Raw genomic sequence first — 72,089 nt, 5'->3', positions numbered from 1 at the left:
GAAATTATTTCTTTTTCAAAATTTTCATTTAAGTCAGTAAGTTGTTTGATTTCAAAGGATAAATATTTATTTTTGCTTACCAATGACCGATTCTCATAACACACTTTCACCCATGAACCATACATCTTTTTGTAAGATTCACTCAAAGACTCATCATTTAATTCAGATTCATCACTATCAATATTTTCTTCATCTTTTGAAACATTATTTAAGCAAACAATTTTCTCATTTTCAGATTTAGAAACAGGCAAAATAAAAGTGAGAGCGACATTACCTTCCTCATCTTCACTACTTTCAGAGTCATTATCACTCCAAGTAGCAATCATATCTTTTTTGTTCTTTTTCAAGGTGTTTGCACATTCAGACTGGATGTGACCAAATCCCTCACATTCCCTGCACTGAATACCCTTTTTATTAGTTTGAAAAGGTTTAAGAGAAGAAGGATTACCTTTTGTCATCTTGCCATTGAATTTCTTATTTCCTATCTTATTCATATATTTTAGAAAATTCTTTGCAAGCATTGCCAATTCATTATCACCATCTTCATCATCTGACACTTCTTTTTCAGTGCTCTTGAAAGCTATGGTTTTCTCTTTCTCTTTGGAAGTACTTGACTTGTCTTTTTGACAAATCTTTTGATTTAACTCAAAGGTACGAAGTGACCCCATCAATTCATCTACCTTCATAGTACTGAAGTTTTTTGCCCATAGCAGTGAGCTTAACATTGAACCTGTCAGGAAGAACTCGAACGATTTTTCTAACAAGAACAGAATCATCAAGTTTCTCACCAAGTGCAAAATACTCATTAGAAATATCAGATAATCTCTCATAAAATTCAGATAGTGTTTCAGAATTAGACATCCTAAGGTCATCAAACCTAGTTTGTAACATGATAAATCTAGACCTTTTAACATCTGCAGTTCCTTCAAACTGAGTTTGAAGAATTGTCCAAGCATCTTTAGCCGAGACACATGTGGAAACAAGTTTTATAAAACTTTCTCCAACACCATTAAATATGGCGTGAAGAGCTTTATTATCATAACTAGGTAATTTTTCTTCTTCTGTATCCCAAATAAGTTCAGATTTTACAATTGTGCTTCCATCTTCACCTTTTTCGGTAGGAGGTGACCATCCAGACAAAATTGCTCTCCATGCTTTCTCATCTTGAGCTTTTATGAAAGCTCTCATCCTAACTTTCCAATATGGACAGTTTGAGTCATTAAACAATGGAGGTTGAGACACCGAACTACCTTCTGCAAAGAAAGACATTTCACACAAAACAAATCAAACAGAAAATAACCACAAGATCTCACTAAGAGTTTAGTGAACCGCTTTGATACCAATTGAAATTCTGTTTTTTATGATTACCAACTTAATTATTCAAATTAAATAATTAATTGCTGAACTGTTACAGAAATATTTAAACGGACACAGAGACTGTTTGAACAGAAACCAGATATGTTTAAACAGTTTATCACCAGAAGATAAAAACGAACATAAGGTAAAGAACACACGAAATTATACGTGGTATCATCAATCTTTGTAGATTTCTACTAGTCCACGGGGCCACGCCCAGAGAATGAAATTTATTAGAAGAATATCTAAACGATTACAAAACCAAATTGACTTATACAAATAAAGTGTAGAGTCCAAGAACTTTACTTATCTAGTTAGAAAGTAGTATTATAGTATTTATAGTATTATCTTTGTAACTGTGGATTTTTGGTCCAGACCGGGAATTATTTGGACACTCATAGTAGTACTTGTAGATTTTCTAAGTTTAACCTATAGTTTAAGAATATTAATGTTAACCTAAGGTTTGATATATGACTGATATTAAGGATTATATTTATTATACTATAAGGTTTAGATAAGGACCAATAGGATTTTAAGCACATGTTATGTATGGATGATTAAGGATTAAGTATTTTGAGGATTAAATTTAATAAGGGTAAAAGTTTGAATGCTATAAGGTCAGTCAGCAGCTTTGAATACGTTGAGGGCTTAGTCAAGGCTGTTTACTCCATTCAAACTTAGCTAAAAATGTATAATTTCGTGTTTAATTAATCAGCGTGTGCCGATATATCGCAGCTATAGGGGGCGATATATCGCAGCACGTAGATACGGAAAACACGAGACGATGCACGACAGCCTCGGGCATACTGGCCCAGGCGATATATTGCCTACAGGGGGCAATATATCGCCTCCTTCAGCATATTTTGAAACATTTTGAATTTGTTTTCCATTCAGCCATTCAACCTCTTGATAAGTCCAGCACCTTTTTGAACGAGTCTTCAGCCTCTGCTGAACGATTATTCAAATTATTTTCACCTAAAAAGCTATTATTTTTATTCAAGTAAAATTAAGATCCTTTCATTCCTAAACTCTATAAATAGGACCTAGTACCCAGCCATTATTCATCTTTTGCTCTAAGTTCAGAGGCTGCAAGTGCTAAGTGAGTGTGAGAGTGTAAACACCTGGGTTGGGGAATCATAAGCTTGATCATCATAAGCTTATCAAACACTTTGGGAAGTAAGGTTTTATAGTATTTCGGTTTGAGGTGTAGATTGGTCTTACAAGTCTTCAAGGTAACCCAAAACTCTAGTTCAATTCTGTACTTTTCTTTCAAGTTCTCATAGTCTTCTACTCAGTCTTCTAACCTTATTCTTATTTTGGTTAGGAAATCTAAGAACTTGCACATAAGTTTTTGGTAAGTATGTCTCTCCAAGGTTTAGTCCTTCCATTCCTTTCATTTCTCTTTTTCTTCTATAGACTCACCTTTTCTTAATGGTTATTAAGAGTGTTCCAAAAGTCCCAACGCTGTCCTCTTATCCCGGTAACTTTGGTAAGGAAAATAGGATAGAAATGCATATGTTATATGTCTTATATGTTATCTTATGTTTCTTATGTTATGATATGTATGTTGTAGGCTTGGGCATATGACCCATATGACTAACAAGACCCCAAATAGATTATGGGTATATGACCTACTTAGCTAGTAGGACCCCACTAATCTCATGGGCATATGACTTGTTTAGTCTATGGGACCCCAAGTAATAATGGTCATTATAGTATGTGTATGTAATAAGTGATATGTTATGTCTTTATGTTTATTATGAAATTTATGTACATGATGTATGTGTTAGATTTTCCTTGCTGGGCATTAGGCTCATTCCTTTTTGTTTTATGTGCAGGAAAATAGCTATTAGTGGCGGTAAGGTTCGTGGATGCTTGGGGAATGTGTATCGGCGGTGAATGGATTCAAGGAGTCGAGAGTTCGATTTTCGAGGATGTAGTCTTGTTTTATGGTCTTTATATGTATTTTCCGCACTTTTATGTAATTCCTTTTTATTATTTTAAATTATGTTTTGTTTTTAAGACAATGGGATCCCATATCCTTCTTGATTTTTTTGTAAGTAACTCTTATTTTACAAGTTTCCAATAAAGTTATGATATTTTCGCAAATGTAAGTTTTATTAAGGATTTGTATGTATAGTTTCGTTAATGGTCCAAAAGTCTAGAGTAGTGGGTCATTACATAAAGACTCCCTCTTGAATTTGTCGCAACTGTTGTAATCTAAACTCCTAATCAAATTTCTGAAATGCTAAGATCTTGAACTCCCTTCAAATCATAACACTTGCACTTTTCCTCCCGAAAAGTGACTCATGAACAAGACTTCTCCCGAAACTTGATGAACAATGTCCAAGTGTGTTCAACCTGCACAATTAACACAAAGAAAACAATACAGAAGTACACTGTAATAAACCACTAAGAACTTGTTGGACTCAAGTTCTTCACATAATAAAAAGTCTCTCTAAAACTTGAAAATATTTGGAAAATAATACACCAAGAGAGATGATCAAAAACCAACGACCTAAGGATGATTATATACTTTTTAGAATCTCTTTAGGTCGTGGAAAACAAATCAGAAACCAATCAACCAATAAATGGAAAATCTTCCTAAACAGGAAAGTCAGAATCTGTTCAAACAGACTGGCAATCCGTTCAAACAGATTCATTGAACCTGGACAGTTTTTAAACCCAATTTCCTTAAATAAATAAGGAAACAAAATATATATTATCTCTGCAAGCTGTACACGGTTTTTGGACAAACAAATCAGATCAAGAAATAAAACTAAATACCAATAATTTCCATATAAACAAATTTCAAGAAAAGATATTCTTTTATAGGAAATTATATATTTATTTTATTAACATATATAGAATAATCTGGTTAGAGAAAACACATCACAACAAAACAGGAAACTACCCAGTTCGAAAATATCATACAATATATTTCAAAAATGCATTCCATAATTAATTTTGTCAATTGTATCAAATATGCCAATAAAAGATTTTACAACTTCAATAACAATTTTGTTCCTATAGAACCATATACACCCAAGAATTGTGAGTATTTGTTGTAGCGCCTCATCTGGTAAAGTATCTTAAATAGATTGAAAAAATTCATAGATGCACATGTGTTGGAATTTAGAGATCTTGATGTAGAGAGCAGTGACATTACATAAATGTTGGAGACCTGAACAACCCCACAAGGGATGGAAGCTGGTTTCGGGGACTTTATTAAAAATTTGGCAAGCATCATTAACATCCATGCCACGAGATTGCAAGTTATGCATTGTAGGCAGCCAATTTTGGGAAACTTTCCAAACAAGTAACTTTATCTTTGGAGGAAGGGTGAGGGTCCATAATCTTTTCCACCATTTTGAAGGTCCCTGAGAAGACTCCGCTTGACCCAAACCTCTATTCTTAGTAGTAAGCCTAACTGTGTAGTTGCCAGATTTATCATGATGCTAAACTAGGAAATCTTATCTGTTAGCCATAGATAACAGTATGGAGTGAATAGCATATGCTTCATCTTCTAATAAAATTCTCATAGATTAATGAGGAATTCCATTGTCCTAATGGGAGCAACGGTGAATCCACATTCACATTGAGGGGAAGAATGCGAGGAGATGTTAACAAGAATCCATCTCCTTTGGGAATCCATTTGTCCCTATAAATTGAAATATTGCTTCCACGTTCAACTTGCCATCTAAGACCACTATGAAGAAGATCTCTGCCCCATAGTATGATTTTCAAAATGTATGAAGCTTGGCTTGGTATTTGGGCTTGTAAAAAGGACTTAGAATGATGATAGAGTAGCCCTTTCATTACTCGCCCCACGAGGGAGTCAGGATAGGATAGAAGGTGCCACGCTTTTTTAGCTAACAAGGCTTGGTTGAATAGGAATAGGTCACAGAAACCTAAACCACCCTTATGTTTATGCCAACATAATTTCTCCCATTGACACCAATGTAATTTCCTTTCTTATCATCCCCTCCCCACCAAAATCTGGCACAAAGCTTGTGAATTTCCAAAATCAGAGATGAAGGAAGCCGAAAGAGATTCATTGAGTATGTAGGAATGGACTATATCACTGCCTTAATCAGAACTTCCTTACTCCTGCAGAGAACAACTTAGCTTTCCAACTGAACAATTTTTTTTCCAAATGCGATCCTTGATTGATTGGAAAAGTGATTTTTTATTTGGCTTCAGCGAAACAAGGGAGGCATAAATATTTTTCATGAGTAACAACAAGATTGACTCCCAAGGTATTGGCCATAATAGTTTTATCCTCATCTGGAATCTCTGAACTAAAACAAACAATAGATTTTGACACTACTACAAAAAAATTCATTTGCTCAGTTTCTAACGGCCACAATTGAGTTTTTGCGTCAATTTTAAATGTGACGCGGAATCCTATGATGCAAACCAGGCTGACATTTGCGTCAGTGGAGAACTGTCACAAATCTGGCATGTCACAAATCTGGCATTTGTGGCAGTTCCCCACTGACACAAAATTGCAAGAAAAACTCAACTTCATTCCTATATTTCACGGATAATCTATCCGCTGGCATCCAATCTCTATCCATTGTCAAACTTCACACAAAAAAAACCAAACAAAACATCAAACATTAACAATTAGATTCATGGATTACCTAATTGACAAGTAAATAAAAGAAACAAATGTCCAAAAAAAATTGGGCAGCATTTCCCTATTTCTATCACATTTCTCAAATTTAAAACGTGCGTGTATACAACACATGATATACACAAAAATATTCAACAAATCAATCAAACATGCATAATTCTCATATTACTAAATCTAAAAAAAAATTGGGAAGCATTTCTCATATTTCTATCACATTTCCCAAATTTAAATGAATCTATATTCATCATATAAACACAACACACCAATTAATCAATCAAGCATGCATAATTCCAGCCTTATATCACCGCAACACACAGTCCCAGAACCTATCTCCACTATTTTATAATTCATACATTCCACTAAGCTCAATATCTTAATTATATATTAAGGTTAAAAATATTACCTTCAATATAAAATCCTCCAAAGCTTGATCTCACCAACAAAGTCGTTAACAAAAAACATATTCAAATATACCAATAAACAACAAAAAAGAAAAAGAAAAGGATAACAAAATATAAATAAAAATATACTAAAGTTATATTCTTATTAAATAAACAATAAAGTGGAACTTAAAGAAAACACATAATATGTTATATATACTCATTTAAATACTTAAACCTGAAATTAAATATATTTTTTTTTTAAAAGTTAACAAAGCATAAAGAAAAATATACTATAAATATCCTAACTAAATAAATAATAAAATAAAACAAACAATTTAATATATATACATATTTAAACAATTAAACCCAAAGTTTAAAAACTTAACAAAATATAAAGAAAAATTTACAAAAAATATTCAAACTAAATAATTAATCAAGTGGAACTTATACAAATTATATACATTAATATATACTCATTTACATAATTAAACCCGAAATTAAATTTAATTTTAAAAAATTGAAAAAGTTAACAAAAAATAATTAAATTATAATAAAAAATTCTAAAATATTAAAAGACAAAGTTTAAACCTAAAACAATTACATAATTATTAATATAAAACTATCCAAAAATTAAAAAATCTTAAATATAGCCAATTTATAAAAGAAAAATTCACAAAAATTAAATTTAATTCATAAACTTTAATAAAATTGCACTTGTGGTAATTGAGTAATGTGGGATCATGAAGTGGCAAACCCCAAAATACTAAGAAAGTTAATGTGTTTCCAAACAATAATCTTCAAGAATACAAAATCTATACAAAAAATTAAATATGTATAAGGTTCATAAACATATATATATCATTATTTTCACCTTAAAATTGAAAAAAAAAGAGGAAAAAAACTCACCCATATGGTCAAAAACGGTGGAGGTGCCGCTGGGTTTCGGAGAGAAAATGTCCTCTGATTTTTTTTTCTGCAGTTTTTAGGTTATGGCAATTGGGGATGAAGACTTTCTAATATAAACTAACGGACTGTTTCCGTCAGTGGCCCACTGACGCAAACACCATTGTTTAACACCGTTAGTGTACGTACTGACGCAAATGCAAAGGCATTTGTGGCAATGCCCAACTGCCACAAATGTTAATTATCGGTCAACGGCGTCAATCAACGTGTTAATCGACACGTTTAACTGACACAAATGGCTTCTTTTTTGTAGTAGTGTGAAAAATTCACCACAGTTGGCCAATCAAAAACTTATTAAATAAGTCATAAATAAATAAATAAAATTAACATTAGAATTTTATCCTCATAGCATGAAATGAAGTCTGATCGTGTATAATGGATCTTGTCCGCGTGAAATGTAGCAAGAAATGTTTATTGTGTATTTAATTAGTTATTTATTCAATTAATTCAGAATTAATTTCTTGAAAAAGCAGGATTTGGTTGCATATTTAAAACTCAAATGTAACGACAATTATTTCATAAATAGAAAGGGAAAAGATTTTTGCATTCTTTTGTATACTAAGAACTAGAAGAGAGAGAGTTTTACTCATTTATATTTTGAACTCATTATTTATAAAAAAAAATTCAGTTAACTTTAGTTCATGATATATAGTTTTGAAGTGAAAAAGTAGTTTGGTAATACTTAAAAAATTTATTTTTTATTTAATTAATTAAAAATTTGACAATTAAATATAAAGTGTGTTTGGTAACTTTATTTTTATTTATTATTTTTTAAAATTTTAATTAAAATTTATTAAATTTTGAAAATATAATTTTTTTCATTTTCAAATTTTTTTAAATAGTTTTCAATTTTTCATTTATTTTTTTTCTTCTCTTCTTCAAATCAATACCTCATATTGTTAACACAAAAAATAAAAATAAAAGTTATCAAACACATTTATTATTTTTTGTTTTTAAAACCAAAAAATAAAAATAAAATAATATTTTTATTTTTGTGTTTAAAAAATTCAAAAACAAAATTTTTACCAAACGACCCCATAAAAGTGACTTCTAAACATAGGTTAATTCTTATAACCGATCCACGTAAAAACTTTTTATTTGGTTTTGTTTTCATGTCCTTATCGTTTGCTATATAGAAATTGTCGCTGACCTAGCAAAATAATTAAAATGCAAATGATGTCGTTTTTTCTGATAATAATTAAAGATGATGTCGTTTTAGTTATATAAAAAAATAAAACTGTCAACTCACATAAATTGTCCATACCACATCATGTGATTCTAAACCTTTGTAATGCGGTGTAAGTTGTATTTTTCCCAAATATAATTTTGTAACTATGGTTGAAACGGCATTTGCACTCCATCTTTATAAATATATTATTCTTTATATATATATTATAATTCTCGTAAGTATTTTAATTTTAAGTTCTATCGGTGAGACTTTTAGTAATTTTGATCCATGAACAGTTTTCGGCACGATTTTTTTTTATGACCATATATATTGTTACTATTTAGAACATCCTGCAAATTTTCAGAAAATTTCGAATAGTTTTAAGTACCAAAAATAAATTCATATATTTTGTTTTCCACACACATAAAAAAAATTAGTCACGCGTGCAACAATATGTTTAAACTTAGTTTTCGATACTGTAAATTATTTGAAATTTTCTGAAAATTTGCAGGATGCTCTAAATAGCTACAATATACACAATCATAAAAAAAAATCGCACCAAAAACTATTCACAAATCAAGAATACTGAGAGTCCACCAATAGAGCTTAAAGGGAAGCCTTATATGAGATTGTACTATATATATATATATATATAAATTTTAGTTATTTTTTTTTGTAATTTTAAGTAGGACACAAATTACGTACACCTAAACACTACACACTTATCCGAAGCTTTGATATTCTATATTGTAACTTACGTGACATAAAACCACGACCCAGGCCAACTCTTTCTTCGTTTGTAGAAGCTTCACAGATAAAAAAGAGAGAAGGAATGATGCTCAAACCATCTAATAGGAAAAAACCAACACCAAGTAAAGTATTCTTTCTGCACCAGTTACATTCATATGTGTGTATATATATATATATATATAAATCTCCGTAGATCGAGCTCAAAAGCCACCTGAAACACACTGATACTCTTTCTTTCTTTCTTTCTTTCTCTTCCTTTTTTTCCGAGACCAAATGGGTAATTGTTTATCTCGATGGTTTAAACGTATAGTTAGTTGCTTCTACCGACGTTCTATAACCAATGGTAATACTAATAACCCACCACCTTCTTCTCCTCAAAGAGGAACCATTTTAGAAAGACCTTATGATGACATAAATTCAACTTACAAGCTCAAAAAGGAGCTTGGAAGGGGTCAGTTTGGGGTCACCTATCTTTGCAAGGAGAAGGCCACTGGGAGAAAGTACGCCTGTAAGTCTATTCCCAGGGGAAAACTTATCAAAGAGAAGGAGATTCAGGATGTTAGAAGGGAAGTCAACATTTTGCTGCATCTTAATGGTCAACCCAATATCGTTGAATTTAAAGGAGTTTATGAGGATAAGGATAATCTGCATTTGGTTATGGAGTTGTGCTCCGGAGGAGAGCTTTTCGATCGGATGATAGCCAAAGGTAGCTATTCTGAGCGTGAAGCAGCCAAAATTTTCAAGCAAATTGTGAATGTCGTTCATGTTTGTCATTTCATGGGAGTGATGCATAGGGACTTGAAGCCTGAGAATTTCTTACTTGCCAGCAAAGATGAGAACGCACCTATTAAGGCCACTGATTTTGGACTCTCTGTCTTTATCGAACAAGGTTAGACTCGTTTTTTTTTTTTTTTTTTTGGTTGCTTCAATTCTCTCAGTTCATGTTTGTTTGAAATTCTTGGTTTGACAACATTAGCATCAGAAACGAACAACAATGTTTTTTATCGAACAAAATTCTTAAACTGATTTTGTTTTGTTTGAATTAATTTTAGTTTCGAGACAGTATTAGTCTATTAAATAATGGTAGGTAAAGCTATAATCAGTTTGTGCTCATATACTTTTGTTACCACTTTGGATTATACGGGAATGCATAATATACCAATTGGAGTTTGTAGGGACTATATTTTATGTGAATTAGCAGCTAGTTAGATCTTGACTAAACATATAACTAGTAAAGTCATTGATGTGCATCTGACTACGAGTCAAAGACTCAAGAGCACCAAGTCAACAAGAAAAATGACTAGTCATTTAACCAAAACTCAATGATTGTTAATAAAAGAAGAAAAAAAGGAGCAAAAATCTACAATTTGGCCCATCACTTCAAGACTGGTGGAGCATTAGAAGGATCATCAAATACCACTTATATGATCTTACTTACACTATGTTTATGTATGCATATTTATACTGAGTGAGAAACAGGGAATTAATCGAGGCATTACTTTTGTATAACATAAAGTAAAATTAACATTAAACCAATGTGATTAGAAACATTTTGTATCATCATATCTAGTCATTACTCATTCATAAAAAAATGTTGCAGTAATAGGCATAATATCAATGAGTAGTTTACAAGAAAAACAGGGTTCGAAAGCACCAAGTTATTATGCTTGCTCCGACTCATTTTCATTATCTGTTCTGAAATATTTATTGAAACAACACTTGCCAGGAAAAGTGTACTCGGATGTTGTTGGAAGTGCCTTTTACTTGGCCCCAGAAGTGTTGCAACAGAGTTATGGAAAGGAGATAGATGTGTGGAGTGCTGGAGTCATTTTATACATTCTTCTAAGTGGGTTTCCTCCATTCGGTGGAGGTAGCTTCCTTTTTTTCTCTCTTTTTTTTTTATTTTTATATAAAAACAAGATGATAAGTAGCTTAAAATATCATTAGTTTTTTTTTTGTTGGAATATCATAAGGTGGTGATATTTGTACAATCATTTCTGTCAGAGACGGAGACAGCAATTTGTGATTCAATTTTAGAAGGCAATCTTGACTTGAAAAGCTGGCCATGGCCTGCCATATCTGCTTCAGCAAAGGATCTTATAGCAAAAATGTTGGAGAGGGATCCTAAAAAAAGAATTACAGCTGCTGAAGCAATTGGTAAGTGTATAGTTTCTGTTACAAACATTATACATCAATTAACTTCTTTTTTCTGTTAGATTAGCCTTTGTTCCTATCAGTTCTTGTAATTAAGTATCATAGTCAATTCATATCAAGATCATCCATGTTAATTTGTTTTAGAAAACCTGTTTAATGTATATCTAGTTGACTGTAAATTATGTATTATGTTAACCAGAACATTCATGGCTGACGGAAGATGGTGAAGCATCTGATAAACCCATTGACAGTGCTGTTCTAGTTAGGATGAAGCAGTTCAGGGCAATGAACAAGATGAAGAAACTTGCTCTCAAGGCACCTTCTGATCATTATGCTTTGTTCATTTTATTAACTAATTAATCTCTCTAACTTGCAATATAGAAAAGATATATTCCATACCACCAGATTGCTCACCAGATTGTTTGGTCCAACATGAAGTTGAGAGACTCTAAATTAAAATTCATGAAAACTGTTGTTAGGTAATAGCTGAGAACCTTTCAGAAGAAGAAATCCATGGCTTGAAACAAATGTTCAACAACATGGACACAGATCAAAGTGGCACAATCACACTAGAAGAACTGAAAACTGGGCTATCCAGGCTGGGATCTAAACTTTCTGAAGCCGAAATACAGCAGCTGATGGAAGCTGTGAGTACTATAAAATCAACCCAGCAACATACTCCACATTGTCGTTTTTGGTCTTGAAATTAAAGCAATTGTCCTTTTACCAGGCTGATGTTGATAGAAATGGGACTGTGGATTATGAAGAATTCATTACTGCTACCATGCATCGCCATAGACTTGAGAGAGATGGAAACTTGTACAAGGCTTTCCAATTCTTCGACAAGGATGGCAATGGGTTAGTGTGGTTTAAAGTTTGACACCAGACAGACAGGTAAAGCAGTATCATTTTTTCAACTGCAATTTATATTGTCTTTCTTACCAGGTATGTCACAAGAGAGGAACTAAGACAAGCTATGACTCAATATGATATGGGTGACGAAGCTACAATAGATGAAATCCTTGATGATGTTGATACTAACAAAGTAATTTTCTTTTTCCTCCAATGGTTTTGGTTCAGCACTCTCTAATAATAATGACGATGATGATAATAATTGTGATTTTGTGCTCTTTTTATGTAGGACGGAAAGATCACGTTTGAGGAGTTTGTTGCTATGATGAAAAGAGGAACATAGATTAGAGAAACAAAGTTAAATTAACGAAGAAGATGAATAAGTGACCTGCACCATGCTTTTTTTTTTTTTCTTTTGTTGCCCAGTTTGGGTGTTGTGTATTAAGGTGCCGTTGTAGATTTGCTATTGCTTCCTAATAAGTTTCTCTTCACAAAATAAAAGGTTATAAAAATATTATTTCATTATTGGGTTTGGTTGTCAGTAATGAAAATAGAGGAATGAGAATAGTAATAAGAATTAAAAAAATATAATAATACATGATATCAAGGATAATATTATGATTAACATATCCATAATTGTCCTTTTAATTAGCAATTTCTTTTATTAAATTGTCATAATCGTTCCATTCAAAAAAAAAAATGTCATAATCGTTTCTAGCACAATTTATTTCAGTTGCATTAAATTCACAACATTTACATTATATAGAATTAAGGTGGTCATATTATCATATATGATAGGAAGATTTGACATTTGAATATCTTTCATCCTATACTCTCATTCATACAACTTAGGGACATTATATAATAACGTATTTTAGAAATGGAATGTATTTACTCTCAAGGCAATCTTAAATTTATGTGCCAATGCTATAATTTCCCAATAGAAAAAATAATCATCAATACAATATTAAAAATCATTCAGATTTATTTTCTATTAGGAGGAAAACCCTAGCCCTCTTCTCTCTGCGACGCTCCTAGGGTTCTCTTTCGTTTCCTTCCTCTTCTTGGATAGGTGATGTTAGCATAGGTATTCGTTGTGCGTTTGGGTGTGCCTGGCCGAGAGGAGACGTTTATTAATTGGGTTGGTGGTGTTGCGAACACTACAACAAAATAGATGTTTTATGACTTTAATTGGGAGACATTGGAAGTCTACAATGTCTCCCACTTAGTGAGACGTTGTTGCTAGGGTCATTGTAGGTATATATCTCACGTCTCCCGTTGGGAGACGTGCCTCACTTCCCACGTCTCCCACTGGGAGAGGTGGAAAGTCAAACGTTGTTGACTTTCCACCTCTCCCATTGGGAGACGTGAGAAGTGACTCACCTCTCCCAATGGGAGACGTGGGAAGTCCCTAGGAGACATCCCACGTCTCCCATTGGGAGACGTGGGAAGTCTCCCACCTCTCCCATTGGGAGACATTGAAAGTCTCCCACCTCTCCTAATGGGAGACATTGAAAGTCTCCCACATTTAAAAAAAATAAATTAAATAAATTTATAATTAATATTATTTTAATTTGATTTAATAATTAATTAAATTGAAATAATATTAATTTAAATTTAAATTATTTTAATCTAAATTTAAATTAATTTAATAATCAATTAAATTGGAAGAAAAAAATATATTTGTTAGATATATACAAGAAATACAATATTTGTTAGAAATATTCAAAATGAACAAATATTGCATTGTGTATGAAGAAAGAGTTAAAAAATTAAAAAAAAAACCTATCAACGAGGTCAGTAACTTTGGATTATCGGCAACATATATGTCGCCCATTCTTGTCGCAACTCATCAATTTGTGCCTCTGTATATGATGTGCTTGTTAGCTGCAAGAAATATAAAGTAAAATATATTAATTAATTATTTGATTACATTTATAGTTTCAAAAATAATTTGTAAATTTTAATTAATAATACCGTTCTCAAGTAATGCCCAGGACTCGCATGCTCAATCAAATCCTTCAACATCCTCATTAAGTAGTATCCACATGCCACATTGTCCGGTTGGTGTGGACACTAATTATTTAAAAATATGAGTAATTTATTATTAAATTGAAACTTTTTAAAAAATGCATACATATTATTCTACTTAATTATTATAAATGTTCAAAAATTTCTGCTAAAGTTACTTACCTGAGGTTGCTTAATGCGTAGAGTATCAGGGATCTCGACATCAGGAAGATTCATAGAGAAAAAAAGATTGAAAGCGTTGACGATCACTGATACAATCTCCTCACGGTTATTTAGCTCTGAATTCACCGGATCACAACAATAAACATGATATGCATATGGTGCCAAAATAAGCAACATCCAATGTTCACTGTATAAGAAAAACAAAAAAATTATAGCTCAAATGTTAAACAAAGAAATTATTGATATGGGTCGGAAAAATGACAAGTTTTTAAACTTACCCATGGTTCCAAGGGACAAGCATAACTTGTTCTTTTGATTTTACGTCATTGCAACGTCTGAACAGATTCTGAACACGATCGTCGAATGAACTCCCTTGAGTGGCGACGATATTAGGATTGACAAATAAAAACTTATTTTGGCGACCTTGTTGTACCACATATCTGTAAATGAACCTAATACAAAAATATGAAAAATTGTTATATGAATGAATAAATCAAATTAGAAAATTAAATGAACAAACTTATTTGTCAGATATATACCTCATGTAGCTGACGAGTACTGCTTGTCCAATCTTCTCCTTTCGAGCAAACTGAAGTATGTCATCCTTAAATATATAACAGTGAGACATATCCTGATTAAAAACTTCAGACTCTATGCCTAGATTGACACACTCGCCATCATCCCAATGAGATACGATATTCTGTAATCGTTCCAATGGAGTTTGGGCCAATTGTGTTGGAGGAGTTTGTTATCGTCTTCTTTCTCGAGGTTGTTGTGTTGATGGAGCTCTTGGTCGTTGTGATCTAGTCCTACTTGTAGAGGGAGTCTGTATACAATTATATCAACAATTAAAAAAATTACAAACAAATATAGAATTGTAAAGATAATTATGTAAAAACATGGCATCACCTCATGAGTTACATCTTCAGATATAATGACAAAATCCTTAGGCCACGCTATTGGCGTCCCAATGGCCTGAGCAACTATGTACATGTCCAAATCAGGATATGCAAAAGGGAGAGGACAGGTTGGCTTAAGAACACTCGTAATCATAACTTGGAAGTTGTTGCCTGCCTCTCTTTCAATGAGTGTACCTGATGCAACAATGTTTGAAACTGAACCAATTGCTAATTGGCATGCTTGGCCCTGCATAAGAAACATATTATATACAAATAATCATGTTGAAGCAATAAAGAAATTTATTTGGTTTCAGAATATTCAAGAAAGTTTAATTACCTCTTGCAAAAGCGGTTGTAGTGCAACAATGTGGTGTTCTGCTTGAGGCACTACTGGGTCCGGAGTATAGTAGGACGCCTGCGCTGGTGGCACTGGTGGGTCGGGCACATAGTATGATGATGGCGCTGGTGGGACTCCAACGTTAGATCCTGACCCGCTCTGTTGGGCCAATAATTTTCTCAAGAGCTCATCTTGTTGTTGAAGGCGCTCTTCTAGGCGTTGTGCTTGTTGACGATGCTCTTCTTCTTGTTTTCGAAATCTTTCTTCAAATTCCTTTCTAATGTCGTCATTCGAAGAAGAGGCTTTTGATTTATTTTTCGTTGAGGTAGGTGTTGGAGTATTCCAATATACTGAGCGGGACACACCGTGTCCTCCAGCCCTAACACGTCCTCGAGGCTCAGGAGTGCCCAACGCCCTCGTCAACACATCATCAGGGCCATCAGGTGCCCATTTACCCTCAGCTTGGAGTTGCCGGTAATGATCCTGTGAAACAATATTCACAGAAAGTTATATATATAAGCTAATAATTTGACATATCAACATTATTAAATATGAGCACTTACAATATTTTTTTGAAGCTCAGAGGCCTCTCCAATTAGCTCTCATTTTGCATTCCGACGACCCATGCTCCATAAGTCTGCCCTATCAAGTTCAGTCAGACTTTTCCCACTTTGTTCCATTAACATCTCTTCAATACGCACATAGCCTCCTCTAGAGAGGTTGTGATTGTATTTATTCAGTGCTCGATAATTTTGCATCTCCTCTCTCTTTCTTTGCCACTCGGGAGTTAATCTTGAGTTCACAAACATTAACCATTCATCCGGAGTTATGACATTCTCAAATCCAAATGGCAAAGCTGGCGGGAACTCATTTGGGTATTTTTTCAAAGCGTCGTAAACGTGTACCCTAGTAAGATTAGTCTTCCAATTTCGGAAGTACTTTCCCGCATCCTTCAACATCTGTTGCTTTTGTTTGGGGTCCAAATCATAAGTTTTCTGCAAGTTTCAAAGTAATAAGAAGCATATTATCAAAATAATATATATTTTAAAAACATTAAATGAAATATAATTAATAAAAATATACTTTCATTGTGTCCCATATTTTATTTTTATCCACCACACTAACATCTTTCCAACTGTTAATGTTGATGGACACAGTTGCTCGAACAACTGATCCAAGCTGTGATGAAACATTACTTCTAGATCCACCCACTAGCTGACCATACTCATTGTATTCAACAGGAGTAAGATGTCTTTCACTCCTTTTTTTGGTGTTTCTAGACATCCATGTACGTCCTCTCACAGATTTATTTTCTTGCTCCACTGACTGAGAATTAGGGCGTTGCTCTCCCTCATCAGAACTACCACCAAGAGGATCAGCCTCCATCTGTGAAACATAAATATCATTATTATAACAATTTTGGACACTCATAATCAAAAGATGAAACACATTGTGATAACAACTAAGAATTTCACATATCATAAACATATGAAACCTATTAAATGGTACCTCAAGACCCATTATCATCAACCCACAATCCTTCACCATTTTCACGGAAACAAATGCAATCATCATCAACTTCGTCATTATCTTCTATTGCGGTGAATGTGACAAGTTCTTCTCCGAGAGGTATATCATGTAAATCACCATCTTTAATGTTCCATTCTCTTGTTTGCGTTGGAAGAACAATTGACCATTGGTTGTCTGAAGGATCATTCACATAAAATACTTGTTTCGCTTGTGAAGCTAATATAAATCGATCAGATTTGTGCCCAATTCGATTTAGATTAACTCTCTTCCAAGCAAGGGTGTCAGCTGGATGTCTTAATTTACCATCCTTTATTCTTTCAATAGCATGCCACGACAAACTTTTAGCATGTTCGGCATTTCTAAACAATCGGATGAAACGAGGAATTGGCGGAAGGTACCACAAAATTTTGGCAGGTACTCCTTCCTTGACATCGTCACCATTTCTTTTCTTTTGCCATCGTGACTCACCACAAGTAGGACACGATTTTGCGTCTGCAAAACTATTTCGATACAATATGCAATCATTAGGACATGCATGAATTTTTTCGTACTGCATGCCTAATGAGCATAATGTCTTCTTTGCCTCATAAAATGAAATTGGAATTTCATTAACTTCAGGCAATAACTCCTTCAAGAAACCAAATAACTCAGTAATGCTTTTATCACTCCAGCCATGTTTAGCTTTTAGATTGTACAACCTAAGAAGTGCAGATAATTTTGTAAATCTTGTACAACCAGGGTAAATTGGTTTCTCGGCATCATTAAGGAGTGTCTCAAACTTATTTGGGTCTACTCCTGATCCATAATGTGCGTCGTCAATCATTTCATCTAATGGATCCCAGTTCTCCTCCACTATATTCCTCCTCACTCCTTTTGGTCTACTTGGCAGAGTTGGAGCAATCGGAGCTATCTCCCCATGGTAATACCAAATTGTGTAACTCTTGTCGATCCCATTGAAATATAAGTGTTCTTTAATCTTTTTAAGATCCATCTTTTTAACATTTCCACACTTAAGACATGGACAATAAGTAAAATTTGGGTCTTTCACATTTTCCGAACAAAACCTTAAGAACAAATCGACCCCGTTCCTAAATTCCGCAGATAACCTATTCGCTGACATCCACTGTTTATCCATATATTCTCCTATGTCTATGGAAAAGAAAAGAAACAACACTAAATAAGCACGTGATAAAGTTGTATGTCTATATAAAACTAATTTTTTATTATCCTAGATAAAATCGGGCAGCATTTCCCCTATAATAGTGACCTAACCATCTGCATGTGAATATCAAAACAAACAATTCAAACAACATACAATAAGTTTCTTCCTTATAGAATGTCTATATAAAACTAATTGTTTATTATCCTAGATAAAATCGGGCAGCATTTCCCCTATAATAGTGACCTAACCATCTGCATGTGAATAGCAAAACAAACAATTCAAACAACACACAATAATTTTATTCCTTATAGCTCCGCAGCACACAGTAAAATTTATCAGAACCTACTTCACTAATACACACAAGTTCTCAACCTTCCGTTATCACCGCAGCACACAATTTTAATCTCAGAACCTACTTCACTATGGATGAATATTTAAGATATTCAAACTCCTCTAACATTTGTTTAATAATATTAAAAGTAGAAGTAAGAGAATATATATGTACCTCTTGCAATCTTTAATCCAAAAGCTAGCAAAATTACTTCACTTAGTAATCAAATTCGCTATTAAATCCACAAACCAATAAAATTAAATTAATAAATAATAAATAAAACATCACTAAATATCTATCAATATATATCGTATTATTGTAATTTTAGAAACTTAATTACCTCAAATGTGTGATTGATATAGGAATTTTGATGCAAAATACTCTCTAAAATCTCACCACAAAAATCACAACCTATGAAATTAAATTAATTAATATCTTAAACATTACTAAACAAATATCACTAAATATCTAATAATAGTAAATGATATTGGTAAACAAATAAAAAAAATCTCAATGTGCCGCTAATTATAACCTCAACAAAAAATCAATATAAAATTTCATAACCTAAAAACTTAATAATAAACAAAAACATAAAAAATTTCATATATTTATATTTTATAAATTATTTAATAAATTTATTTTAACATAACTATATATATAACAAAATAGTTACAATTTAAAAAAAAAATTCAAATATATACAAAAATATATCTAAATTTCGAAATAAAAAATGATAAAAATTTAAAAAAATCATGAACATATATACTCTAATGAAATCTATACAATGTGATAGGTTAAATTAAAAAAAAACTAAAAAATCATAAATCCCTAAAAACTTCCATGGAAAAACCATAAAATCCTACAATGTATATAAAAAAATGCATAAAAATGTAAAACTAACACAAAATCATGTATATTACTCATCCTAATGCAAAACCTATGATTTATTTGCAAAATAATTAACTAAAAATCAATAAAATAAAATAAAAGCTTACCTTAGAGCCCTAAAATCGCAGCCCCAAATCGCCTCTCTGGTTTGTGCATATGCTCTCGGGTTGGTGTGGGGAGGAAGAGGAAGAAGATGGTATAATAAAAGGGAGACATCCAACGTCTCCCACTGGGAGACGTGGGACACGTGGCACGTCTCCCAGTGGGAGACGTTGGATGTGCCCTTAAACACCACCCCAGCCTATTTCCAACGTCTTCCACTATTTTTAATGTCTTCCAATTGTAGCCATTAATATGCACTTTCAATGTCTTACACCATTAGACATTTAAAATCCCTTCTAATTTTTAATGTCTTACACCAATGGTGTAAGACATTGTAGGGAGTCATTGAAAGTAGAATTTGTTGTAGTGGAAGTGAAGAATGTTCATCATGGTGGTCTAGTTCTCCTATTCGATTGGGGGTTGGGGCAGGATCGTGTCGTTCTCAGAGGTGGGGCTATCGTCGATCCGTGGTTTTTGGGGTACCTCCGACGCTGGGTTTGGGCTTGTGAGGTTCTTTGTTGCTCGGGTCAAGCTTTGTTGTGTGGTCCTTGGCTGAGGCGAGGGGTTCTAGCTTCGTGGTGCTAGACTCTCTAGGAGGAAGGAAAGATTAGAGGGGCTTGGGTCGGATGGTTGTGTCGGCAGGGGATGGGATTCACATGTATGGCAGATTTGTCCTGAAAGGGTCAAATCTATGGCTTCGAGCCTTAAGAACAAGATGATTTTGTGGTGATCGAAGGGAGACAATAGCTTCGATGAATTTTTCTCTTGGTGGCTGATTTCTAATTTAGTTTTGATGTTTTTTTTTTTTTGTTTAGGTGTGTTTGTTTCATTTTCAGAATAAAGGTAGATTTCGACCACCGTCTCCTTGGGTTGGCTTAGTAGAGCCACTCGAGACTCTAGTGGATCTCATTCAGATTTGCATAGGGATGTTGTTCAGTTGTTTATGAATCTCTTATTTCGTGATTATTTGACCTTATTTGTTGGTGTTTTGATTGATTATAAGTAATTAACTATTATTGAGGTTGATATATCTTTGATGGTGAACATTATAAATGGCTCGATAAGCTTAAATTAGTTATTTGAATTAGCTTTGTAAGTAATTCAATATATTGTTTACGTTGTTGGATTGATCTTATTAATGAAATTCTCTATTATCCTTGTACGCCCTAAACTTCCACGAGTTATTAGCGAGCTGGAAAATGGCATAATTCAATCTGCTACGTGGAAACCGTCTGCCCGGAGCTGTTGTTACGAGTCTCCATTTCTTTAACCCGAGCTGATCAAAGAGTTAGCAAGTATACTTGAAGGCAACGGGTCAGCAGTATGGATATCACGAGCTGGCGGCGCTACATCAAGCTCGAGGGGCAGCATAGATCTGAGATCCCCGACCCTTTGTGAAGTCAACCACGCAATGTAAACGTGCGCATATCAGACCTCACGTATCTAGTCCATTCCTGAATTCTCGGACACGCAGCATAAACGTGCGTGTTCAGGCACCCCACGACTGGTTTGGGCCATGCAGACCATTATCCCCCATACCTATTGATTAGACAACACCTCATTGTCAGGTTTTAGAAATTAATCATAAGTGTCACAGAGATGACATGATGGGTAATGAGGTCACGGGATGACCCCCTCTACCAACACCCAGATATCCTCTCCCTATAAATATCGAGACCCTGGGTGTTGCAAAGTGTTGGCGTTTTGATTGTAAAGAAACACTCTGTAAGGAATACTCGAGAGATATCAATAATATTGACTGGTGAACTAGAGGGATTTTAACCTTCGAACCAGCTAAAAGGAAATGAGTGATAACCTTCTCACGATATTAATTTCCCCAGTTTAGAATATAAATATTTACATATTACGGTTCATTGTTTAGCACTAATCCATCCTGTTTATTCGTATAATTATCTGTTGGCGAAGAACCGCGTCAACAATCTTAAAAAAAAAATTGTACAGATTTAATACATGCTAAAAATTATACCGAAATTAGCATAAATTATATCATAATATCAAATTTAGCATAATAATAAAAATTATATTATTAATAAATACATATTAACCTTGTGTTAGAAAGAAAAAAAAAAGCTCGTTGATTAATCATTTTTTAATATTTATTTAGCATATGTGTATCAAAGTACAATATTAAATATTGTGTTAGATACAATATTTAAATATTTCTTTATTCTAAATTACACATTGTTATTAATAATAACATAATTTTAAGAAATAAATAAATAAAATAATTTGCTATAATATTATTTACCTTTAGTTTTTATTTTTATTTTAGATAAAACATGAACGTGTTAATGTTTTTTATGTAGACAGATCTCACTCTCTAAATTATTAATTATTATTTTAGTTTAAATAAAATATTAAATGCATGATTAATTAAACGTAAAAATAGAATAATTATACATAAAATTAGAAATGAGATATTTTATTAAAAAGTGTAGTGGAAAATGGAGTATAGGAAGTGTCTAAATGGGTTGAATGCCTCTTGGTATGGTGTTTGTGGTCCAAAATTGTTCTAAGTAGATATTATTGTATTCAAGTATTACTTGTATTGCAAATACCAATTATTTTAGACCCACATCTAAAACTGATTAAAATAGAATAATAATTATGTAAATAAAAACTAATGTGATATAAAATTTTAATAGCATAAAGAATTTTTTTCTAATTTTTTTAATTATATAGAAGATAATTCATTACAAATGAGAATTGAAGGAAACCCTTTGTAGAGAATCAACATATAGCAAAGTAAAAACAAAATTTTGAAAAAGTAAAACCAAAATTAAAAACCGAACAAGTGGCATTAGGCTGACATTTGAGCAATGATTATGTTGGTTTTTATTGATCAAATTAGAAATTATACGCAGCGGAACAACAATCAAATTGTTAGTTTAATCCCATAAGATTTCTAAATCTACTTCATCACATGCATATATATATTGAATCAAAGACATGAATAGAAAAATTACCTCAAGTCCTTCCTTGCTGCTATCTTTTTGTATGGCTAAATCCTTGAGATCTCACACCAAGATCTTCCAAAATGTTCTCAGCACACAAAGAACGAGTGTGGGCTCGCTATACAAACAATAGGCAAAAAACTATTTATCAGATATTCTCAATACATGAGATCTGATAAAGTTTGGACCTAGGTTTTGTGAAGAACAATGACTTTTGTTTATGTCACTGTTCTCTTTCTCTGAGAGAGATTTCTAGATATTTTTCTATCCCTGAAAAAGTTACGTTCTGTAAAACTGATATCCTATATTTAATATATCCAATATATTAAAATATTTTTTATTTTAAACAATTTAAAATAATTATCAGATTTTTGTTTAAATAATAATATTTTAATCATATTAAAATGTCTCATTATTTATTTAATATTTAAATAACTAAAATTGTGGAACGAAGAAACTGATCACAGTCTCTTATGCGTGTAGCACAGTGACTGTGCAATATGCCACACGTGTACCACATGCCAGTGATGGCATGTGATTTTTTCCAATTTTTATTATTATTTAAATACCAAAAATCCCAAAAATAAATTAATTCAAAATTAATTATATTTTTGTTAAATCAAATAATTAATTAATTACACAGAATTAAACAATAATTATGTTTGATACATAGAAAAATATTTTACTTATCACATAAGTCATTTTTGCTCATTTTGTATTTACCTTTGTCAGTGTTTATTTGAACCATTTTGGGGACCATGAACCTATAACATTAAGCTTCAATAAATAAACTAAATAATTAAACTCTTTAATTATAATAGTTAATTTATTAATTCTGATATTACTCCACTATAAATTCATAATTGCATTTTTATGTTATAGATATACTTTTACAAAAATCTTTTCTTAAGTCGTCCATTGATATAACCATCTTACAATAGTTCAACCCTCTAATTAATTAGTTCATAAATTAGAATGGAAGAATTACCATTTTACATTTCTAATTTACTTTTATTCCTTAAGTACCATTAATTCACTAGTGAATAATTAATCTATAATCTAATTATAGATTTGAGCTAAAAATCATTCGGTTCCAGAATTAACCCTTAAGGGAACTAATATACGATCTGTTAGGAAAGATTAGATTCCGTATTGTTGATACATGTTCCCAGCCATCCATGATATTAAATCTCCAAAACAAAAGTCATTAGCATCATTCTTTGAAAAGACCTTAACGAATGAATCAAAAGATTTAATAAACATGAACAGGAGTTCATGAACACTCAGGATTTAGGTTGATCTATAAATGATCATCAGTTATGATATGAATTACAAGTTTTTATTGTTAAATGGTTTTTTGGATAAAGACTTTAATTCATATCGGCCCATGTCATATATAATCATATTATATAAAACACATTTACCGAGATGTCTTTCCACATCAATAATCTGAATCTAGATTATTTGTATCATTATGATACTCAGTAAACCGTACTTACAACTCCAATTAAAGAATTCCATAACTTTAATTTGTTGTTGTTGACTATTTTTATTCATTCATGTGATCTTAATTCTCTTGTACTAATACAAGATCGCATCCTCAATAATGAATATGGAATTTTTCTGATATTTATAAAATTATTCAAACAATAATTTAACAATCTAAATATAACAATAATAATAAATCATTGTATTTATTTATTCACAGAAAAACAAATGTCTTTACATACTTTTAGGACACACTCCTAACAGATTAATGATATGTGCACTCAAAATATACACATAAACATTACAAACAGTGATGTGGCAGTTTAGTCTAACAAATCACATTTATTGAAACTAGGACTCACTATTTTAAAAAAACAGTAACATGTTACAATGTGTAATATTTGAGTGCATATTTTATATCAATACTCTTTGAGCAATTAGTTATATTAATTTTGTATAAGCTATTTTAATCTTAATTTTGCAAATAATGAAATAAATATTATTTACAATTTACTATATGATAGATTGACAAAAGAAGAGAATGTAATTCTTATTACAAATAAAATTTTATCAAGTTAATGCTACACTAAAAGTTCAAAAATCTTCTCCAAAAGTTTAAATTGAAATATTTACGCACCTAAAAAAAAGTTGGATTTTAGAAATTAGAAAGATAAAAAAAAAATGAAAGAGATAATAAAAAAAGACAACAGCTAATAATATAAAGTAATGATAAAATGGTAAATCATAAGCTTCGATATTTGATAACAAAAATTATTTTCTTTTCATAGAAGTGGGAATCTTCATCACGTGGGTGTGTCACGAGCGGTATGGATTGTACGGTAAAATTTAGAAACGCATGAGTACGGTAAAATTTAGTGTCATTTTCCAAACTTTTCCAATAATTATAATATTAAAACAAAACATTATTTTTGTGAAGGATTTATGAATGAAAAGATGTTGAGCTGTGTCTATATGTATTAACATTATATTGTTTGTGAAAGAATTTTTGAATAATTGTTGGCAATTTTATAATATATTATAAGGAAATTTGTAGCTAAAATATTACAACTTTCACTTTATTGACTGATCATTAGGCGGGTTGGTCGGGTTACAAAGTATTTTGATCCGTCTAATGTCATAATCGGGTTAACAAAATTAAACCCGTAACTTGCCCAATTAAGAAAAAAATAAATTTAACTCGTCCAATAGTTTGGGCAGGTTGGTCGGGTCAACCCGCCCAAACCGAAGTTGTATTTTTTTTTTTTACATTTTTGTAGTTTTTTTTCTTTTAAATACTAGTACGAATAGTGTGAAGTTTATCTTTTTAAGCTTAAAACAATATTTTTTTAAAATATAAATTTAATTAAGTATATATAAATTTAATATCTTTATTTAAATGTATTAAAAATAATAAGTTCTTAATTGGGCGGATCGAGTTATATTGGGCGGGTTGATACTTATTTTCAACCCGCCCAATGTAACAATTGGGCGGTTTAAATTTTGGTCGGTTTATTTATATTGTATTTTTTGACGATTTTTTCAGATTAATTTAGGCGGATTATTCCGATTAGGCATGTTGTAAAAGATTTTGCAGCACTACACTTAAATACTAAAAACATGATGGTAAAAATATCAAATGTTACTTTTTTTTTTGGCACTTTGTAGATACCGACTGTTAACTTTAACTTTTGACTAGTCAAAAATTATGTGTCAACAAACAATTGGACAAAAATATTTTATAATCAAAACCCTTTACTTTTCTTCTTTGTTCTTTTTTTCTTCTCCTTCTTCTTGAAGAATGAACGTCCAACTATAAATGGCGATTTGTTTGAACGACGAAAGATATCGTGGGGATGGCTATCTATACAGACAACGAAGGACATTGTGGGGTGGTGATCTACATGGACGACGCAACAGAACCATCACGAGCGACGGAGGGCTTTACAATTGACGGGGTGAGATGATGCTTGTGGAGGACTTTGTGAGTGACGGGGCTAAGGACAACAAGCTTCGCGAGGGACATGGTTGGTGGCTAAGACAGTCTTAGCTATTTTTTTTTCTGTTCTGGTTTGCTAGTGACGATGAAGGGGATTTCTATGTTCTTTGGGTCTATGGATTTGAGGCTTTTAGTGGGTTAGTAGGTTTGAAGCTTTTAGAAATATTTTGGTTTCGTACTTAGAAGAATTATTGGTTAGAAGAACACAATTTGTATTGTTGTAACGTATTTTGCTTTCTTTTTTTTTTTCTTTTTTTTTTGAGTTCGCTGAATATAAAATTGTTAGTATTAGATGTTGTTTAGTTTGATTTGAAGAAATGAATAAAGAAGAGATTTAGATTTTGGGTTTTCAAAATGAGAAATTTGAGTTTTGAATTTAGTTTAAAGAAGAAGAATAGTTGTTGAATTCTGGATTTTTTTTTATAACTTTTCTTATTAATTATTAGGGGTGTTCAAAAAATCGATAAACCAAATAAAAAAAATAGACAAAAAATGCAACTAAAAAAAACTAATGAAATTTTAAGTCGTCCAATTAACACTTATTTTTTTAAAATATATATACTTAATTTATATTAAAAAAATATAATTAAACATGCAAAATATTATAATTATTTATTTTGAGGATGAATGTTCAATGTTTATTCAATCAATTCAATTAATATTTTCTCATAATTAAAATATTTTTAACAATTAATTTAGAGTATTACTTTTATAATACACTTAAACTAATTTATAAGAAAATTAGGGCTATTTAGAAAATACCTAATTTGAACTAATTTGCACCATCCAATCCAATCAGCAAAGTGTGGATCTGAAATTCGTACTTGTGCGGATTGAATGTACTTTCATTTTCCAAAATAACTCATTCAATACAATCCACGCCTATTGATATATATTTAGAAAATTATAAATATATAATTAATATTTAAAAAAAACTTATATATATATGGTATTATTAAAAAAAAAATCTAAAACTAACCTAGTTTTCTTTCTAGACGCACAAATCATTCTTTGATTCCCTCTGAGTTGTCAATCATTTTTTATCCTCTCTACCCCACTGTGTCTTCTTTTTAATCTCTGATTAATCTTAGTACTTTGGCATCCATACTCCAATCCACACCTATTCTTGTTCTCTTAACTCTTCGCCCCCATATCTTCTAAGTTTCTTTTTTCTCACAGCAACAATGCAAGTCCCCCCATACCTATTTCCATTAGCAACCTTTCTTCTCCAGCGAATTTGTGTAGCCCTTGTTAGAATTTTATATGGACTAATATAATTACAAACATAATTCAATTATCACAATCATTTTCTAGAGTGCCTACGAATAGTTAAAGATCATAATGGGATGATTAATATTAATCTAATTGCAATTGAGGCACATGGTAGCACCCTAAAGACTATAGGTTGGCCCATTAAATCATAGTCCACCATATCTGATAATATAAGCCCAATAGGCCCAATATACCACCTAGGGTAAGAAGGCATATGAGACATATATATTGAACATATATGTTGTTGGGAAACATACAGAGGCATATGGTTTGGTAAGGGTTGCTTTCCATAAGTTCTCTCTTGTATTGCTTTTCTGATATTGTTTTGTGTAGATCGTGAGAGATTCAAGGATGAACATTAGAGACTCAATGTCAGGTATGTTTCATCTATATATATTCAATTCAATGCTCTAAATAAAATGCGTTCCTGGATTGTTGTATGAGCATGTAATATTGTTTGAATCTGATTTATGGATTTAATGCTCATAATATTGTTTTATATTTAGCAATTGGTATCAGAGCCAGGTTTTTGATTTTAGGGCTTGAAATTTTGATATATACCCAATTTTTTCAAAATCTAATTTTTCACATGAAATTTCGAATATCATTGTTGGGCTATGTAGAAAATTAGTATATTAATCATCAATGGGTTCAGACCATTTTTTTGACAAATTTTGGGGAATTTTTTGAGTGTTTTTCGGCCATGGATACCATTTTTTTCCAAAAACATTCATAGATAAATGTATATATGTTTGTTGGTTTTGAGAGTTTTTTAACCCAAATGGTGGCCGGAAAGTGATAGAGGATAAGACATGGAGGAAATCCCCTCAAAACGGTGGCCAAAACAGTGGCCGGAACCACCTTTTTCAGTCGGGTCGGACCCACGGACTGAACCGGGTCGAGGCGACCCGTGTGCTGAAAAAAATCAAGGTCAGGGACGAAGAAAATGACATGTCGTTTTGTCTCTGTCAGACAAAAACGACGTGTCGTTTCTTCGAAAAATGGGCTGTTTTCTTTCCCAAAACGACACGTCGTTTGGACATATGGGTTGTTTTGGAAAACGACACGTCGTTTTGACGCAGGGGGTCGATTTTTATATTTAAAAAATGACAAGTCATTTTTGGAAAACAACACGCCGTTTTTGGAAAACAACACGCCGTTTTTGGAAAACGACATGTCGTTTTCTGAGACTGTTTTATTAAAAAAAAAAAAAATTTGGACCTAATTTTTCACCATTTCACTCAACTTTTAATACCCTATTTTATATATGTTTATGCACAAGATTAATCCATGAATTTTATTCATAATTGTATTTGTATTTAATCTTTTGTGGCATGAATCTAATTATATATTGTCAACAATTATTATTTATTTTCTTGCCTGTCGTAAGAATAAGCATATGAATTGTTTAGTAAAGAGGAACATTTAAATAATTATTTATTTAAATTTTGTGTTTTTTCCTCCAAAATTACATTAGGATCTATATAAGTAATTAATTATCCTATCGATAATAATTGCTTGGTGTTATACCCAGATTTCGAGCCATGTTAAATGTGACCTCGAAAGCTGGATTCGCAGTGGATGAACCCGTAAAGTTCGAAGTATGCTCCAGGATTAAACACCGAGCCTGCAAGACTCGATATAGCCTCGAACGTGGTGGCCTCGAAACGTTCACGATCTCAAAAGGTAGCTCCCGTGATGCACCTATCCTCAGGAATGACCTCGGATCATGGGGTCCGAGCCTGACGTACGTATGATCTCGAAGTCATATGACCTCGGGAGATGTCATTAGCTCGAAAGCTGATAAGTAACCTGGGAGATTAAGGGCTTGGAAATGTATGATAATGACTTTGAATATCTATAAGTGTTGTTTATAAGGGGCGTGTTCTACATTTATTATTGTAAATCCCATAAAATCATGGGATATTATTCTATTAGTTATACGCCCCCTGGTCTTCAGGGGACGTTTCCTTTTATATCGGATTGCAGGCATTTAAAGCCATTTATTTTATTTATACAAAAGGAGTAACTACCCAAAATATGTGGGATATTATTCTGCAACCTTCTCTATAAATAGAGAGGTCATGCACCATTGTAATGGACCGAAATTCTGAACTTTGAGAGAAAACTCTGAAGAATTCATGCTTAAGAATTTTAAGAGATAATCCTGAATTTAATAACAGAGACTCGTGGACTAGGCATATTTAACTGCTGAACCACGTAAAAATCGTGTTTTGTGTTGTTATTTTTTAATTGGTCATTACTAGTAATTGTTTACGTGCTCTTCTTTCACTGTTGACGAAAAACGGCGTCAACAGTTTGGTGCTTTCATTGAGAGCCTTAAGCATTCATCCCTGGAAAAGTCATGGCCACTAACAATCAGAACACGCCTGAGGAAAATTACCCAAGACGTCCTGGAAAACAACCAATGGAGAACCCGGATGTCGAAGAGAGAAGTGGGTATTCTGATTCCCGGGGACCACCTCCTCCACCAAGGGATGAGGATATGTACTACAATCCGGAGCGGTACGTTCCTATCGTGGAACTTGAAAACCGGCAATTGAAGCAGCTGTTGGCAGAGGCCAACAAACGAAATGAGGAATTGACAAGGATAGCCGCAGAGGCGCAAGTGGCTCAGCCCCCGCCTCCGCGCGAAAACCAAGTCCCTCCTCCAAGGGACGTGCATGTTCCTCCCCGGAGACCCCGTGGGCGTCCACGAAAAGATGCTTCCACAAGAAGGCCGACTCAACCTCCGGCACCAGCAGAGCCATCCGCTCCACCTAGGCCCCAGAGGAGTACTCGGGCTCGGGCCCCGGCTAACCCGCCTGTGGAAGTGCCTGCAGGAGCTAAGAATAACCGAACCCCTGCAGAGGCTCGGACTCAGGTACCTGGGAGCGCACCAAATGCGACCGACCCATCTCGGGCAAATTCTGGACCCTCTAGGCCGCGACAAGGGTGGCAGCCACCGTCGCCTATACGGTTCCCTCCATCACCCATAAGATATCCTTCGCCCCCCCGCAGGAACGCTCAACCCGCTCGAGATCAGGATGAAGGGCGTGCAGGGGGAAGACAAGGAAACGGGGAGACTTTCCAGGAGCGGAGAGGTGCCCCATCTGAGAAAAGTCAGACGTCTCGGTCTCGCACGGCGGAGACGATGCGACGTGGAAAGAATCCATCACGAAATAACAAAGCAACAAGTTTTACCAGTGATGATTCCGGAGATACCAGGTCGGTCAGTAAGCATGACCGAGGTCGTAAGAATACTGGAAGCCGCAAGAATCGTCCCGACCTGCGAAACCATCTGAATCAGAGTCGGGGTAATGGAGATCAAATAAATCCGGACCTGAGGGATCGCTTGAATAGGCGTAGAGATCCCTTGCGGAGACGCGAGCCTAGAATCACGATCAATGACAATCAATTCCAGACAGTACCTCCTACGGACCCAGTCCAAGAAAGAATCGATCAGCTCGAAAAAGCCTTTAGGCTTTTGAAGAATGAACGAGGAAATGGTCGATATGAGGACTCTGACGAGGAGCTCGAGCCGTTTGCTCCCCATATTTCCAACACTCCATTTCCTCAAGGGTTTTGGATCCCTCACGTCCCAACATTTGAAGGAAAGACCGACCCGTGTAGTCACCTGAGCACGTTCAACACTATCATGAGAGCCAGTAACGTGGGTTACGAGCTCAGGTGCATGTTGTTTCCAACATCATTGGCAGGACCTGCCAAAAGTTGGTTCGAAAAATATAAGAGACACTCAATAACTTCTTGGGAACAGTTGTCTAAAGACTTTAAGAAGCAGTTCAGAACAATGATGGGGGTCAGACCAGAGGCATCCACCTTAACTAACGTCCGACAACAGCCGGGCGAAACACTAAAAAGTTACCTAACGAGATTTAATCTGGAAGTCGCCCGAGCTCGGGACGTGGATGACAGTGGGCAGCTGATGGCTATCCGAGCTGGTGTATTGCCGGGAAGTTCCCTTTGGGACGACATGCAAGGGAAACCGGTAAGGTCAATAACCGAGTTTAACAGACGAGCGCAGAGGTTTGTCAATGTAGAGGAAGCGAGGTCGACGCTCAATGCGACTTCCCAGTCCGAAACTACAACGATAAACATCAACTCTGCCTCAACCTCGACGGACCCAACAGCTCCAAAGCCTGCCACGGAAAACCCCTCCAAGAGGAAAAAGAACGAAGGAAGTAACCCCGAAGCCAAGGGAGGAAAGAAAAAGAAAGGGGAGAGGTATTTCTCCGTGTATAGAGTATACACCGAGCTCAATGAGTCTCGGGAGAACATATACCTGGCTAATGAAAACCAGGTCCCCTTTAGGCGTCCGGACCCGATGAGAAATCAAAAATCCAAGAGGGATTCCAGTAAGTATTGCCGGTTCCACAGAGACATCGGGCACACAACCGATGAATGTCGACAACTGAAGGACGAGATCGAACGGTTGATCTCGAGAGGTTACTTCCGACAGTATGTCAAAAACCAGAGTACGGGTCAGACGGCCGCGAGCCAAAGAGTAGTCGCGCCTCTGACGACGCAAAACAATAATTTCCGAGCCCGGGAAGAAGACAGGCCCCCGCCGATAGATGGAGAGGATGTAATAACCATCTCGGGAGGGCCTCATCTCGCAGGAGTGGGTAGGAACGCCCAAAAGAGATATGTTAACGAGCTGAAGACTGGGGATGGATCTCCTTATGAACCCGAACCTAGGGCTCCAAAAAGTTAGAGGATTGAGACACAACCAATAACCTTCACCGAGGAAGACGCCTCCCATGTCCAGTTTCCTCACCATGATCCGCTGGTCATTACTCTTCAGCTGGCCAACAGGAGGGTCCACCGAGTTCTCATAGATAATGGGAGCTCAGTCAACATACTCTACAAAGCAACCCTCGAGAAGATGGGACTCTCCCTTCGCGACCTAAAAGCATGTGCAACTACGTTGTACGGCTTTTCAGGAGAAGGAACCGCCTGCATGGGATCCATCGAGCTCCCCGTGACCTTGGGAGACTACCCAGTCTCGGTAACCAAGATAATGGAGTTCGTGGTAGTAGACTTACCATCTGCCTACAATGTGCTGCTCGGGAGACCCGCCCTGGTCGGGCTGGGGGCAGTTTCATCAGTAAGGCATTTGGCCCTTAAGTTCCCAACCCCTAGCAGAGTCGGGACATTGAAAGGAGACCAGTTAGCAAGGAGGGAATGCTACAGCATCTCCTTGAGAGGAAAGAAACAGATGAGCGCACAAGCACTCGTCATTGTACAAAACAAAGACGGAACGATCTTAGAGATTGACGAAGAGATTGATCCAAGGATTGAGGAGAAAGTTGACCTCGAACCATTAGAGGAGCTCGAAGAAGTTCAGCTCGAGGAAGTTGATCCCTCGAAGAAGGTGAAGGTCGGAAAACACCTCCAAGATGAGGCAAAATAGCAATTAATTTGCTTTTTGAAGAAAAACCAGGATGTCTTCGCGTGGTCACACTCAGACATGGTGGGGATAAGCCCGAATGTAGCGAGCCACGCACTGAACATAGACAAAAGCTTCCCCCCGAAGCAGCAAAAGCGAAGACAGCTGGACGAAGACAGAAAGAAAGCACTAAAGGAGGAGGTTGACAGGTTAAAGGCAAACCGATTCATTAGGGATGCCTTTTACCCTGACTGGGTAGCCAATCCGGTGTTGGTCCCAAAGCCCAATGGGACGTGGCGAACCTGTATTGATTACTCAGACCTCAACAAAGCTTGCCCAAAAGACTGTTTTCTGTTACCAAGGATTGACCAGCTCGTGGATGCCACGGCAGGGCATGGCCTAATGTCGTTCATGGATGCTTATTCTGGATATAACCAGATTCCCATGCATGCCCCCGACCAAGAACATACGAGCTTCATCACGGATAAAGGGCTATACTGTTATAATGTCATGCCATTCGGGCTCAAGAATGCTGGAGCCACATACCAGCGGCTCGTAAACATGATGTTTTCAGAACAAATAGGGAACAACATGGAGGTTTATGTTGATGACATGCTCATCAAGTCTCAACTCAACAAGAACCATGTTGATGACCTTGAAGAGTGCTTCAGCGTGCTCAGAAAGTATAACATGAAGCTAAATCCTCAGAAGTGCACTTTTGGGGTGTCTTCAGGAAAATTTCTGGGCTTTATTGTGAACTCTCGTGGAATTGAGGCTAACCCCGACAAGATCAAGGCCCTGATTGACATGCCCTCACCTCGAAGGCACAAAGATGTCCAAAGTTTGACTGGCAGGATGGCAGCCCTAAGCAGATTCATCTCAAAATCTACAGATCGTGGTCTTCCATTTTTCAACTTATTGAGAGGAGGTAAGAAGTTTGAATGGACGGAGGAATGCGAGCTGGCCTTTCAGGAGCTCAAAAAGCACCTTGCAGAACCACCCATCCAGTCAAAACCTGAAACGGGAGAAATACTGTACCTATACCTTTCAACCACCAAACACGCGATAAGCGCAGTGCTCGTTCGAGAAGAAGAGAAGGTGCAAAGACCCGTCTTCTACATCAGTAAAAGGTTACTGGGGGCAGAGTCAAGATACCCATTGATGGAGAAACTGGCACTCAGTTTAATTCATTCATCTTGTAAACTCCGCCCCTACTTTCAGGCGCATCCCATCCATGTGATGACTGATCAACCGCTTAGACAAGTCTTGTCTAAACCAGAAGCTTCAGGTCGACTTCTTAAATGGGTTGTTGAGCTCGGATAGTTCGAGATCACCTACCACCCGAGAACGACCATTAAGGCACAGGCATTGGCGGACTTCATAGTGGAATGTACTAGAATAGCCGACGACAAGGTAATAAACACGACCCACGAGCTGTGGAAACTTTACGTCGACAGCTCATCAAATGAAAATGGAGCGGGGGCAGGGGTCATTCTGGTTACCCCCGCAGGGAGTAGATTTCATTCTGCCTTAAGATTCGGCTTTAAAGCGTCGAATAATGAGGCCGAATACGAGGCTTTACTCGCGGACTTCGTATAGCAAAGGAGCTCAAAGCAAGAGCTACACATTGCTACAGTGACTCCCAGCTCGTGGTTAATCAAATCCTAGGAGAATACCAGGCTCGTGGTACAAGAATGGCAGCTTATCTGGAGAAGGCAAAATCCGCATTGGAGTATTTTGAGTTTTATGCAATCATACAGGCTCCCCGAGAACGGAACTCAAATGCAGATGCCTTAGCTCGACTCGCCACATCCACCGAAAACGAAGAGCTGAATGTTGTACCCATAGAACACCTATCAGCACCTAGCATTAACGAGCCAGAAAAGGAAGATGTGTGTATGATCGAAACAGAGCCGACCTGGATGACCCCAATAGTCGATTATCTCGAAAATGGAGTCCTCCCAAAAGATCGGAACCAGGCTCGAAAGTTGATGTATCAACTTCCCCGTTACACCATTTTAGACGGAAAGCTATATAGAAGGGGATATTCCATGCCGTTACTTAGGTGCGTAACCCCTCCCGAAGCTAGGAAAATCATTGAAGAAATTCATGAAGGGTTCTGCGGAGATCACACCGGGGGGCATAGCCTGTCCAAGAAGATCATACGCCAAGGATATTTCTGGCCAACCATTAAAACAGATTCTTTCGAGTACGTGAAAAAATGCGACAAATGTCAGAGATTCGCCACGATACCCCGAGCTCCACCATCTGAGCTGACCATGTTGACTTCCCCATGGCCTTTCGCAGTATGGGGCATCGACCTCATAGGCTCTCTCCCGACTGGTAAGGGCGGAGTAAAATATGCTGTGGTCGTCGTGGATTACTTCACAAAGTGGACGGAGGCTGAACCACTGGCGACCATAACTTCAAAAAAGATCCTTGATTTCGTGGTAAAAAGCATCGTGTGCCGGTACGGGGTGCCGAGGAAGATCGTATCCGACAATGGAACCCAGTTCGATTGCGACTTGTTCACCAACTTTTGTGAAAAGAACGGCATAATAAAGAGTTTTTCATCAGTAGCCCACCCTCAAGCGAATGGCCAGGTCGAAGCTATGAACAAAACTCTCAAGAGTTCTTTAAAGAAAAAGTTGGAGGAAGCAAAAGGACGGTGGCTCGAAGAATTTCCCCAAGTCCTTTGGGGATATAGGACCACAGCTCGAACATCAACAGGGCATACCCCGTTCTCTCTAGCATACGGTTGCGAGGCAATGTTGCCCATCGAGGTCGAAATCCCAACTATCTGAACTCAGATTTACGATCAAAGTTCAAACCACACTCAGCTCGAGGAAACCTTAGACTTGATTGAAGAAAAGAGAGAAGAGGCTCAGCTGAGAAACGCTGCTTACCAGCAACGAACTACCAGGTATTTCAACAAGAGGGTTCGAGATCGAAAGTTCGGAATGGGAGATCTGGTGTTGAGACGCGTATTCTTGGCAACGCGAGATCCAGCAGCTGGGGTGCTCGGGCCGAATTGGGAAGGACCATATCAGATAGAGTCAATCATCTGTCCCGGAGTGTAAAAACTTGCGAGATTGTACGGGAGCCTGGTACCACGAGCATGGAATGGCGAACACCTTAGACCTTACTATCAGTAGTGTAGGAAAAGTGTTGCCTATAACCATGAGTTTCTATTTGTATTAGTTTGTTTGCTTTTTGATTTCCATCAAATAAAGATTTATTTCATTCAGTATATTATCTCTTTTTACTTTTTATTTTTGCAATCTCTCTTAATTTAATAACCTATGGTCACACTCATAGGATATTAAGGGTAAAAAATAAAAAATACATGAAGTATTTGGATATAACCAAATACGCGAGCTTAGATAGTTCGGACATAACCGAGTTATCAAAAACATGAAGTATTTGGATTTAACCAGATACGCAAGCTAGCATAGTTTGGACATAACCGAGTTATCAAAAACATGAAGTATTTGGATATAACCAAATACGCGAGCTTAGATAGTTCGGACATAACTGAATTATCAAAAACAGAAAACGTTTGGAGTTAACCAGATGTGCCAACTTAACAGGTTTGGAGCAAACCAGCCAAAAAACTAATCGACGATAAGTAGGAAGCTAAACCTACTTCGGGATAAGTCGAGATCGAGGCTGGAATATCTTAAAGAAAAATAGTTTCAAACTCTTAACCTTGGAACAAAAACCGAGGATGAGGAAAAGTAACTAAGCGAAAAAAGATATAACCAAATCATTCACGTTACATACCATATAAGTACCTTCAAGTTCATGGTTAAAGTGACATCCGACTTTGATGAATAACGAAGTCGGGAGCGGATAATTTGAACAAACTATGCATGAATGCATCGAGTTTCGAGCCTAAATCCACAATATGTTTGTATGAATAAATAAACATAAATGATTCATCCATATAAAATGTGCAAAATATTTCGAGCCAAGAAATGTAAAGCATATAAAAGAATGTTAAAAGAGATTGTATCAGCCCCATGGGCATAAATTAAAAGTTACAAAAATAAGGGGACGCAACCCCAATAAGTGATTTCCCCGAGGTCAGATTTAAGGAAAAGGAGTCTCCTTGGCCTTCTCAGCATCAGTAGCACCGGACCCCTCAGGACGAATAGCATGACTATCCTTCTGAGTAGCTACACTTGCCTCAAGACGGGCATTCCACCGCTCAACATACTTGGCCTCGAGAGGACCCAGGAAGCTGGTGTCGAGGTCGGCATTATCAGCCCAAATTTTGTACATGGCTTGGTCGACCGCTCTCTCCTTCTGCTCTATAAACTCGTCCAGGAGGCGGGCTTTCTCGCTCTCCATGATATCAAAGGTAGCAGATTTCTCCTCTTCGAGCTTAGCATTGGCCTTCTCAAGACGAGTCTTCGCCTCTTCAAGCTCGGCATTCGTCTTCTCCAGCTCCTCGAGACGGGTCTTCATTTTCTCAAGTTCGGACTTCGAGTCCTTGAGTTCGTCAGCCATCTTAAGCTGGAGATCCTTCGATTTTTGGGCCAGGGACATGCTCGTGTGCACCTCGTTGGTCAGCTTATAGTTAAGCTGTGCTGAAACGACAAGGGCCTGAAATACAAAGAACGAATTAGATCGCGAGCTGAGACACAAACATTTAAAGGAGAGTTGCGAAGGCTACCGGGGCAGTGAGTTCGATACTCTTATCATAAAGAGTATTGCAGTCCGAGGCCTTATGCACGAGGTCCCAATGGTCGGCGCCGAAGCCTGAAAAGCTCTGACCCACTCGGGAGAGGACATCCGAGATGAGCACAGCCCCCTGGGTCTCAGCGGCGCCATCAAGCACGTACTCCTCAATATGAGGTCGGGTCGTCGACAGCTGAACCTTGGAGACAGAAGGTTTCTTCGGGGGCTGACCGACTGTTATTTGAGTATCGGTCGGAGGAAGCGAGATGGGCGCGGTTGAGCCAGACGCATCAACCTGGACAGTCAGTTCCTCGGTTGTGCTCGCAGTAGTCTGGGCTGTCGGGGTTTTCTCGTGGCGTCTGGGGATCTTGGGTGGTCGGTCGGACCTCCGCGGGATTCTCGGACGTTTACTCCTCTGAGCTCCGGCTCCCTCATCGCTAAAAAGCACAGCGTCGAGATCGGGATCCATGGCACCTGCGCGGTTCCAATCTAAGTTAGACATAATGACAATAAGCTTGGAAAGAAAAAAAAAAAAGAAAAAACCAAGTGAATAAAATACCTAACTGGAACTCTTCCCCGAACTAGAGCTCGGGGACCATGAAATTCCCCCATCTTCAGAAGAAGCAGGGGGAGTACCTTCCCTATAGGTGGGTGATAACCTCGAAAAGTCCCTATAATCGTTGGTCCCGTATTGGACAGCTATCCTGTTCCACACCTCGTCCGAAGTATACATGGTGTCATACTTCCCAAGCCCACTATCAAACCTATGGACACAGTCGTCTACCCAACTCCATATGTAGAAGTGATATCTATCATGTGGGCATGAGACTAACCTATTGGGCTTATGCCTTAGTAAGGTGGGGGACCACATTCTCGAAGTATGGAAGGCTTTACCTTCATCCGAGTCTGAGCTCGAGGCTTCGTCATTAGCCTCGTTCCCCGACGGCAGACTCCTTATGCGAACTGGAAGTAGAGGCCTTGCCTCTCTCTTCGGAGGGAGGACGCTTGTGGGCAGAGGCACCTGCTCCCAAAGTTCATACTTTTTATTGGACCAGTCAGAGGTGGACTGGCCCTCCCCCAAAAGTCCGCATTTTCGGAGCCTATCCTCGTGTAAAAGGTATAAGAGAGACCTCCTGCCATAGGGGAGTTGGAGCAGGGTATCTCTATGCTCCTTCATCGCCTCGTCAGGAGTGGGATGCTGAAAATTGGCTGAAAAGCAAGACACATTTCAACTAAGTATGGATCTGAGAGCTAAAATCTCGAGCACAGAGATAAAGATAACAGGAATACTTACGAATCCGCCTGAACGAGTAGTGTCGAGACGGGGACAGACCGTCTGTCCAGAAGAAGGCCTTTTTGAAATCAGGAAGATGGTTGGGAAGATCTTCAAAGACTTTCTTCTCTTTGGGATAGCTCGAAAGATAATAAAAGCCATCTCCTCCTTGAGCTCGGGAGGGGTTGCTTTTCAGACAAAAGAGATATAAAATCTCTTGAGGCGCAGGCCCTTCCCACGTCAGTTCGTGGTATAGCGACCTCAGGGCAGACAGCACCCTATAGGAATTGGTGTTGAGCTGGAACGGAGCCAACCCAACGAAATCCGTGAAGTCCTTGAAAAAATACTTCAAAGGCAACAATGCCCCCGCCCTCATGTGTTCCTGGCTCCATGCCGCGTATTTCACCTTGGCGTCGCGGCCCCCAGGGGTGAAACAGCTTCGTTCGTGGTCGGTCGGAGCTCGACACTTCAAAGAACCTGACTAGCTGAGGCCATGGTAGGCCAAGATGTCAGTTATCTGACTAGTCGAGGTAACCGAGCTCCAATAATGCTCGACCTCGAACATTTCTTTCCTCAGCTGTGAGGAAGAAGGTTCCCCCATTAGTGAAAATTGAAGCTCTCCTGGATTGTATGCGACAGTGACCTTTAGTGCAGGGTCGAGGGGAATCGGCCTAGGTCCTGAATTGGATTTCGGATAAAGGGCCTCCCGAAGAATTCTCCTCTTCTTCTCTATAACCTCATCTATCTGACGGCGATAATGAGCTCGAATATCCTCCTGCTCGCGCGCAAGCTCGTACTCCCTTATCCGACGTTGATTCCGGGCGAACAGCGATTCTGGGCTCGGGGTTTTTGGCTCGTAAGGGATTGCCAGCAACGACCCCCACCGTCTTTCCAGATTCTGTGACATCTAGCGAGAAATAAAAAATGGTGAGGGCCATGCATGCAAGAATTACGAGTTCGATAGGACGAGCTCGGAGTTTAGGAACAAAGCAAGCTATAAATTAAGACCCTTATTAAAGAGTCAGGACGTGTGTTCCACGAGAAAGGGAGGAGAGTGGATAATTTTTTGAAAATCCCAAAAAACAGGGGAAAAAGAGTGGCGGATAACCAGAAAAGGCAGCCATGGGTTCGTGCATTTTTCAAAGACAAGGTTTTTTACCCGAAATCTTGGTGTACAAGAAACGTCTCTTAAAATTTTAAAACCCAGAAAACAGGAACCTTGCTCAAACATCAAAACTGGGTGTAAACCAGTGATGTAAATTCAGTATGGAAATCTAAAAAAAAAAAACATAAGAGCCTATCGGATAAAAATCTCCTATCGTATTATGCTAAGAAAATAAACTAGAACATTCAAAGACACAGCAAGAACAGTACGAACAAGAACTAGCAAAAGGGAAAACAAAGATTGCACACTTACACAATAATGGCGATTGCAGAGAGATCGTTGACTGAAGGAAAGGCTGCAGATAAGAGCTCACGGACTCGAACAAACCGGGAGTTCTTTGTTTCTTTGGCTGAGAGAACATGCACGGGTTTGAAGTTTTCTAGGATGGCCTCTGGTTTCGTCCCTTTCTTTTGTTGCTCCTGATGAATGAAAATAAAAAAGAAGATGATGAACGGGGTCTCATATATATAGATGGAAAAAGGGGATTAATCCGGGGCGTTGAATAAAAATCCTTGCAAGATCCAGCGGATGGGGATTACTAATAAGACGGTACTGAAAAGGTGGCAGATGAATGATCGTGGGCATGTTTCCAAGGTACTCAAGTATCATAAGTGACCAATACCCAACTGACGCGTGTCCATTTTCAGGAGTATGACGATACGGTTCCCGAAGAAAGTAGTTCAAAAGTTTCCTTCTCTTAGGATTCGAACAAATACTTTTGAGGGGGCAAGATGTTATACTCAGATTTCGAGCCATGTTAAATGTGACCTCGAAAGCTGGATTCGCAGTGGATGAACCCGTAAAGTTCAAAGTATGCTCCAGGATTAAATACCGAGCCTGCAAGACTCGATATAGCCTCGAACGTGGTGGCCTCGAAACATTCACGATCTCGAAAGGTAGCTCTCGTGATGCACCTATCCTCAAGAATGACCTCGGATCATGGGGTCCGAGCCTGACGTACGTATGATCTCGAAGCCATATGACCTCGGGAGATGTCATTAGCTCGAAAGCTGATAAGTAACCTGGGAGATTAAGGGCTTGGAAATGTATGATAATGACTTTGAATATCTATAAGTGTTGTTTATAAGGGGCGTGTTCTACATTTATTATTGTAAATCCCATAAAATCATGGGATATTATTCGATTAGTTATACGCCCCTGGTCTTCAGGGGACGTTTCCTTTTATATCGGATTGCAGGCATTTAAAGCCATTTATTTTATTTATACAAAAGGAGTAACGACCCAAAATATGTGGGATAGTATTCTGCAATCTTCTCTATAAATAGAGAGGTCATGCACCATTGTAATGGACCGAAATTCTGAACTTTGAGAGAAAACTCTGAAGAATTCATGCTTAAGAATTTTCAGAGATAATCTTGAATTTAATAACAGAGACTCGTGGACTAGGCAGATTTAACTGCTGAACCACGTAAAAATCGTGTTTTGTGTTGTTATTTTTTAATTGGTCATTACTAGTAATTGTTTACGTGCTCTTCTTTCACTGTTGACGAAAAACGGCGTCAACACTTGGTAAGGATGCTTAATATGGTGAAGAAAATTTATTAAACGTTATGAATCACAATTTATCTATCATTTCGATAGTAAATTAATGTATTTGATTATAATGTTTAATAGATTGTTCTTACCTGTGTATGAGTTCTATTTTGTGTGTTTGTCTAAGAACTCTAGCATACATAATGATCATTTGTTATTTTGCGATCATATATTGATGAGAAAAGAGCACAAATGACATGGTTTATTATAACATGTATTTAATAGTTATTGCTCTTGTTTCTCAATGTCAGCTGTAAGCATTCCTAGATCTCCTGCCGTCTTGACGCTGAATGCAACCAACCACAAGCAGTGGATTGAAAATATCACGATGAACTTGACCTTCATGAAAATGGACTTGGCCTTGAGAAGTGATGCACCATCTAAGCCTGCTGATGATGCTACTGAGAAGGATAAGAAATCTTACGAGGACTGGGAACACTCCAATCGTTGTTGCTTGATGCTTATGAGATATCACATGGACGAATCCATTCGTGATAGTATTCCCAAGTCTGAAAATGCAAAGGATTTTCTTGCTGCCATTAAGGAAAAGTATAAGAAATTCTCAAAGAATGAGAAGAATGAACACTTGAACATGCTGCATCACACTGTTTACGATGGTGCAGGTGACATTAGGGCTCACATTGACAAGCTCATGGGCCACTATCATAAACTTAAGGCCATGGATATGGACCTTGGTGAGGATTACATGGTGTGGTTGGTGATGGAGAACATTCCATCTCAGTTTGATTCAATCAGATCAAGCTACAATGCTCAGAAGGAGCAATGGACTGTTGGGGAGATGTCTGCTATTCTTACCAAGGAAGAGGAGGACATGAGAAAAGGTAGGGCAAGAAGTATCTCCATGGTGACGAACCCAAACAATCCTCACAAGAGAAAGTTCACTTCCAACAACTCTAGTGACCAAAAGCATCCTAAGAAGAAAGCCAACCATCCTAAAGGAAATGGGCAAGCTAGCTCATCTTCAACTGGTCATAAGAATGAGTTTTCCAAAGGGAAGTGCAACTTTTGTCAATGCTTTGGGCATAAGAAAGCTGATTGTTGAAAGCTCAAAGCTCACTTAGAGAAGAAAGGTAATTGTCTTGTGATGGTTTGTTTAGAGTCCAATATTATTGATGTCCCCTCAAACACTTGGTGGTTAGATACTGGAGCTACAATTCATGTTACTAATTCATTGCAGGCAGTGACAAACCGAAGAAGACCGAGTAGGTTGTAGGAGCATGTGTATATGGGAGACGATACTAAAGTCAGAGTTGAATTTTTTGGGACTGTTAGACTGCAGCTAAATACTGGGCAATTTTTAAAGTTGCATGATGTTGCTTATTTACCCTCTATTAGGAGGAATTTGATTTCTGTATCTATTTTGGATAAACTAGGTTATAGTCTTCATTTTGGAACTGGAAAACTGACTTTGTATCGAGACTCTATGTTGGTTGGAAATGGAACTTTATGTGGAAACTTATATAATCTTGATTTACATGATGTTGTTCCTGTTATTTCTACTTCTTCTTGTTCTTCTTCTCTTAATGCTATTGTTGGGTCAAAACGTGCAAGATCATATTTGAAATCTTCTATGCTTTGGCATAAACGTTTAGGCCATAATTCTAGAGATAGAATGGAGAGATTGGTGAAGGATGGTGTACTTCAGGATTTTGATTTCTCTGATTTCACTGCCTGTGTTGATTGTATAAAAGGAAAGTTGACTGCCAAGGTTAGAAAGAGCAAGTCAGACAGGTGCACAGATGTATTGGAGACTATTCATACTGATATTTGTGGGCCTTTTGTTCCACCTGCTATGGGTGGTTATAGATACTTTATCACCTTTATTGATGATTTTTCTCGGTATGGTCATGTTAAGCTCATTCGTGAAAAATCTGAATCTTTGGATGCTTTTAAGATTTTCAAGACGAATGTTGAGCTTCAAAAGGGAAAGAAGATTAAAACGGTCAACTCTGATAGAGGTGGAGAGTATTATGGACGTTATGATGAAACTGGAAGGAACCCCGGGCCTTTTGCCAAATACTTGCAGGAATGTGGTATTGATGCACGATATACAATGCCAGGGACGCCCCAACAGAATGGAATCGCTGAAAGGAGAAATCGCACACTTCTGGACATGGTGCGTTGTATGTTGATTCATTCTAGCTTGCCAGAATTTTTATGGGGTGAGGCATTAAGAACTGCTGCTTATATCTTGAATCAAGTACCTAGTAAGTCTGTCCCAAAGACACCATATGAGTTGTGGTCGGGTAAGAAACCAAGTTTGCGTCATTTTCATGTTTGGGGATGTAAAGCTGAAGTAAGGCCCTATAACCCACAATCTAAGAAACTTGATCCGAAAACTATTAGTGGCTACTTTGTAGGTTACACTATTGGATCGAGGGGTTCCAGGTTCTATTGTCCTTCTCACACCACCAGAGTGATAGAATCAGATAGAGCTGTCTATTTTGAAGAAGAATTTGGTTCAAGTCAAGGGTCAAGAGAAATTGTATTCAGGGAAGAACGTGTTTATGTCCCTGTACCTATTACTTCCGCTTCCGCTCCTGATAATGACCCTGTGATTGAACAGATTCCGATAGAAACTCATGATGAACCTCAAAATCAAGACCAAGGTGAAAATCTTGATATTGGGGATGATGAAGCTATGGTGAGAAGATCACAGAGAACCCGCAGGTCTGCTATTCCTAATGACTACCTTGTCTATTTACAGGAACATGAGTTTGATGTAGGAGACACTTTTGAGCCAGTTACCTATCAAGAAGCTATGAATAGTCCTCAATCTGTGTTGTGGATGGATGCAATGAAAGATGAGTTGAATTCTATGTCACAAAATAAAGTTTGGGAGTTGGTTGAATTACCCAAAGGTTGCAAACCCATTGGATGCAAATGGGTGTATAAGATCAAACGTGACTCGAATGGGCAAGTGGAAAGGTATAAGGCTAGGCTTGTGGCTAAAGGCTATAGCCAGAGAGAAGGTATTGATTTCAAATAAACATATTCACCTGTTTCCACGAAAGATTCGTTGCGAATTACTATGGCTATAGTTGCTCATTTTGATCTAGAACTCAATCAAATGGATGTAAGGACTGCTTTCTTGAATGGAGATTTATTTGAAGATGTTTACATGACTCAACCTATTGGTTTTGAGAAGTCTGGCAAAGAACACATGGTTTGCAAGCTCAGAAAGTCTATCTATGGGCTTAAACAAGCATCAAGGCAGTGGTATCTCAAGTTTGATATGATTGTCACTGCAAATGGCTTCAAGGAGAACGTTGTAGATTAATGTATATACATGAAGGTTAGTGGAAGCAGTTTCATTTTTCTAGTATTGTATGTTGACGACATCCTGCTTGCATCTAATAATTCTGATCTGTTGTCTGAGACAAAACAACTTTTGTTTAGCCATTTTGATATGAAGGATCTTGGTGAGGCTTCCTATGTGCTTGGGATTCAGATTCTTCGGGATAGGGCTAATGGTATTCTTCATTGTCTCAGAAGACTTACATTGATCGGATCTTGAAAAGATTCAATATGCATGCATGTTCTCCTGGGAAGGCACCGATAGTGAAGGGTGATAAGTTCTCAAAGGCCCAATGTCCACAAAATGATAAAGAGAGAGATGAAATGAAAGTCATCCCTTATGCGTCATTGGTTGGTAGCTTGATGTATGCTCAAGTATGCACACGCCCTGATATTGCTTTTGTTGTCGGCGTGTTGGGTAGATACTTGAGTGATCCTGGTCTTAGCCATTGGAAAGCGGCTAAGAAAGTCATGAGGTATCTTCAGGGTACAAAGGATCATATGTTGACTTATCGGCGAGCTGACACTCTTGATATAGTTGGGTTCAGTGACGCCGATTATGCAGGATGCGTGGATGATAAAAAGTCCACTTCAGGCTACATTTATATGATGGTTGGAGGAGCTGTTTCATGGAAAAGTGTCAAGCAGACACTCACAGCTTCTTCTACGATGGAGGCAGAGTATATGGCGTGTTATGAGGCTACTTGTCAAGCAATATGGCTGCGGAATTTCATTTCAGCATTGAGTGTTGTAGACTCTATTTCGAGGCCGCTGAAATTGTATTGTGACAACTCCGCAGCAGTAGCTTTCTCTAAGAACACTAGGAGTACTTCTCGCTCAAAGCATATTGATATAAAGTACTATTTTGTTAAAGAGAAAGTCGCTGAGTCCCTCATTTCTATTGAGTACATGCCTACCACTAGCATGTTGGCAGACCCACTAATGAAAGGCTTACCTATATGTGTGTTTTCAGAACACGTTGCCCGAATGGGATTGTCAGGAGCCTAGCTTGTTGAGCTCAGTGGGAGTTTTGTTATTTATGTATTGAACATGCTAGTATTTTGTATGGATTGCTTATAGCTTGTGTTTTGTTCTGAACATGCATAATGATAATTGAAGTCACTTCTTATTGTTGTTGTTACGTATATATATATGTTTATATAAGTATATACTATTGTTCATCGAAAGGACAGGCACAAAAGGAGATGAATGCGCATAGTCTCAAATTAATGTACCACATGCATGTTTGGTTTAATGATTGTTATTGTTTTTGAATGTCTTCAAGACCGAATCATAAATAATATATGTATCCTATCGATATGATATTATATATGATTTATTAGACTGCCTTTTGTGATGGACAACATTATGGTGGTTTGATTATATTGTCCAAGTGGGAGAATGTTACAATTTTATATGGACTAATATAATTACAAACATAATTACATTATCACAATCATTTTCTAGAGTGCCTACGAATAGTTAAAGACCATAATGGGATGGTTAATATTAATCTAATTGCAATTGAGGCACATGGTAGCACCCTAAAGACTATAGGTTGGCCCATTAAATCATAGTCCACCATATCTGATAATATAAGCCCAATAGGCCCAATATACCCCTTAGGGTAAGAAGGCATATGAGACATATATATTGAACATATATGTTATTGGGAAACATACAGAGGCATATGGTTTGGTAAGGGTTGCTTTCCATAAGTTCTCTCTTGTATTGCTTTTCTGATATTGTTTTGTGTAGATCGTGAGAGATTCAAGGATGAACATTGGAGACTCAATGTCAGGTATGTTTCATCTATATATATTCAATTCAATGTTCTAAATAAAATGTGTTCCTAGATTGTTGTATGAGCATGTAATATTGTTTGAATCTGATTTATGGATTTAATGCTCATAATATTGTTTTATATTTAGCAGCCCTCCCCACGGTGCTCGCCTATGCCACCTTTGGACACACCAATGAAGTTGTGTAGCGCACCCTTACATAATATTCATTTAGCTTGAATAATTTTTTTATTTATTTTAAATTTATTTAATCCTTAAATTGGGTTAGGGCTATGTTTGTCAGAGATTGCTATTTTGTTATGTCCATGTATGTAGATGGCGATGGATGGTGATAATTGTGTAGAGGTATAAAAATAGATGAACACTCCATCTCCAATTTACTCCAATGAAAGTCAGATATTCAAAATTCATTGGAAGAAGTTGAAAGCCTTGGAGAAGGTAATATATATGATTTTTAAATTATACTTGATTGTATTATACTCATGAAAATTGAGTTTATTTTGATGGTCTTTTTTGTATACATATGTAGAAATCTTGAATGATGTTGCTGAAATTAAACTTGATTGACTAAGAGTGTGAATATTTGGAGACGATGTAACATTTTAACACTGCTATACTATATATTATATATTTCATTAAATTGATCACGGTTAGCAATATCATTTGACTAATTATTATTTTTCTATTTCTTGTTAGGAGTTTTTGAAGCTTGTTGTTTTGGTGTTGTTGGAGCTTGCTATTTGTGTTGTTTGTGGTTTGGAGCTTGCTGTTTTTATTTATTTATTTTAATTTGTTGTTGGAGACTTACAGAGCAGTTATGTGTTATTGGAGTTTGCTTTATTTTTTTTGTTGGATATTTAAATTTAAAGGGATATTTTATTTTCAATATTTAGGTGTTTAATTGATTTTGGTGTTGTGTAAAAAATATGCATTTTAGTGAAGTATTGAATAATTTAATATTAAAAAAGTAACCCATCTAAACTAATAGATTCAAGGTGCATTATTGTAGATTGGATTGGATTGGATCCAAAATCTGAAACATTAAATGCACTATAAGCAAAATAGTACGGATTAGATTGGATAAACAAACAAAGTTTTTTTTTTTTGATCTTCAAGTTTTTAATTATGTTACTCTATAAAATTATATTTAATAATTAAACAAACAAAATAAATCAATTAATAAAAAAAAAAAGAATGAAGTCGGTTGGACGAGTTTAAACTTTTTATTATTAGGCAAGTTACGGCATATACCAACCTGGTTTTCACATTGAACGCGTAAAAATCTCCCATAATTCAATCACTCGTCGGATAAACACTCCTATGAATTATAATGAAAAATTTTGTTTGTAATATTAGATTTTTGGCTGCCAATAATGCTGTATATCTTTAACACAAAAGAAATTCTGACCCAATGAAGAAGATAATTTTTTGGGTTGGTAATAATAATAAATTTTGTTTAAAACTGATTTCAAATTTTGTTTTTTATTAATTAAAATATTAAATGAGATTTATTTTGTTATTATTTTTTGGTTATTTTTTAGTATACAAATTTTTATTTATGCTAATAATACATTTATCAACCATATTAATAGTGCAAAGACAATCAGATTCAAAAAATAGAGTGCTGAAATCATTTTATACATTCTTCTAAATCTCCTCCATTTTGGGGGAGGTAGCTTCCTTTTTCCCAATTTAGTATAAATTACATCATAATATTAAATTTAGCATAATAATAAAAATTATATTGTTAATAAATATTCATTAAATTTGTGTTAAAAAAAACTCAATAAAGTTGATTGATCACTTTTTAATATTTATCTTATCTAGTATATGTATATATATTGTTAATAAATTACATGTGTACGGGAGTGTAATATTTTATGTTAGATATAATATTTAATTATTTCTTTATTCTAAATTATATATTGTTTGATACTTCTATCATTCTAAGAAATAAATAAATAAAACAATTTGTCATAATATTATTTACTTTTATTATAGATACAACATGAACGTGTCTATAATACTGTGTCCAAGTTTTTTATGTAGACAGATCTCATTCTCTAAATTATTAATTATTACTTTAGTTTAAATAAAATATTAAATGCATGATTAATTAAATGTAAAAAATAAAATAATTGTACATAAATTAGAAATGAGATATTTTATTAAAAATATAGTTGTAAAATGGAGTATTGGAAGTGTCTAATCGGTGTTGGATGCCTCTTGGTATGGTGTTTGTGGTCCAAAATTGGTCCAAGTAGATATTATTGGATTCAAGTATTACTTGTATTGATAATAGCGATTATTTTAGACCCACATCTAAAATAATTAAAATAGAATAATAATTATGTAAATAAATACTAGTATGAATTTTTGTTAAAAATATATGAAAATATAAAATTTTAATAGCAGAAATTTTTTTTTTCAATATTTTTAATTATATAGAAAATAATTCATTACGACTGATAATGAAAGAAAACCAGTAGAAAATCTAAATATAACACAGTAAAAACTAAAATTAGAAAAGAACAAGTTGCATTAGGCTGACATTTAAGCAATTAGTTATGTTAATTTTGTATAAGCTATTTTAATCTCAATTTTGTAGATAGTAAATTAAATATTATTAACTAACCAAGAGAATGTAATTCTTATTACAAATGAAATATTATTGAGTTAATGCTAAACTAAAACTTCAAAAATCTTCTCCAAAATTTAAATTGAAAAATTCACCCAACTAAAAAAAAGTTGGATTTTAGAAATTAGAAAGATAAAAAAAAAATGAAAGAGTTAATAAAAAAAGACAACAGCTAGTAATATGGAGTAATGACAAAACTGTAGATCATAAGCATCGATATTTGGTAACAAAAATTACTTTCTTTTCATATTCATTATATGTGGGAATTTTCATCGTGTGGGTGCGCCATGAGCTAGGGGTGAACATTTTATCCGAAAAATTCGCAAATTCGCTTGACCTGCAACCCGAAAATTTGAATTTTTGCAAAACTCGTCAAATTCGGGTGAAATCCGATCCGAACCCGACATGGTTCGGGTCGGGTTCGGATTCTGAAATTAAGGGCACACGGGTTTGGGGGTAACCCGAACCCAAACATAATTAAAAAAAATTTCAATTTTCGAAAAAATTAATATTTTTTTCACAAAAAAATTACCAAGGCCCAATTTGTAAAAAATTGACATTACCAAACTAACAACAAAGTTTAAAAAAACATGAGAAAAGCAAAAAAAAAAATTTAAATGTCAAAAAAATTATATTTTTGAAATTTTTTTACCAAGGCCCATTTTCGGCCCAAAGCCCATATTTGGACCAATCTCACCCGAAACCCGAAATCACCCCAAAACCCGAAAATTTAGGAGCGGATTCGGTACAACTTTCCTCCACTCGAAACCCACAATACCCGAACCCGATGCACCTGAAACCTGAAAACCCGACCTGTGTGCACCCCTACCATGAGCGGTCTGGATTTTACTGCATGAGTACAGTAAAAGATAGTGTCATTTTCCAAACTTTTCCAATAATTATATTATTAGAACAAGGGCATTTCTTCAATCTCTCACTTCAAATTGAAGGACTAAGTCCCTCATTTGATGTCAGTTGTTGGATTCTCTTTTAATCATAATAGATGGTTGGATGATCATTTACTGTTTAAAAGTTTGTCAAATACACAACTCACCCCTACCAACCTACAACTTGTTAGCTTTTCTATTTTGGATATTTTCACTTGTATGAAAATTTTTAATACAGTTTTACATTATTAATACAACTATTTATGAGATTTTTATTAAAAATTATGAATTTAATTTAATTTATCATTACAGACTTTAATTAACTAAAATTTGTAGTTAAATTATAAAATTAATCTTAATAAAAACTGACTAATAAAATTTCTAAAAAATGAAAATTGTTTTGAAATTCTAATCAACCAATCACATGTTTTGTAAAAATAATTAACACACAATGCAATCAATCATATTTTCATAAACAATTTCACTTATTAAATTAAGATTTTTAATTCATAATCACACTTTTCAAAAATATAATTTTATACTCGCTAACCAATCATGTCCTAAATAAGTTTAACTCATTTGCCATTTTTTTTCTTTGGGCGGAGGGCAAGTAATTTGTTTTTTTATTAATCTTATTTGTTTTACTAATAAATTTTAAAATCTATTAAAGTATATACATATATAATGGTAACAATTAAAAATAATAAAACTAGTTTAAATGGTTTTAAATTTATAAATATTCAATTTTACAAATAAAAAAAATTAATCAAACTTATTTTTTGTTGTCAAACTCATATCATAAAGATTTTAATAAAATAAAATTATAAGTAAAAAAGATAAACAAAAAAATCGGCTTACCTATTCGAACAATTGTCCTTATTATAGGTCCTATGTCGCAGTAAAAGGTGATTAGGAAAGTTTTAAATGAATAAAAAAATTACAAAAAATAATTATTTTCGAAATCAAATTTTTATTATTTAGGTTTTAATTTTAAATTTTAAATTTTAAGTTTTAATTTGAAAATTGAAGTGATGCATGCAAAACCTATTTAATTTAATCTAAACTAATACTTATATTATTTAAGTCAAAAGCTATGATCAACGCCACCCCGATATAGTAGCTTATGACAACCTTAGCTAATTATAGAGTATTTTGAATAATCTAATTAACTGTTGATTTTTCACTTGTGGTGTTCTAAGATCAATCAATTTTATAAATAGTTTTCTTGTTGACTTTTGTGGTCAAAAGGCTACGATTGGTATTGATTGACGCCAATCACGTCTTGATTTAGTATTTAATGGCAACCTTAGCTAATTGTTGAGTATTTTGAATCTAATCAATGATGGAACTGCCACCCACAATAGGACAAAAAATTGCACCATGTTGAAGTGTTTGAAAGGCTCCAATCAGTGTTGATCATCATCGATCTCACCAAAAGCAGTAGTTTATAGCATCCTTGACTAATTATAGGGTATTTCAGACCTAATTAACAGTCAAATTTTCACTTATGAAAATATGACATCATCCATGACTTCAGTATGCAATCAACATACATGCTAACAAGTACTATCATATTTACAAGTAGTATGTTTATATAAAAATATATATCAATCACAAGAAAACTATAAATAATTAATGACATTCATCCATCTAATTAATATTATTGTTCAAATACATCAGCAAAAATAATTAATGGCAAACAATAAATCACTAACTAATTTGATAGTCAATCACATTGACACAAATAATTAATGTTAAACATTCTACCATCAATTTTTTTTTTAAATCTAATTAATGTTATTATCAAATACATTACCAAATTTAATTAATGTTAAACATTCTACCATTTTTAAAACTTAATAAACATCTAATTAATTTTATTGTCAATAATATATCATCAAAATTAATTAAAGCTAAACATTCTACTATCTACAAAGATTTTTTTTAAAATCTAATGGTTGGATTCTATTACTAGTATTAAAGGGGTTTTGAATTCTATTCCCACTTGTATTCATGATGTTATCTCTTCTTAGACTATTTGATAATACTAATCCCTTGAGGAACCTTTTCAATTTTTTTTTTTAAATCTAATTAATATTATTATCAAATACGTTGGCAAAAATAATTAATGCTAAACATTTTATCATCTACATCTTTCTTTAAAAAATATAATTTGTCTTATAGTCAAACACATTGGCAAACTTAATTAATGCTAATCATTTTGTCATTTATTAATTTTTCTGTTAAAAAAATACCTAATTAATTTTATTGTCAAATATATTAACAAAAATAATTGATGTTAAACATTCTACCATCTACAATTTTTTTATTTTATAAAAAGAACACTTAAAATAATTAAAATACACAATTCATATGGCTCTACATTATAGTATATTCTCAAACCTAATTAATGGTAATTCAATCATCCCAAAATTAAAAAATAAGACTAACAAAAAAAAAACTTGTCGAAAAAAAAAATTAATACAAAACTAATACACAAAACAATCATAATATATATATATATTAATTTTTATTATGTTGTACTTGTTTTGTGTTATGCAAACACAATATTTAAATTACATTGCCCTAGATATATGTTTACGTAACTACTACTATAAATATGTCAAACTTCATAATAGATTTACCATACAACCCTCAACAAAACACATTTTTGGACAAAAAATGACACATATTCCCTCACATTTTACAGCCACATCAAAGACTTTTAGTCAACCGGTTCCCATAACTGATTAGAGTTCGTTACAAAATATTGCTCCATCTCTCTTAATATGACACATGGCCTGAAGCTAGGACCCACCTCTAAAGGACTAAGTCCTGTGAGGGATGCTATAAAAAAGCTTAGAGCAAAACGTTTTTTTTTAGGTGAAGCATTTTTGAATGATTGATGTGGAAATATGTATGTTCGTATGGATTAACATTATATTATTTGTGAAATGTGTGTTTGAATTTTTGAATAATGGATGGTAATTTTATAATATATTATAAGGAAATTTGTAGCTAATATATTGGAACTTTCATTTGATTGACACTTAAAATACTTAAAAAAATTACAATAAAAATACCAAATGTTTCCTTGTCTTGCACTCTGTAGGTTCCAACCGTTAACTCTGACTTTTGATTAGTAAAAATTATGTGTCAGCAAACAGTTGGACAAAAACATTTTATAATCAAAACCCTTAACTTTTATTCTTCATTCTTTTCTCTTTTCCCTTCTTCTTGCAGAATAAACACCCAACCGTAGATGGCAATCTGTACGAATGGCAAAGGATATCGTAAGGGTGGCGATCTGTACAGACGACGAAGGACATCGCAGGGATGTTGATCTACATGGACGACGTAGCAGAATCATCGTGAGTGACGAGGGGCTTTGCAATTGACGGGCTGAGATGATACCTGTGGAGGGCTTCGTGAGTGACGGGGCTAAGGACAACGAGCTTCGCGAGGGACATGGTTGGTGGTTGAGGCAGGCTTAGCTATTTTTTTCTGTTCTGGTTTGTTTAGTTTGATTTGAAGAAATGAATAAAGAAGAGATTTAGATTTTAGATTTTGAAAATGAGAAATTTGAGTTTTGACTTTAGCTTAAAAAAGATGAATAGTTGTTGAATTCTTGGTTTTGAATTCTTTCTTCTTCTTCTTCTTCTTCTTCTTCTTCTTCTTCTTCTTCTTCTTCTTTTTAACTTTTCTTATTAATTATTAGGGTTGTTACAAGTTTTTTGGCAACCCTCCCAACTCAAATTTGTAACAAGAAAAATAACATTATGATTATTTATTTTGAGGAATGTTCAATGTTTATTCAATCAATGCAATGAATATTTTTTCATAATTAAAATAATTTTAACAATTAATTTAGAGTATTATTTTCATAATACATTTAAACTAATTTATAAGAAAATTTAAGGTTGTTCAGAAAATACCTTGTTATCCAAAAAACAGGCACGGATGACGTGGCAAGTGATGTCTGAACACGTGGCTGACACCTGGCAGAATTCTGTTAGAGTATCGACCAGTAAAATATTACAAGCATAGGCAGTTGAGCTTTTCCTACGACCAGCGTGGTCGTACATTCCGCATAATTCAAGATCTTAGTCAATCCCGAGATTGTCTCCAATAATTCCTGATTATCCGGTTAATTAGGAAAGAATATCTGTAACAAATTAATGTAATCTTCCTTGAGCCTATAAATAGAGAAAGATAGCTCAAGGAAGGGACTTTTGGCTTTCTAATTATCTGAGATTAGAATTTTACAAGTGTATTAGAGCTATCACATTCGATATATTCTTTTGTTCTTCAGAGGTTGATGAAACTCATTGAAACCTAGTTCTTTGATCACTCATTTGAATCGTATATCAATAACAGCTAAAGTGGACGTAGGTTATTACCAGATTCTGGGGCCGAACCACTATAAATTCCTGTGTGTTTTATTGTTTTTGTCATCATACTCATTTCAACATATCTGTCCACATCAAGCATTTCTGACTCCGTGTCAGTTGACCAAAATCAGGGTCAACATACCTAATCTAAACCAATTCACACGTTCTAATCCAATCCAATCTGTAAAGTGTGGGTATCTGCACTTGTGCGAATTAGATATAATTTCACCTCCCAAAGTAATCGATCGAATACAATCCACACCTATTTATATATATTTAAAAAATGAAAAATATCAGTGTGGTCCCTGTATTTTTCCTAAATACGCGATCGACCATTGTGTTTTGTTAAATGACAATTCAGACCATGTGTGTTTGCAAAATGGATCAAAATAGTACATTATACCCAATTTAGGTAAAAACAATTCAAATATAATCTTTCATTCTCAGCTCATCGACCACTTTCTCTGCTTCTCTGAACCAATCGCATCACTAACGATCCAAGAATTGATCTTATAATTGAAAATATTTTGACCAAAATCGGGTCTAGGATACTATGTTGATCCATTTTGTAAAACACAGAGTCTGAATTGTCGTTTAACAAAACACAGAGGCCGATCGCGTATTCAGAAAAACCAAAGAGGCCAAAATGGTATTTTCCCTTTAAAAAATTATAAATATATATAATTAATATTTTAAAAAAACCTATATATGTATACATATTTTTTAAAAAGAAAAAACTAATATATGTATATATGAAATTATTAAAAAATACAAAATCTAAAACAAATCTAGTTTCTTTCTAGACGCATAAATCTTTCTTTGAATTCCATTGAGTCATCAACCATTTTTTCTCCCCTCTACCCACTGTGTCTTCTTCTCTTCAATCTCCGATCAATCTTATTACTTGATCAAAATAGTACCTTATACTTAATTTAGATAAAAAAAAATCAAATATAAGTTTCTTTCTTCACAAGCCGCCCCATACCCATTTCTATTTGCAATCTTTCTTCTCCACTGAATTTGTGTAGCTCTCCCCACAATGCTCTACTGTGCCACCTCTGGACAAACCAGCGAAGTTGTGCAGCGCATCCCACACAATACTCATTTAGCTTGAATAACTTTTGTTTTCTTTTTGAAAATTATTTGATTCTTAAATGAGGTTAGGGTTATGTTTGTAATAGATTGCAATTTGATTTTGTCCAAGTATGTAGATAAAGATAGATAGTGATGATTGTGTAAAAGTATTAAAATGAATGGACACTCCATCTCCAATTGACTCCAATGAAAGTCAAACATTCATTGGAAGAAGTTGAAAGTCTTGAAGAAAGTAATATGATTATTAAATTATACTTAATTGTATTATACTCATAAATATTGAGTTCAATTTTATCTTCTTTTTTATATACATATGTGTAGAAATCTTGACAATCTTGAAAGGTGTCACTGAAATTAAACTTGATTGATTAAGAGAGTGAATCTTTGGAGATAAGGTAGTATTTTAACACTACTATACAATTATGTATTTCATTAAGTTGATCACGGTTAGTGATATCATTTGACTATTTTTTTTTTATTTCTTGTTAGGAGTTCGTGGAGCTTGTTGTTTTGGTATTGTTGGAGCTTGCTCTCTGTGCTGTTTGAGTTTGAAGCTTACTATGTTTTATTTATTTATTTTAATTTGTTGTTGGAGACTTAAGGTGCAGTTATGTGTTATTGGAGCTTACTTTATTTTGTTGTTAGAGATTTAAATTTAAAGGGATATATTATTTTCATTATTTAGGTATTTAAGAGATTTTGGTGATTTGAGAAAAAAAAATATGTATTTTATTGAACTATTAAATAATTTAATATTAAAAAAATAATCGATCTAAAATAAATCCGCAATTATGCAAACTTGATTTAATCTGTTGCGCAAACTAGATTAGATCCAAAATTTAAAATCCACACTTAGTGCGGATTAAATCTACTATAAGCAAAATAGTGTGAATTGAATTGGATAAACATAAAATATATCTATTTTTTTTGTTTTTAATCTTCAAGCTTTTAATAATGTTACTCTATAAAATCATATTTAATAATTATACAAGCAAAATAACTAAATTAATAAAAATGAATGAATAAAGTAGATTGGGCGGATTCAAACTTTTTTTTTTTCTTCACATTGGATGTGTAAACATCCCCCATAACTCGACCAGTCCGCCTAATAAACACCACTATTAATTATAATAAAAAAAATTATTTGCAATATTAGAATTTTAGTTGCCAATAATGTTGTATCTTTCATTCATTGGAAAACAAAAGAAATTTTGACCCAATAAAGAACATGACTTTTGGGTTGGTAATAATAACAAATTTTCTTCCATTTTTTTTATTAATTAAAATCTTAAATGAGATTTATTTTATTATTATTTTTTTGTTCTTTTTAGTAGTATACAACTAATATAAAAATAATATACAAATTTTATCTATCAGCCATACTAATGGAATGTATTTGCTCCAATCCAATGTTAAATTTATGTGACAATACTATATTTCCATAATAGAACAAATTTTTTTTACCAAATTTAGCATAAATTACATCATAACATTAAATTTAGCATAATAATAAAAATTATATTGTTAATAAATATTCATTAAAGTTGTGTTGAAAAAACTCATTAAAGTCGATTAATCACTTTTTAATATTTATTTATATAACATATGTGTATGGGAGTGTAATATTAAATATTGTGTTAGATATAATATTTAATTATTTCTTTATTCAAAATTATATATTGCTATTGATACATATATCATTCTAAGAAATAAATAAATAAAATAATTTGTCATAATATTATTTATTTATTTTGGATAAAACATGAACGTGTCTATTAATAACGTGTCCAAGTTTTTTATGTAAACAGATTTCATTTTCTAAATTAACAATTACTAGAAAATATAGACGCGCTTCGTGCAGTTTTTTTGTAATGATTAAAAAATATATATTTTTAAATATTTTTTGGAGATTGTGTGTAAGAGACTCATTTTAACTATACCCATACAACATGCTCCTTATATGGATACGTAAAGGCGTCTTGACTGTAATTTTTTTTCATAATAATGTTTATTATACAGCGAGACTTCTGTAGATTTTCGAGAAATTCTTAACTCTCATTTTATTTAAAAAAAATCGTATGACATTTTTCAATTTTGACATTGTCATTTAAAATATATCTCACGACGAACTTTATAGGTATTATTTATGTTTTTGCCAGATAAAATTGCTTCAATTGACTTGTCACATTATTGTCAAGGCAATGACAGTATCCCAGATTTTGATTTGTTGATTATTTGAGCTTAGAAACAAATGGAACTTTAGTAGCTTAATTCTATAAAGCCAAGTTTTAAGGGTTTTTTGCTTCTTATTATTAAGTTCATTTATGTATAGAGACCGCTTAGTTCATTTAGATTTGATGAATTAGATTTCTAGACATGATTATTGTTTACTTTGTATGGTAACTTCCTAAATGTGCGAATATGTTATTGATCAGTGACATTATTCATACTTGTTAGTTTTAGAAATTGACAGTTTGATAAGTTGTTATATATACTATTGCTACTAAAAGATATTACAATACATATACATATACATATATTAAATTTTTTAATTTAGATTTTTTTTATTCTATTTACTCATATCTCCTCCGAAAAAGGGAAGGATTATTGAAAGAGATTATAGACTTTTATATCATAACTAGAAAATATAACCGCGCTCCGCGCAGTCTTTTGTAATTATTAAAACATATATATTTTAAAATATTTTTTAGAGACTGTGGGGTGGTGATTCATTTTGACCATACTCATACAACATGTTCTTTATATAGACACGTGAAGACATCTTGACCATAATTTTTTATTTCATGATGGTGTTCACTGTAATTGTATAGCGAACCTCCTGTAGATTTTTGAAAAATTCTAACAAATTTTAAAGTACTGAAAACAAAGTTCAAAAAGCTTGTTGTACATTTACTTTTATTTATTTTTATTATACGTTTTGCGTAGTTCTTTTTATAAAAAGTCTAAATTATGTATAAGAAAATTTATATTTTGTGTAAGATTTATTTTGGCCAATTACCTGTTTGAAGTCTTTATTTTTAAAAATTAACTTTTAGATCTCGTGTTTTGTCAAAATAATAAAAATTGGAATTGATAGATTGATTATTTGAACACTGTATTTTTGCTCATTACCCGTTTTGATCCTATGTTTTTTAAAATGAACCTTTGGACCATGTATTTATTTAAAATGTTCAAACTTCTTATGAAAATTAAATTATATATTTATATAATTTTTGTTTTCTGTAAGGGTTCACACTATTTTGAACCTTGTATTTTAGTCGATCACCCATTAGAACTTTTATTTTTACAAATTAACTTGTAGACCTCAAGTTTTGTCAAAATATTAAAATAGAAATAGATAAATCTATTATTTGAACAATATATTTTGGCCGATTACTCATTTTAATTGTTTATTTTTAAAAATTAACCTGTGGATCATATATTTATTCAAAAGGTTGAAAATTATTTATAAAAAGTAAATTATATAAATATATATAATTTATGTTTTCTATAAGGGTTCACACCATTTTGAACCTTGTATTTTAGTTGTTTACCAATTTTGACCATTAATTTTTTTTTAAATTAACTTGTGGACCTTGTGTTTTGTCAAAAATTAAAAAATAGGAATGTAAAGATAGATTATTTGAACCACATATAATTTGGTTGATTACCCGTTTGAATATTTTATTGTTAAAAGTTAACATTTGGATCATGTATTTTGTCAAAAAGTTAAAATATAAATAGATAGATTTTATTATTATTATTATTATTATTATTATTATTATTATTATACGTAGATATTTTTATCTATTATAATTTTTATTAAAATAAAAATGAGAAAAAAGAGAATAGACAAAATAGATCAAAAAAATTCCTTAATAAATTAATAGCTATAAATTAAAAAAGTAATATAAAAAATGAGAAAAAAATATTGTTTACTTATATTTATAATTTAATTAAATAGTTGTTGTAATGAAATATCTAATCAAATTTAAATTCAAAATATACATCGTTGAAATAAATCAAATTTAAATTAAATTATACATGTTGTTAATATATATTTTTGTAAAACTATTACATTTAAATTAAAAAAAAACATAAATAATTTAAATAAACATTTATTATTTTTGTTGTTGTGCATTATTTTATTTTTAGTAATATTATTTTTCATTCATAATGTGTTCCTTATTTCTAAAAAGAATTTTTTGTGTTTCATATCAACCTCCGCATCTTTTGTAGCTGCGGGAATGTCCACTAAAATTACAATCTATAATATATTTATTTATTATAGTGAAAACAAATCACAAATCCAAAGAATGCCATTAGTAATATCTTATTTTCACAAGCTTAGTAAAATATCAAATAAGAGAAAAATACAATTATAAATATTGATGATTGATGATAATAATTATAATATTTTGTAAAACTATTCACTTTTGAATAAAAAACATAATTATAATATAATCAGAAAAATAGATATATAAAGAACCGAAAACTATTATGTAATTTTTAATTAATTTTTTTTAGTATTTTTCAATGATTAAGTAGTTAAGATATTTAAGCAAATTAAATTTTTAATTAAATTAATATGTATATATATTAATATTTTTAATTGTTAAGATATTTTAGAAAATAGAAAATGAATAAAAATTAGATTAAATGAGAAAATAGAAAGAGTGCTTTGAATAAATTTTAGAGTCTCACATAATCTCATCGAAACTCTCATTTATATATATATAGATATATATAGATATAGATATAGATTTAATATTTACTGAATTACATAGCGAAAAGAAAAATTGAAAATTTGGTACGTGGGTTCTTTAAAATTCATATATACAGTGTAAATCGATATACTCAGAGTTTACATTCTTTAGTGAAAATAATAATAATTAGAATTTTAAATAAAAATGACAGCTTCAAGCGATTCAACACCCGATAATAAATTTTAATTCTCATTAATATTCAGGTATTATATGTTCTTACCAATATCAAGGTAGTTCTCTTTCTAAGGAAGAGAACTGACTGCAAAAGCAACATATTATTTTGTAACGGCATACTTTTATGGGTCAAAACTGAAAAAATTAATAAAATATTAAAGAAAATAAAAAATTAGATACTTTAGATTGTAAAATGTTAATTATAAAATTATATAATAATATAATAAAATCTAATTGTGACAACTGTTTAGTTAAACCATATGTGACCATTCTCATTGATATCTCTTTCATGCTATTATTATTGGATAACTACTGTTACGTATGACTATATTAGAATCAATGTATTTATAAGTATGTGTATTAATTTGGTTAATTCGGTTACATTTGTTGAAGGGTTGATGTACGTATATATGTATGTATATATATTTTTTTTGGACACAATATAAAATTCTCACAAAATAGTAAAAATAGATTGTAAAAAATATAGGATGTCACCTTCTCATTTATATATAGATGTAGATATAAATATTTTGTAAAACTATTCACTTTGGAATAAAAAAAACATAATTATAATATAATAAGAAAAATAGATATGTAGATAATCGAAAATTATTACGTAATTTTTAATTAATTTTTTTAGTATTTTTCAATAAATAAGTAGTTAAGATATTTAAACTAAATAAATTTTTAATCAAATTAATATGTATATATATTGATATTTTTAATTGTTAAGATATTTTAGAAATTAGAAAATGAATAAAAAAATTAGATTAAATGAGAAAATAGAAAGAGTGATTTGAAGAGATTTTAGAGTGTCACATAATATCTTTGAAGCTCTCATTTATATATATAGATTATAAGATTCATTTCAAATTTTACCAAAACTTCGCATATTATTTACTCGTAAATCAATCAAATTTGGAGATATGAATTGGAATTTAGAGAGAAAAAAAAATTAGAGTTAAGGTGTTATACCCAGATTTCGAGCCATGTTAAATGTGACCTCGAAAGCTGGATTCGCAGCGAATAAACTCGTAAAGTTCGAAGTATGCTCCAGGACTAAATATCGAGCCCGCAAGACTGAGACGACCTCGAATGTGGTGGCCTCGAAATGTTCACGATCTCGAAGGGTAGCTCCCGAGACGCATCTATCCTCAGGGATGACCTCGGGTCAGGGGTTCCGAGTCTGACACACGTACGATCTCGAAGCCATGTGACTTCGGGAGATGTCATTAGCTCGAAAGCTGATGAGAAACTTGGGGGAATAAGGCCTTGGAGATATATGATAATGACCTTGAATATCTACAAGTGTTGTCTATAAGGGACGTGTTCTGCATTTATTATTGTAAATCCCATAAAATCATGGGATATTATTCGATTAGTTATACGCCCCCTGGTCTTCAGGGGACGTTTCATTTTATATCGGATTACAGGCATTTAAAGCCATTTAATTTATTTATACAAAAAGAGTAACTACCCAAAATATGTGGGATAGTATTCTGCATCCTTCTCTATAAATAGAGAGGTCATGCACCATTGTAAAGGACCGAAATTCTGAACCTGGAGAGAAAACTCTGAAGAATTCATGCTTAAGAATTTTCAGAGATAATCTTGAGTTTAATAACAGAGACTCGTGGACTAGGCAGATTTAACTGCTGAACCACGTAAAAAATCGTGTTTTGAATTGTCATATTTTAATTGGCCATTACTAGTAATTGTTTACGTGCTCTTCTTTCACTGTTGACGAAAAACGGCGTCAACAGTTTGGTGCTTTCATTGAGAGCCTTAAGCATTCATCCCTGAAAAAGTCATGGCCACCAACAATCAGAACACACCTGAAGAAAATTACCCAAGACGTCCTAGAAAACAGCCAATGGAGAACCCGGTATGTTCCTATTGTGGAACTTGAAAACCTGCCTAGTCCAACACCAAGAGATGAGGATATGTATTACAATCTTGAGTGGTATGTTCCTATTGTGGAACTTGAAAACCGACAATTGAAGCAGCTGTTGGCAGAGGCCAACAAACGGAATGAGGAGTTGACAAGGATAGCCGCAGAGGCGCAGGTGGCTCAGCCCCCGCCTCCGCGCGAAGACCAAGTCCCTCCTCCAAGGGACGTGCATGTTCCTCCCCATAGACCCCGTGGGCGTCCACGAAAAGACGCTGCCACAAGGAGGCCGACTCAACCTCCGGCGCCAGCAGAGCCATCCGCTCCACCTAGGCCCCAGAGGAGTACTCGGGCTCGGGCCCCGACTAACCCGCCTGTGGAAGTGCCTGCAGGAACTGAGAATAACCGAACCCCTGCAGAGGCTCGGACTCAGATACCTGGGAGCGCACCAAATGCGACCGACCCATCTCGGGCAAATTCTGGACCCTCTAGGCCGCGACATGGGTGGCAGCCACCGTCGCCTATACGGCTCCCTCCATCACCCATAAGATATCCTTCGCCCCCCCCCCCCCCCCGCAGGAACGCTCAACCAGTTCGAGATCAGGGCGAAGGGCATGCGGGGGGAAGACAAGGAAATGGGGAGGCTTTCCAGGAGCGGAGAGGCGCCCCATCTGAGAAAAGTCAAACGTCTCGGTCTCGCACGGCGGAGACGAGGCGACGTGGGAAGAATCCATCACGAAATAACCAAGCTACGAGTTTTACCAGTGATGATTCCGGAGATACCAGGTCGGTCAGTAAGCATGACCGAGGTCGTAAGAATACTGGAAGCCGCAAAAATCGTCCCGACCTGCGAAATCACCTGAATCAGAGTCGGGGTAATGGAGACCAAAAAAATCCAGACTTGAGGGATCGTTTGAATAGGCGTAGAGATCCCTTGCGGAGGCGCAAGCCTGGGATTGTGATCGATGACAGCCGATTCCAGACAGTGCCTTTTGCAGACCCAGTCCAAGAAAGAATTGACCAGCTTGAAAAGGCTTTCAAGCTTTTGAAAAACGAGCAAAGGAATGATCGATATGAAGACTCTGACGAGGAGCTCGAACCGTTTGCTCCTCATATTTCCAATACTCCATTTCCTCAAGGGTTTCGGATCCCTCACGTCCCAACGTTTGAAGGAAAGACCGACCCATGTAGTCACCTGAGCACGTTCAACACCATCATGAGAGCCAGTAACGTGGGTTACGAGCTCAGGTGCATGTTGTTTCCAGCATCATTGACAGGACCTACCAAAAATTGGTTCGAAAAATACAAGAGACACTCGATAACTTCTTGGGAGAAGTTGTCTAAAGACTTTAAGAAGCAATTCAGAGCAATGATGGGGGTCAGACCAGAGGCATCCACTTTGACTAACGTCCGACAACAGCTGGGCGAAACACTAAAAAGTTACTTAACAAGGTTTAATCTGGAAGTCGCCCGAGCTCGGGATGTGGATGACAGTGGGCACCTAATGGCTGTCCGAGCCGGCGTAATGCCGGGAAGTGCCCTCTGGGACGACATGCAAAGGAAACCAATAAGGTCCATAACCGAGTTTAACAGACGAGCGCAGAGGTTTGTCAATGTAAAGGAAGCGAGGTCGACGCTCAATGCGACTTCCCAGTCCGAAACTACAACGATAAACATCAACTCTGCCTCAACCTTGGCGGACCCAGCAGCTCCAAAGCCTGTCACGGAGAACCCCTCCAAGAGGAAAAAGAACGAAGGAAGTAACCCCGAAGCCGAGGGAGGAAAGAAAAAGAAAGGGGAGAGATATTTCTCCGTGTATAGAGTATTCACCGAGCTCAATGAATCTCGGGAGAACATATACCTGGCTAATGAAAACCAGGTCCCCTTTAGGCGTCCGGACCCGATGAGAAATCAAAAATCCAAGAGGGACTCCAGTAAGTATTGCCGATTTCACAGAGACACCGGCCATACAACCAATGAATGTCGACAACTGAAGGACGAGATCGAAGGATTGATCTCGAGAGGTTACTTCCGGCAATATGTCAAAAACCAGAGTACTAGTCAGGCAGCCGCGAGCCAGAGAGTAGCCGCGCCTCCGACGACACAAAACAATAATTCCCGAGCTCGGGAAGAAGACAGGCCCCCGCCGATAGATGGAGAGGATGTAATAACCATCTCAGGAGGGCCTCATCTCACAGGAGTGGGCAGGAACGCCCAAAAGAGATATGTTAACGAGCTGAAGACTGGGGACGGGTCTCCTTATGAACCCGAACCTAGGGCTCCAAAAAGCCAGAGGATTGAGACACAACCAATAACCTTCACCGAGGAAGACGCATCCCATGTCCAGTTCCCTCACCATGATCCGCTGGTCATTACTCTTCAGCTGGCCAACAAAAGGGTCCACCGAGTTCTCATAGATAATAGGAGCTCAGTCAACATTCTTTACAAAGCAATCCTCGAGAAGATGGGACTCTCCCTTCGCGACCTGAAAGCGTGTGCAACTACTTTGTATGGTTTTTCAGGAGAAGGAACCGCCTGCATGGGATCCATCGAGCTCCCCGTGACCTTGGAAGACTACCCAGTCTCGGCAACCAAGATGATGGAGTTCGTGGTAGTAGACTTACCATCAGCCTACAATGTGCTGCTCGGGAGACCCGCCCTGGTCGGGCTGGGGGCAGTTTCATCAGTAAGGCATTTGGCCCTTAAGTTCCCAACCCCTAGCGGAGTCGGGACATTGAAAGGAGACCAATTAGCAGGGAGGGAATGCTACAACATCTCCTTGAGAGGAAAGAAACAGACGAGCGCACAAGCACTCGTCATCATACAAAACAAAGACGGAACGGTCTTAGAGATTGACAAAGAGATTGATCCAAGGATTGAGGAGAAAGTTGACCTCGAACCTTTAGAGGAGCTCGAAGAAATTCAGCTCGAGGAAGCTGATCCCTCGAAGAAGGTGAAGGTCGGAAAACACCTCCAAGATGAGACAAAATAGCAATTAATTTGCTTTTTGAAGAAAAACCAGGATGTCTTCGCGTGGTCACTCTCAGACATGGTGGGGATAAGCCCGAATATAGCAAGCCACGCATTGAACATAGACAAAAGCTTCCCCCCGAAGCAACAAAAGTGAAGACAGCTGGACGAAGACAGAAAGAAAGCACTAAAGGAAGAGGTTGACAGGTTAAAGGCAAACCGATTCATTAGGGATGCCTTTTACCCTGACTGGGTAGCCAATCCGGTGTTGGTCCCAAAGCCCAATGGGACGTGGTGAACCTGTATTGACTACTCAGACCTCAACAAAGCTTGCCCAAAAGACTGTTTTCCGTTACCAAGGATTGACCAGCTCGTGGATGCCACGGCGGGGCATGGCCTGATGTCGTTCATGGATGCTTATTCTGGATATAACCAGATTCCCATGCATGCCCCCGACCAAGAACATACGAGCTTCATCATGGATAAAGGGCTATACTGCTATAATGTCATGCCATTCGGGCTCAAGAATGCTGAAGCCACATACCAGCGGCTCGTAAACATGATGTTTTCAGAACAAATAGGGAACAACATGGAGGTTTATGTTGATGACATGCTTGTCAAGTCTCAACTCAACAAGAACCATGTTGATGACCTCGAAGAGTGCTTCGGCGTGCTCAGAAAGTATAACATGAAGTTAAATCCTCAGAAGTGCACTTTTGGGGTGTCTTCAGGAAAATTTCTGGGCTTTATTGTAAACTCTCGTGGAATCAAGGCTAACCCCGACAAGATCAAGGCCCTGATTGACATGCCCTCACCTCGGAGGCACAAAGATGTCCAAAGTTTGACTGGCAGGATGGCAGCCCTAAGCAGATTCATCTCGAAATCTACGGACCGTGGTCTTCCATTTTTCAACTTATTAAGAGGAGGTAAGAAATTTGAATGGACGGAGGAATGCGAGCTGGCTTTTCAGGAGCTCAAAAAGCACCTTGCAGAACCACCCATCCTGTCAAAACCTGAAATGGGAGAAATACTGTACCTATACCTTTCAACCACCGAACACGCGATAAGCGCGGTGCTCGTTCGAGAAGAAGAGAAGGTGCAAAGACCCGTTTACTACATCAGTAAAAGATTACTGGGGGCAGAGTCAAGATACCCGTTGATGGAGAAACTCGCGCTCAGTTTAATTCATTCATCTCGTAAACTCCGCCCCTACTTTCAAGCGCATCCCATCCATGTGCTGACTGATCAACCGCTTAGGCAAGTCTTGTCTAAACCAGAAGCTTCAGGTCGACTTCTTAAATGGGCTGTTGAGCTCGGACAGTTCGAGATCACCTACCACCCAAGAACGACCATTAAGGCACAGGCATTGGCGGACTTTATAGTGGAATGTACTGGAATAGCCGACGACGAGGTAATAACCACGGCCCACGAGCTGTGGAAACTTTACGTCGACGGCTCATCAAATGAAAATGGAGCGGGGGCAGGGGTCATTTTGGTTACCCCCGCAGGGAGCAGATTTCATTCTGCCTTAAGATTTGGCTTTAAAGCGTCAAATAATGAGGCCGAATACGAGGCTTTACTCGCGGGACTTCGTATAGCAAAGGAGCTCAAAGCTAGAGCTATACATTGCTACAGTGACTCCCAGCTCGTGGTTAATCAAATCCTAGGAGAATACCAGGCTCGTGGTACAAGAATGGCAGCTTATCTGGAGAAGGCAAAATCTGCATTGGAGTGTTTCGAGTTTTACGCAATCGAACAAGTTCCCCGAGAACGGAACTCAAATGCAGATGCCTTAGCTCGACTCACCACATCCACCGAAAATGAAGAGCTGAATGTTGTACCCATAGAACACCTATCAGCACCTAGCATTAACAAGCCAGAAGAGGAAGATGTGTGTATGATCGAAACAGAGCCGACCTGGATGACCCCAATAGTTGATTATCTCGAAAATGGAGTCCTTCCAAAAGATCGGAACCAGGCTCGAAAGTTGATGTATCAACTTCCCCGTTACACCATTTTGGACGGGAAGCTATACAGAAGGGGATATTCCATGCCGTTACTTAGGTGCATGACCCCTCCCGAAGCTAAGAAGATCATTGAAGAAATTCATGAAGGATTTTGCGGAGATCACACCGGGGGGGGCATAGCCTGTCCAAGAAGATCATACGCCAAGGATATTTCTGGCCAACCATCAAAACGGATTCTTTCGAGTACGTGAAGAAATGCGACAAATGCCAGAGATTCGCCACGATACCCCGAGCTCCACCATACGAGCTGACCATGTTGACTTCCCCATGGCCTTTCGCGGTATGGGGCATCAACCTCATAGGCTCTCTCTGGATTGGTAAAGGCAGAGTAAAATATGCTGTGGTCGCCGTGGATTACTTCACAAAGTGGACGAAGGCTGAACCATTGGCGACTATAACTTCAAAAAAGATCCTTGATTTCGTGGTAAAAAGCATCGTGTGCCGATATGGGGTACCAAGGAAGATCGTATCCGACAATGGAACCCAGTTCGATTGCGACTTGTTCACCAACTTTTGTGAAAAGAACGGCATAATAAAGAGTTTTTCATCAGTAGCCCACCCTCAAGCGAATGGCCAGGTCGAGGCTGTAAACAAAACTCTCAAGAGTTCTCTGAAGAAAAAGTTGGAGGAAGCGAAGGGACGGTGGCCCGAAGAATTGCCCCAAGTCCTTTGGGGATATAGGACCACAGCCCGAACATCAACAGGGCATACCCCGTTCTCTCTAGCATACGGCTGCGAGGCAATGTTGCCCATCGAGGTCGAAATCCCAACGATCCGACCTCAGATTTACGATCAAAGTTCAAACCACACTCAGCTCGAGGAAACCTTAGACTTGATTGAAGAAAAGAGGGAAGAGGCTCAGTTGAGAAACGCTGCTTACCAGCAACGAACTACTAGGTATTTCAACAAGAGGGTTCGAGATCGAAAGTTCGGAATGGGAGATCTGGTGTTGAGACGCGTATTCTTGGCAACACGAGATCTAGCAGCTGAGGTGCTCGGGCCGAATTGGGAAGGACCATACCAGATAGAGTCAATCATCCGTCTCGGTGTGTACAAACTTGCGAGATTGGACGGGAGCCTGGTACCACGAGCATGGAATGGCGAACACCTTAGACCTTACTATCAGTAGTGTAGGAAAAGTGTTGCCTATAACCATGATATTCTATCTGTATTAGTTTGTTTGCTTTTGAATTCCATCAAATAAAGATCTATTTCGTTCAATATATTATCTCTTTTTATTTTTGCAATCTCTCTTAATTTAATAACCTATGGTCACACTCATAGGATATTAAGGGGGCATCATTAGTATATACACCATCAGCTTGAAAAATAAAAAATACATAAAAGTATTTGGAAGTATTTGGATATAACCAGATACGCGAGCTTAGATAGTTCGGACATAACCGAATTATCAAATACATAAAAGTATTTGGATATAACCAGATACGCGAGCTTAGATAGTTCGGACATAACCGAATTATCAAAAATACAAAGTATTTGGATATAACCAGATACGCGAGCTTAGATAGTTCGGACATAACCGAATTATCAAAAACAGAAAACGTTTGGAGTTAACCAGATGTGCAAACTTAACAGGTTTGGAACAAACCAGCCAAAAAACTAATCGACGATAAGAAGGAACCTAAACCTACCTTGGGATAAGTCGAGATCGAGGCTGGAATATCTTAAAGAAAAATAGTTTCGAACTCTTAACCTTGGAGTAAAAACCGAGGACGAGGAAAAGTAACTAAGCAAAAAAAGATATAACTAAACCATTCACATTGCATACCATATAAGTACTTTCGGGTTCATGGTTAAAGTAATATCCGACTTTGATGAATAACGAGGTCGGAAGCGGATAATTTGAACAAACTATGCATGAATGCATCGAGTTTCGAGCCTAAATCCACACTATGTTTGTATGAATAAATAAACATAAATGATTCATCAATATAAAATGTGCAAAATATTTCGAGCCGAGAAATGTAAAGCATATATAAGTTGATATTAAAATAAATTGTATCAGCCCTGTGGGCATAAATTAAAATAATTACAAAAATAAGGGAACGCAGCCCCAATAAATGATTTCCCCGAGATCAGATTTAAGAAGGAGGAGTCTCCTTGGCCTTCTCAGCATCAGTAGCACCGGACTCCCCAGGACGAATAGCATGACTATCCTCCTGAGCAGCCTCTCGAGCAACTTCTCTTGCCTCAAGACGGGCATTCCACCGCTCTACATACTTGGCCTCGAGAGGACCCAGGAAGCTGGTGTCGAGGTCGGCATTATCAACCCAAATTTTGTACATGGCCTGGTCGATCGCCTTCTCCTTCTGCTCTTTAAACTCGTCCAGGAGGCGGGCCTTCTCGCTTTCCATGATGTCGAAGGTAGCAGCTTTATCCTCCTTGAGCTTAGCATTGGCCTTCTCAAGCTCGGCAAGACGAGTCTTTGCCTGTTCAAGCTCGGCTTTCGTCTTCTCCAGCTCTACGAGACGGGTCTTCACTTTTTCAAGTTCGGTCTTCGAGTCCTTGAGTTCGTCAGCCATCTTAAGTTGGAGATCCTTCGACTTTTGGGCCAGAGACATGCTCGTGTGCACCTCGTTAGTCAGCTTATAGTTAAGCTGTGCTGAAACGACAAGGGCCTGAAATACAAAGAACGAATTAGATCGCGAGCTGAGACACAAACAGTTAAAGGAGAGTTGCGAAGGCTACCGCGGCAGTAAGTTCGATACTCTTATCATAAAGAGTATTACAGTCCGAGGCCTTGTGCACAAGGTCCCAATGGTCGGCGCCAAAGCCTGAAAAGCTCTGACCCACCCGAGAGAGGACGTCCGAGCTGAGCACAGCCCCTTGGGTCCCAGCGGCGCCATCAAGCACGAACTCCTCAATATGAGTTCGGGCCATCGGCAGTTGAACCTTGGAGACAGAAGGTTTCTTCGGGGGCCGACCGACTGTTATTTGAGTGTCGGTCGGAGGAAGCGAAACAGGCGTGGTTGACCCAGACGCATCAGCCTGGACAATTGGCTCCTCGGTTGTGCTCGCAGTAGTCTGAGTCGTTGGGGTTTTCTCGTGGCGTTTGGGGATTTTGGATGGTCGGTCGGGCCTCCGCGAGGCTCTCGGGCGTTTACCCTTCTGAGCTCCGGCTCCATCATCGCTAAAAAGCACAGTGTCGAGATCGGGATCCATGGCACCTGCGCAGTTCCAATCGAAGTTAGACATAACGATAATAAGCTTGGAAAGAAAAAAAAAAAACCAAGTAAAGAAAAGACCTAACTGGAACTCTTCCCCGAACTAGAGCTCGGGGACCATGAAATTCCCCCATCTTCAGAAGAAGCAGGGGGAGTACCTTCCCTATAGGTGGGTGACAACCTCGAAAGGTCCCTATAATCGTTGGTCCCGTATTGGACAACTATCCCGTTCCGCACCTCGTCCGAAGTATACATGGTGTCATACTTCCCGAGCCCACTATCAAACCTATGAACACAGTCGTCTACTCAACTCCATATGTAGAAGTGGTATTTATCATATGGGCACGAGACTAACCTATTGGGCTTATGCCTTAGTAAGGTGGGGGACCACATTCTCGAGGTATGGAGGGCTTTACCTTCATCCGAATCTGAGCTCGAGGCTTCGTCATTGGTCTCGTTCCCCGATGGCGGACTCCGGCTACGAACTGGAAGTGGGGGCCTCGCCTCTCTCCTCAGAGGGAGGACGCCTGTGGGCAAAGACACCTGCTCCCAATGTTCATACTTTTTATTGGACCAGTCAGAGGTGGACTGGCCCTCTCCCAAAAGTTCGCAAGCTCGGAGCTTGTCCTCATGTAAAAGGTACAAGAGAGACCTCCTGCCATGAGGGAGTTGGAGCAGGGCCTCTCTATGCCCCTTCATTGTCTCGTCAGGAGTGGGACGCTAAAAATTGGCTGAAAGACAAGACACATTTCAACTAAGTACGGATCTAACAGCTAAAATCTCGAGCACAAAGATAAAGAAAACTGGAATACTTACGAATTCGCCTGAATGAGTAGTATCGAGACGGGGACAGACCGTCTGTCCAGAAGAAGGCTTTTTTGAAATCAGGTGGATGATTGGGAAGATCTTCAAAGACCTTCTTCTCTTTGGGATAGCTCGAAAGATAATAAAAGCCATCTCCTCCCCGAGCTCGGGAGGGGTTGCTTTTCAGACAAAAGAGATATAAAATCTCCTGAGGCGAAGGCCCTTCCCACGCCAGCTCGTGGTATAGCGACCTCAGGGCAGACAGAACCCTGTAAGAGTTGGTGTTGAGTTGGAACGGAGCCAACCCAACAAAATCCGTGAAGTCCTTGAAAAAAGACTTCAAAGGCAACAGTGCCCCCGCTTTCATGTGTTCCTGGCTCCAGGCCGCGTATCTCACCCTGTCGTCACGATTCCCGGGGGCGTAACAGCTTCGTTCGTGGGCGGCCGGAGCTCGACACTTTAAAGAACCTGACAACCTGAGCCCATGGAGGGCCAGAATGTCAGTTATCTGACTTGTCGAGGTAACCGAGCTCCAATAGTGCTTGGCCTCGAACATTTCTTTCCTCGGCTGCGAGGAAGAAGGCTCTCCCATCAAAGAAAATTGAAGTTCTCCTGGACTAT

General features: G+C 36.0%; 2 protein-coding genes across 2 annotated transcripts; one reads left to right on the top strand and one right to left on the bottom strand.

Moving 5' to 3' along the window:
* The first annotated feature begins 9,476 nt into the window (after window positions 1–9,476).
* LOC133804151 (calcium-dependent protein kinase 29-like) lies at window positions 9,477–12,790 on the top strand. Its single transcript, XM_062242315.1, has 8 exons — window positions 9,477–10,148; window positions 10,986–11,129; window positions 11,264–11,416; window positions 11,613–11,728; window positions 11,893–12,060; window positions 12,144–12,271; window positions 12,359–12,458; window positions 12,555–12,790. Exons 1-8 carry the CDS (start codon window positions 9,533–9,535, stop codon window positions 12,606–12,608), a joined length of 1,479 nt encoding a protein of 492 aa, XP_062098299.1. The 5' UTR covers window positions 9,477–9,532; the 3' UTR covers window positions 12,609–12,790.
* A 31,276-nt stretch (window positions 12,791–44,066) lies between these two features.
* LOC133806695 (uncharacterized) lies at window positions 44,067–70,330 on the bottom strand. Its single transcript, XM_062244790.1, has 3 exons — window positions 70,189–70,330; window positions 69,690–70,118; window positions 44,067–44,096 (listed from the first exon to the last, which is right to left on the bottom strand). The coding sequence occupies exons 2-3, from the start codon at window positions 70,059–70,061 to the stop codon at window positions 44,067–44,069; spliced, it is 402 nt and encodes a 133-aa protein (XP_062100774.1). The 5' UTR covers window positions 70,062–70,118; window positions 70,189–70,330.
* Between the last annotated feature and the right edge of the window lie 1,759 nt (window positions 70,331–72,089).

Source organism: Humulus lupulus, chromosome X, assembly GCF_963169125.1.
Source record: "Humulus lupulus chromosome X, drHumLupu1.1, whole genome shotgun sequence".
NCBI classification, from domain to species: domain Eukaryota; kingdom Viridiplantae; phylum Streptophyta; class Magnoliopsida; order Rosales; family Cannabaceae; genus Humulus; species Humulus lupulus.
This window is presented reverse-complemented; position numbering and strand designations above follow the sequence as displayed.

Coding starts and splice junctions, on each gene's coding strand:
- LOC133804151 (XM_062242315.1), top strand. CDS start 9,533: ATGGGTAATTGTTTATCTCGATGGTTTAAACGTATAGTTAGTTGCTTC. Junction 12,061..12,143: donor TACAGCAGCTGATGGAAGCT/GTGAGTACTATA, acceptor TCCTTTTACCAG/GCTGATGTTGATAGAAATGG. Junction 12,272..12,358: donor TTCGACAAGGATGGCAATGG/GTTAGTGTGGTT, acceptor CTTTCTTACCAG/GTATGTCACAAGAGAGGAAC.
- LOC133806695 (XM_062244790.1), bottom strand. CDS start 70,061: ATGTCTCTGGCCCAAAAGTCGAAGGATCTCCAACTTAAGATGGCTGAC. Junction 44,097..69,689: donor GGTGGAATGCCCGTCTTGAG/GCAAGAGAAGTT, acceptor GTTCAATCACAG/GGTCATTATCAGGAGCGGAA.